We start from the raw sequence: 72,089 nt of genomic DNA on the forward strand, positions 1-72,089 counted from the left end.
TGGGATATTTTATGGACTTTCTGGTAAAGTTATATCCCTACAATTTGCATTAAAAAAGCATAAAATAAAGGCAATCCACTGATTACCTCATACTTATTCTCAAGATCGATGGTACTTTTCTGGGATTATCAGAAAGATAATAGCCTCATTTTTTTTTTTCCAGAAACGCGTTCTAATGATCATTCTTGTCCTCCTGATTGGATCAAGCGTAAGAAGAGTTGTTATTTATTTATGCAAAATTTAGATTCCTGGTATTTAAGCAAAAGAAAATGCTTTCAGCAGGGTGCTAGACTCCTGAAGATAGCCAACGCTGATGAATTGGTAAATATGAATATGTGATAATTGTGTGAAAGTAAAAAGAAGATGTGGATTCCATATAATTATCATTTTTCCTAAGAGAAAATAATATTCAGTATTTGCTATGATTTTTAATATTAATATTTGTTAAGCAGGCAATGTATGTAATGCATAGTAAATCATATAATTATATATGTAATAATTAAATAATATATCACTTAAAACTAATTTTATTAATTTTTAATAAATCTTTATTTAAGCATCATGATTACAATCATGTTTGTAGTTGGGTTTCAGTCATAAACAGAACACCCCCCTTCACCAGTGCAACATTCCCACAACCAATGTCCCCCTCCCACCCTGCCTGTATTCAAGACAGGCATTCTACTTCTCTCATTCTTTAACATTGTCATGCTAGTTGTTTGTGTAGTTATTTCCCTAACAGCATTCACCATTCTTTTTGGTGAGCTTCAAATTGTGAGCTCGGCCTTCCGGAACTTCCAGCCCTTAATTCTATTATCTTTGGGTATTATTCAAATAGTCTTTAATTTTTCTTAAAAACCATAGATGATAGACTATTCTATTTCTATCTCTCTCCCTTTGACTTATTTCACTCAACATAATAGATTCCATGTACATCCATGTATAGAAAAATTTCATGATTTTTCATCTCTCCTGATGGCTGCATAATGTGTATATGGACCACAGTTTCTTTAGCCATTCATCTATTGAAAGGCATCCTAGTTGTTTCCAGAGTCTGGCTACTGTAAATAGTGCTGCAGTGAATATAGATGAGAGAAAGGGATATTTGAATTGTATTTTTGTGTTTCTAGGGAATATCCCTAGGAGTGGTATAGCTGGATCATATGGGAACTCAATTACAGTTTTTGAGGAATCTCCATATTGTTTTCCATAAAGGCTGGTCTAAGACAGCATTCCCACCAGCAGTGAATGAGTTCCTTTTGCTCCACATCCCAGCCAGAATTGATTGTTCTTGTTCCTTGCAACGTGTGCCAGTCTCTGTGGAGTGAGATGGTACATCATTGTTGTTTTGCTTTTTATCTCCCTGATGATTAGTGATGTGGAGCATTTTTTCATGTGTCTTTTGGACATTTGTATTTCTTCTTTGAGGAAGTGTCTGTTTATTTCTTCTATTAAGTTCTGTCAGTGCCTTGTATATTTCGATATTAGGCCCTTGTCTGATGGATATTGGGTGAATAGTTTCTCCCATTCTGTGGGTGACTTTTGTAACCTAGGCTCTGTTTTCTTTGAGGTGCAGTTTCTCAGCTTAACTTAGTCCCAACTGTTTATCTCTGTTTCCTCCTTGAAGATGCCTTGAGTCTCAGTGCCAGAGTGTTTTACCGATGTGTTGTTCTATATACCTTATGATTTCAGGCCTGATATCAAGGTCTTAAAATCCATTTGGATTTGATCTTTGTGCATGGTGTTAGATGGGGGTCTGATTGCTTCTTTGCAAGTGAATAACCAGTTATGCATTAAAGCTTTCCTTGCCACATTTTGGATTTTTGCCCCCTTATCAAAGATTAGTTGATTGTATATCTGGGGAACATTTTCTGAATAATCAAGTCTATTTCACTGATCTGAGGGTCTGTCTTTATTATAATTCCATGCTGTTTTGATAACTATTGCTTTGCAATACAGTTCAAAAATGGGGAAAGTAAAGCCCCCCTATATTACTTTTCCCAAAAATTGCTTTAGCTATTCTTGGGTGTTTATTGTTTCAAATGAATTTCAGGAGTGTTTGATCTGCTTCTTTGAAGAATGTCATGGGTATCTTTAGAGGGATTGCATTAAGTCTGTACAATGCTTTGGGGAGTATTGCCATTTTAATGATTTTAATCCTGCCAACCCCATGAGCAGGGTATGTGTCTTCATTTTCTTGTGTCCTCTCTTATTTCTTGAAGCAGGCTTTTGTAGTTTTCTTTGTATAGGTCCTTTACCTCTTTAGTTAAGTTAACCCCAAGATATTTGATTTTATGGGACACTAATGTGAATGGGATTTTTTTAAATGTCCATTTCTTTTCTCATTATTGTGTATAGAAAGGCCATTGACTTTTATCTGTTAATTTTGTACCCTGCCATTTTGCTATATAAATCTATTGTTTCTTAAAACTAATTTAAATGCATTTTAATTTTGTATGACAATATTTAGGACTGAGCTATTTGTGAATTTAATTTTTAAATTTAGTGGAGTAACAAAGTACTCCTCTGTCATAATGATCAAGAAAAGCAGCAGCATTGATAAACAGTGTGCAAGAAATCTTTGCAAGATTCTGCCTATAGTAGTGCTCACATTTTGTTTTTTTGTTTGTTTGTTTCCGATTATACCTAACATTATTTAGGGCTTACTTATGAGTTTAGGGTTACATATGGGGTGTCAGTTCAGTTGCATGCAAGAGATGTGCTCTACCTGCTACCTAAGGCTAAACCACCTCAAATGCTCTAAATTTTTTTTTGGGGGGTGGGGGGAGGTCACGCTCAGCTGCGCTCAGAAGTTACTCCTGGCTCAGAGCTCAGAAATTGCTCCTGGAAGCTTTGGGGATCATATAGGATGCCAGGAATCTAACCAGTCTGTCCTGTGTTGGCCACGTGTAAGGCAAATGCCCTACCGTTGTGCTATATTCAGGCCCCAAATTTTCATATTTCTTATTTTTTATTTTATATTTTGAAAAAAAAATTTTTTTTGTATTTTCGGTTCTACCTGGTGGTGCTCAGGGGTTTTTCTTGGCTCTGTGCTCAGAAATTGCTCCTGGCAGGCACGGGGAACCATATGAGATGCGGGAATTCAAAACACTGTCTGCTGTGTGCAAGGCAAAGACCCTATCACCGTCCTATCTCTCTGGCTAAGAAATGCTCTAAATTTTTGAGTGAAAAAGAAATACCCAAATAGCTGTTAGAAGCTAACTATATGGTATTAGCAACAAATATATAGAAAACTCAGAAGGATATATGAAGGCAAGTTATTTAATAAAACAAGTCGGACTTAGACTTGATTAATAAGGATATAATTCCTAAGAAATCTGAAAAGAGGTTAATGGTGAAGAGATAATGAAAATAATTGATGATATAAACATTTTTCACTGCTCTCATTAATTATTTTTTTACTTCTCTCCTCTTATATTGCAGATCATATTAAAATACATTGAAGTAGATATATGCAAAGAAAAAGAGGGAGTAAAAAAAGGGGCTGGAAGTTTGTCTAGTTTTTAAACACACCATCCTATAATTGCCACCATATTTTCCTATATTTGCCCCAAATTTCCATAATCCTAAATATTATATTTATTATATAAATGTATAATACAATATATTTATAAACATGTAATAATTCTTTTTTAAGTTACAATCAAACTATGGGGCACATCTCATCCAAGTGCACATTTGTGTATACTTTGTTTTTTTGTTTTATTTTGGTTTTGGGGTCACACCCAGCAGTGCTCAGGGGTTACTCCTGGCTCTATGCTCAGAAATCGCTCCTAGCAGGCTCAAGGGACCATATGGGATGCCGGATTCAAACCACCAACTTTCTGCATGCAAGGCAAATGCCTTACCTCCATGCTATCCGTCTGGCCCCTGATGTATACTTTTTGATTTGAGGAGACAGTGACCTCTTATTCATAGAAATTGTTTCTATGACCTATTTTCTTTGGATTTTGTCTTATGAGGCAAGTGGAAGCAAAACAACTTTGATATTATGGAACTATTACACTAGTAATGCAGCATGCTTTTTGTGACAACCAGTGGCATTCTAGCACTGGCATTTCTTTCTGGATTGAAGCTAGTATTCTTCACCAAAGTGATTTAATGTGTCATCTCTTTCTCTGTGTCTGTATTGAATTATTGTCTTTCTATGACTTTGCTCTTATCATCACATTCCTTTTACCTCTTTAATATGTGTAAGTATAATATTTTTTTATTTCAAGGAATGTGAGAAAGCAGAGTGAGGGAGAGAGATATGTGTTATGGAGATAATGGTCTCCTCCAGAAGGAAAAAGCCAAGTGGACACATATCAGGTTGAAAAAGATGTCCTGGTGGAGAAATTGTGTGTCTTTACTACATTTTTTCTTGTAGGGATTCTCCAAACTAAACTCATTCTCTAAGGTCTTTGTAACATTTCTTTTCTTCAGGTATTTATAGAAGAGCTCGTGGATTTACAAAAAGTTCATTCCTTTTGGATAGGACTTTCTCGCCAAGATAAAGGATCACCATGGCAGTGGGAAGATGGTTCAGGGATCGCTCCAGATTTGTAAGTATCTGCAGAGAAAAAGCCTTTCTTCTTTCAGAGAGGTAAAATTTTACAGAGCTAATATGTAATCTGTGCCATCGCCTTATTTTTTTGGTTAGTTGTGAGGTACTCACCCATATTGGTAGATAACACCAAGATCACATCTGACAGAGCTGGGTGCTGAGACTTCAGCCCAGGGAGTCAAGCATGTGAGGAACATGCTTCTCTCCCTAGACATACAGAGAGTCTCTAAAATTAGTCTCAGAAGCAACTACATTTCATAGTTTATAAAGTTCTTTTGTTCATATGGTCCTTGAACTCTGCCAGGAATTATTCCTCAGCACAGATTCAGTAGCAGTCCTGAGCATCAGCTGAATGTGATCCCACTCTCCCCTTCCAAAAAACAAAAACAAAAACAAACAAAAAGAAATAGAAAGAATGGTCATATTTTTACTCAAGTGTGGCATATTCGAATTGACTGTTGTTATAATATAATTTTACCTCATTATCTATTAAAACATATGTTATTTGCTTATTCTTTAAATAACCCTGAAATTTAAAATTTGTAAATTATTTTCTCTTAGAGCTTGAACACTAGATCAAACATAATTCATATATATATATATATATATATATATATATATATATATATATATATATATATATATAAATTCAGGAAACAGCTGGATGATTTTTTTTTTTTTGGTTTTTGGGTCACACCTGGCAGTACTCAGGGGTTACTCCTGGATCTACGCTCCTAGCAGGCTCAGTGGACCATATGGGATGCTGGGATTTGAACCACCAACCTTCTGCATGCAAGGCAAATGCCTTACCTCCATGCTATTTCTCTGGCCCCAGGAAACTGCTGTTTTACTTGATAAATATGTTTAAATGCAAGAGGTTGAAACTTAAGAACTTTTCATAGACTATTATGATTCTCTTTTTCATCAGAAACTTTATTATTTTTATGAAATTGCTGATATTTCTTTTGGAAAAACATTTTATTTTTAATATGCAATTCTGTTATGTGAGAATCAAAGTGATTTATCTTTTTTTTAACCAATGTGATCTTTCCAAAGTATTTCCAAAAGTATTCCTTTTCAATAGTATACACTGCAAAATATTTTTCAATACTATTACTACAAAAGTTAATAATTGTGTAGATAGTACTCCTTTTATTTGTCTTAATTACTTTATTGTATTTTATTTTAATAGGATCGATGTCAAATCAACACCTGCTGCAAAAAATGCATCTCACAATTGTGTATGGATTCATCAGTCAGTCTTTTATGACCAACTTTGTAGTGAGGTTTCATACTTTATTTGTGAGAAGAGGCTGATAAAGTAATGTTACATGGGAATGTTTATGCATTTAAGTATAACTGTCAATATATCTTGAAGGGGTGATAATGTTGCCTCTGTAATGACAATTGACTAGAAGACTTCCCCCTATCATGTAAATTGTCCTAAAATAAAAGGTAAAGTCTGGCAGTTAGGAAAAGGGGTCCCAGGAAAAATATCAGATTAAAGCCTGCCAGCATGGGGCCAGGCTCAGGCCCTATGCCCGGCTAGGTAAGATAGGCGCAACTTGCTGCGCCTATGTCTTTCTTTTTCCCTCTGAATGAAATGTATCTCTTTGGCCCTGGAGCTACAGGCCTCCTCCTCCCGCTCTCTAGCTGGTGATCTCTTTTTGTTCTTTCTTACATTTCACTTTTTCTCACTTTTTTTCTCATTTCTCTCTTGAAATCTCTTTTGCTTGTTTTTCTTTTACTCATTTTTCTTCCTGGGCAAACTTCAGGAGATGCATAGCAATAAAAAACAATGTTGTTTCTACTTCTCTTCTTTCTCCTCCTCTTCCTCCTCCTCCTCCTTTTCTTCTTCCTGTTTCTCAATAAAAAGCAACGTTTCTATTCTTCTTTTCCTCCTCCTCCCCTCCCCTCTCCTCTCCCTTCCCCCTCCTTCTTTTCCCCTCCATCCTTCCTCCTCCTTTTCTTCTCCTCCTCTTCTCTTCCTTCTCTTCCTCTTCCCTCTCCTGCTTCTCCTTTTCATTCTCCTACTTTCCTCCCCCCTATTCTTCCTCCTCCTCCTTCTCCTGCTCTCTCTCTGACTGCTTATGCTACTGTTTCTGTTCACTACAGAGGAGGAAAATAGAGAGAGTGAACCCAAAGTGCAGGAAAGAAAGAAGAAAGAAAGAGAGAGAAAGAAGAAAGAAAGAAAGAAGAAAGAAAAAAGAGAAAATAGAAAGAAAAGAAAAAGAAATGAGAAAGAAACGAGAAAGAATAAGAGGAAGAAAAAATAAGATACTTGAATTTTTTAAAGCACTGAAAATTTCAAGAGAAATCATTTAATTTTAAGAATAGTTGAGAGGTAGAATGGGAAATGTGTTTCTCCATCTATCAATTCTACTAGTAATTCAGTATCAGTTAATAATGAATTGTATATAAAGCCAGGCCAGCTGAGGTAATATTTTCATTCTAACACTGGTTTCATACTTATCTGGGATGAGCCATAATCTCTGGTCTTCAAGAGATCTTTGACTTTTGTTTCTAATATAGTTGTAGTGTGATTTCAAAAAGCATCATTGTAGTCTACATAATGTGTTTTCATAATGTGACCCTAAGCAACTAGTAGTACATCAGGTAAAAGTCAAAACACAAAGTATTTCTAAATAGTTAAGTGAAAAAAATTCACTGTAATGAGATTTTTATTATTTTCTTTTTCTTTTTCTTTTCTTTTTTTTTTTTTTTTTGGTTTTGGGGTCACACCCGGCAGCTCTTAGGCATTACTACTGGATCTACACTCAAAAATCACCCCTGACAGGCTCGGGGGACTATATGCCCCCTCCATGCTATCACTCCAGCCCCTTATTATTTTCTTCATCAATTTGATTATGATCAAAAATCTCATTTAAAGCAGTAACTTCTTATTTTTCTGAATAGTCTAGTGATATTCTCCTAAGTTCTAGTAAGGAATTGTAGAATGTAAAATTTTGAAGAAACTTCTTCTATGAGAAAGATTTCCAGGACTGAAGTACTTAAGTGATAGAAAAGTAGGTTATTTGCTTGACTTCAAACTTCATTTTGTTCAATACCAGGCATCAGAAGTGATCCCTGAGCATAGAACCAGAGTAGCTACTGAGCACTACTGAGTATGGTCCAAAAATCCAACCCTCCATTGCCAAAGAAAGTTTTCTCTCTTTAAAGTATTCTAAAAAAATGAAACCAATACTATTGAGTGAATGTGACTGGTATTTTTGTTTTGTTTTGTTTTTTTGTTTTGTTTTTGGGCCACACCTGGCAGTGCTCAGGGTTTACTCCTGGCTTTACACTCAGAAATCGCTCCTGGCAAGCTCGGGGGACCATATGGGATGCCGGGATTCGAACCACCATCCTTCTGCATGCAAGGCAAACACCTTTCCTCCATGCTATCTCTCCGGCTCCGTGATTGTTTTTAATGTATGGCTAGTGTTTGGAGAGTTTAAGAGTTCTTCAGTTATTATTGGAACATACCTTTGTTTCCCCATGTAAAGACTTGTCTTTTTTTTTCTTAATTTATTGTACCACTGTTGCCATTTCATTTATGATGGGTAACTTCTATGTTTTTTAATAGTCTTGTTTGTTCATCGAAGTCCGAATAAAATTGTGTCATTAATTTATAATGCTTAATTTTATGTTTTGTAAATTCCCCTTTAATAAAACAATGTTTATCAAGGTTTATTTGGTTTCCTATTTTATTGTATGTAATTAATGCCATATTTTATCTCTCAAAATGAAGATGAGTTTGACACTGTAAGAAGTAGGTTTAGTGATTTGTGCTAAAGTTGAAATTGGAATATTAAATATTTAAAAATCTAAGAAATCATTGTAAACATTGGGGCAAAGTTCACTGTGTCTTCCAGAAGACAAAAATGTATTGACATAATCAGAAAATAAATAGGAATAGAGATAATTTAGGTTTAAAATAGAATATTTAGAAGATTTAGATAGTTAAATTAAGGTAAAAGATGGGATTATTTTTAGCCATATATATCTACATATATATTTGGTTCTTGGGTCACACTGGGCAGTGCTCAAGGTTTAATCCTGGCCTTGTGCTCAGAATTTACTTCTGGCATGGTAGGGGGACTATAAGGGATGCCGGAGATCGAATCCTGGTTAACCATGTGCAAAACAAATGCTCTACCTGCTGTGCTATTGCTCCGGTCTCAAGCCATATTTATTGGTATACCAGAATTTTGTTAATTGATAGTTATATTTTTCATACATACATACTTCAGTACACCCACTTCAGTACAACACGCAGCGCCTGCTTCCCTCAATCAATGTCCCCGAAACCTCTTTTATCCACCAGCATTTACCATGGAAAATTAGTTCTTGAGATAGAACTTTCAGCTCTGATGATTTTTTATCTTTTTTTGTTCTCTTATTTTGCTTTTTTTTTTATTCTGCAGATAGATCTCTGTCACTTTTTAATTGTTGATATAGTGTACCTGTTCACATTTAATAATGTGAAATCCTGAAGTTTTGCATAATTGTAATAAATGATTATTTGATATGTGTCTCAAAATTATATCTTTAATTTAGAGTTTTATGAATTAAAATTTAATATTATAATTAATTTGGTGCTAATACATTTTAAAATTTACACGAGACAGGTAAATCCCACATATGTAAACGTAAAATTTAATAAGAATAAAAAGAATTAAGTTAACTTTAAGGGGAAAGTCTGAATAGGTTTATAAATTTTAAAAGTGTATTTTATTCTTGGAAAGGGAACATTGGCTTTATGTCATAAAATATTGCATTATAAATATAGTTTAAGTTTCTGCATTAAAAAGTAAAAGATGGTTATAAAAATCTCTATGGATGTTAAAAAATATCTATGTGATCAATCATTCAATGTTCAATAGAAATGAAATAACTCATTATTAAAAATGTATAAAATCCCTTAGCAATTTAAAAGCAAAGAAATCTTTATCTAATAAGGGCACTCATAGTGGTTATGACTGAATGCCAGGCATAATGTCATGTTCTGAGAGTTTGTCTAGTTTTAATAGAAACACCTTAAAGTGCTTCTTACAAGACTGAATTTTAAGGCTATGATTCCACTAAGTTGTTTGTCTGTCTCGATAATATAGGCTAATAGAATATTCTTTCTGAGGTGTCTCATTTCATTGAGTTTTTTTTTCTTTGTTTTTTTTTTTTTGTCTTGTTTTGTTTTTTTTTTTGGGGGGGGTCACAACCGGTTGTGCTCAGGGGTTACTCCTGGCTGTACTGCTCAGAAACAGCTCCTGGTAGGCACGGGGGCCCTATGGGACACCGGGATTTGAAACCAACCACCATGTGGTCACTGGATCGGCTGCTTGCAAGGCAAACACAGCATGTGTATCTCTCCGGGCCCGAGTTTTTTTTTCTAACTTTATCTCTCCATTCTCTTTTGGTTTGTTTGAGACTCACTTAGATCTTTTGTGATTCTTATGGGTTTTACTTTGTATGTAAACTCATTTTTTTTTATCTTAGTCCTTTCAATATTCTGTTTCCTGTATTTGTTTTTGTTATTCTGAGCACAATGTGTTTTGGGTTTTTCCATTTAAGTTTATTTTTTTGCCTGGATCTCTTCAGGCTGCTTGTATTTTGTTGCCTATGTTCCTGAGCTCTAGATAATGCTTATCTTAATTTCTTTCACTGTTGGTTCTTCATCAAATTCACCTTTCTGACCATCTATGACTCTAATGATTCTTATATTATTCCACTTAAATTTATCTTATAAATCACTGGTGTTTTGTTTATTTCTTTCAGACTTCTTTCCCCATCTTCTGTTGTTTTCTAAAATTTTCCTCCTCAACTTGGAACTCATTTTTTCCCTGAGCTTGTTGCTAATCTGTTGCTTAGACTTTCTGTTTTTTGTTTTGTTTTGTTTTCGTTTTTTGTTTTTTGTTTTTTGGGTCACACCCGGCAGCGCTCAGGGGTTACTCCTGGCTCTAAGCTCAGAAATTTGCCCCTGGCAGGCACTGCGGTACCATATGGGATGCCAGGATTGGAACCACCGTCCTTCCACATGCAAGGCAAACGCCTTACCGCTGTGCCTATCTCTTTCAGCCCCATGTTATCTTAGACTTTCTATTGAAGTTGTTTTTCATTGTCTAAGGGGAGATGATTTGAGTTATACCCAAAAGTGCTCAGGGCTTTCTCCTGCCTCTTTGTTTAGGAATCACTTCTGTCAGGCTCAAGGTACTATATGGGGTACCCGAAACTGAATAGGGGTAGACCAATGTAAGGCAACTGCCCCTACTTACTTATTATCTCTCCATTCAGTAATTGAGTTCTTAAATATTTATTTATTTATATTTGGGTTTTGGTTCACACCTGGCAGTGCTCAGGGTTATGCACTCAGAAATTCTCCTACCAGGCTCAAAAGAACCATTTATGATGCTGGCGATGAAACCTGAGGTCAACAGTGTGTAAGACATATGTCCTACCTGTAACTCCACCCTGGATGTAGGTGTAGCTACCTGAGGACCCACCCATTTCTGGGAGGGGTCTTGGGAACCAGATATTATGTGTGACCTTACCTGCAAGACCCCGCCCATTCCTGGGAGGGGTCTTGGAAAGGTAGATAAGCCTTTGAGCCAGGGGATTAGAGGGTTCTGCCTAAGCTGGGCATCTCTGGCTTTTGGGTCTTGGCCTCTTTGGACTTTGACCAGCATGGAGGTCAAAGGAAGATGGCTGGAAAGGAGTTAAGATGCAGGCCAAGAATAACTAGTGCCTTGAAAGGTTATGAGTAGGCCACACACATGTGGGTGAATAGGGCATGAATAAAGATGATGCCTTCCTGATGGCCTGCCTGTGAGTGAGTTCAATTCCCGTTCGATTTTCCTGAACCCCAGACCCCCCGGTTAATGGGGTTTGCGGAGCACTGTGGGCCTGGGATGGCAGAGAGAAATCCACCTCCATCCTTCTCCCATCCAGCTCATTTATTATTTGATTCTACACTACCCACTGTGCCATTGTTCCCGTCCCAGTATTAAACACCTATTAATCAGGGTGGTCACTTCTGGTTGAGGAACAAAAGTTTATGGTTGTGCTCACCAGGATTGCTTTTGGATGCTCATAATACTGCAATGGCTGCACACTCCTGTCTGTGGTGGGTGCTTGCACCATATATTTTGTTTGTTTTGTTTGTTTTTTTTGTTTTTTTCGGGCCACACCCATTTGATACTCAGGGGCTACTCCTGGATAAGCGCTCAGGAAAATTGCCCCTGGCTTGGGGGGACCATATGGGATGCCAGGGGGGATCGAACCACAGTCTTCCTTGGCTAGTGCTTGCAAGGCAGACACCTTATCTCTAGCGCCACCTCGCCAAGTGCCCCCCGGATATTTGTTATTGCAGTGCTTTCCACAGCCTGCATTTTCTTCTGTAGTGCTTACACAGTCCTGGATTCTGTAAGGCCAGAAATTGCTTTGTTGGGCTGGTAATATAGTAGGTGCTTGCAGAAGACCGATCGGGCTTAGATCCCAGCATACCATTATGATACCCTGAGTACCACTTCTCGTGATTTCTAAGTGTAGAGCCAAAGTTAATTCCTCAGCATAACCAAGTATATAGTACATACCAACTCCTTCTACCACCAAAAAATAAGAGAAAGAAAGAAAAGTAAAGAAGTTGATTTGGCATGGTGTTGTAAAACACTGAGATGCAGGCTAATACAGCAGAGATACTAGGGTCATGTTTAGTAAATTTAGGACACTAAAAAACATGACCACATGCTTAGAAGGCAGGAAGTCTACATCCCTGCAACTCTGTCTTTAGGACTTTACTTTATAGAGTTACTGTGATTTTATATTATACTAATCCAATGCAAATAACCACGTTAATTTATATTTCCTACCTTTTTAAAAGGGCATGATATAAGAGAAATGTCATTTTGTGTTTGTTTTATTTAGATGAATAAAATGCATCGATTTTTTCATTTAATATCTTTATTTAGGTGTCATGATTACAAAACATGTTTATATACTGAGTTTTCAGTCATAAAACGAACACCCCCCCTTCACCAGTGCAAAAAAAAGAAAGACATTATTGTAATAATACCCAGAGACAATGGGGATAAGGCCGTAAGGACCAGCTTATGTTATGAAGTTCACCACAAAGAGTAGTGAATGCAGCTAGAGAAATAACTACACTAACAAACTATCATGACTATGTTAATGAGTGCACCTTGAAATGAACAGTAAACTCACATATATCGCACCTGTAGATTTCTCCTAGGGCCTACCCAGTCTCACCCATGAACTTTTCGTTTAGTAAAGTAAGCCTAGTTGTCCTTCAAAAATCTCGAAGAGTGGTGATAGACTATGTTTATATATATACTTATTCAGTCAGAACTTTTTGAGAACTTTTTGATATTTCCTAAATCAGGGCTCCAAAGAGATAACTAAATGAGCTGAGAGAATGAATGCCTTGTTTATAGAGGCCAGAATCAATCCCTAGTATCTCATGGTCCCCTGAGCATTTCTGGGCACAACCTTAGAGCCACAAAACTGGGAGTAAATCCGGAGCACCACCGTTTATATAGTCCCTCTCCAATAAAATAAAATAAAACAAAACAATCTTCTCAGCAAAGGAAATGTATGAAAATGGTTATTTCCTGCCTTCCCCAAATCAAAAATGTTACTAATAATTAATAAACTTCCCAATTTTCATCAACGTTTTGTTCGCTCTCACAATGTACCAATTGCGAACTCAGATGCTTACAAACAGACTCTAAAGAGTCCCTTGAATTGACAGTAAATGAGAACTATTAAAGCAAATTGTGTCACTAACCAACTATGTGACTTTGGACCAAATGAATGGCTCTGGCTGAACTTCCCTCTCCCTTTCCGTTAAACCAGAGAAAAATTGAGTGGACTTTCCCTAAAAAACACTTTCTGTATGTTTTTCCTTTGTGGGAAAGAAAGGGGCGGATTCTGGAGTTTGTTTTCACCATGCCCACAGCAGTTAAAAGCAGGATGGACAAGCACACTGAGGTGTGTATCCCTCAATCTGGCTTATTGTACTCCAGAGCTCTGAAAGGACCCCTGCAATAGTAAGGTCCTGCCTTTTTAACACAGTACTTATACAGGAAGTACAAACAGATGAACAAAAGAGATTCAGAACAGCTCCTTCAATAATTGTTTCAACAGAAACGACCCAAACAGAAATCTCTGCTATTTCCCCTTTGCCTGACCTATTGGCTTTCAGAAGACAAGCTTCCAGTAGAGGGCTGGGCTTTTCCAGGCAGGAACTGGAGGCACAGGCTTCCCCTGCTACTTGCTGGGAGAGAAGAGCATCAGGAATGCCTCTGGATGTCTGCACCCCTGAACTGTCTCCCTGTCGCCTTGTAGTCCTGGGCCACTGACCCACCTTTTCAGTTTCACCCCTGCAGGGGACAGGATGCAGGCCAAGTACAGCAGCACGAGGGACATGCTGAATGCTGAGGAGGACTCCTCATGACCCTGCGCTCCCATGCCTCTACTGCAACCCCAGCGGACAGAGCTGAGGCACGCAGGTACTGCCTCTTTCCCAGGCTCCAAAGAATTCAGGATCCTTGCGAAATGCCTGAGACACATTTCCTTTCAGGTGCAAGTATAGAAAAGAGAGAAAGGGGCTGTCCTGTCTGATCTTAGTATGTAAAGGTCTTTGTGCAGAGTAGGCACCTTGGATATGGGCCCTTTGAGAAACGAAGCTGAGTCTGAATGCACCGCTTATATTGTGCAGTTGAATGTGAGTTTTTATCAGGTTGTAACTAAGACAAGATGAGATTGTAAGCACAATTCAAGCAGGTCTCTACTTTTTTTTGTTTTGTTTTTGTTTTGGGCCACACCCGGCGGTGCTCAGTGGTTACTCCTGGCTGTCTGCTCAGCAAATAGCTCCTGGCAGGCATAGGGGACCATATGGGACACTGGGATTCGAACCAACCACCTTTGGTCTGGATCGGCTGCTTGCAAGGCAAACGCTGCTTGCTATCTTTCCGGGCCCATGCCTCTACTTTCTACCTACAATGTCAGCTGTAATCTGATTTGGAAGTTGAGACTGATGAGTTGAGTGTGTGTGTGTGTGTGTGTGTGTGTGTGTGTGTGTGTGTGTGTGTGTGTGTGTGTGTGTGTGTGTGGGTGTGGGTGGCCTGAGGATATAGCTCAGTGGGAGAGCATCTACCTCCCGTGTATGAGAGGCTGGAAAATTAAAAATTATGATTGTGGAAAACAATTGTTTGTTTTGCACCCATAGCTTTTGTTTTTTTTTTTTTGTTTTGTTTTTTTGGTTTTTGGGCCACACCCTGTGACGCTCAGGGTTACTCCTGGCTATGCGCTCAGAAGTTGCTCCTCGGCTTCTTGGGGGACCATATGGGACGCCGGGGGATCGAACCGCGGTCCCGTCCTAGGCTAGCGCAGGCAAGGCAGGCACTTACCTCAGCGGCCACCGCACGCCCCCTGTTTTGCACCCATAGCTTTGAAGAAAGTTTCTAAGTAGGTATAATTCAGCCTAGTGCATTGTTATAAAAAATTCTGCATCTTAAAGTTGTGGGGTCTTTGGAAAGCCATATCTACATCAGATATTTGGGTTCATCATCTGTGAAATGAGGGGACATTTAAGTACTTCCTTTTTTTAAGGTGATTTCAATTCTGAAATTCAGATTCATGATCTAAATAGGGGCATTCGATGCAGTTGCACCAAATTCCCATTCCTTGTTCTTTTGAAGAAGGGAAGCTTCCAAACAGTGTATCATCTAGGCTCCTTTTAGGGCCAGTGGTTTAATGCGAGGTTCAAAGGATACAGGGCACTTGGATCTTACAGTGGTGGGGATTTTCTGGGGCCACACTAGTGGTGCTGGGACTCCCAGCACCGTACCCTATGATGCTCTGATTTTTGAGGCTAGCATCCTGTGAAACTCAGGTGGTGAAATTCAGGGACCTCGTGGTACCTGGATAGAACAAGTGTTGGTTGCAGACATAGGCATGCACCTTGACTCTTAACTCCAGGCACTATCTATCTCTCTGGCCTTTATTCCTGGTTCTGTTGACTCAGGATTTTCTATGATGAGTAATTTAAACAATTTTAGTTTTGTTTTTGGAACATACCCATCAGTGTCGAGGGCTTACTCCAACCTGCATGTACAGGGATGACTCCAGACAAGGCAAACACTCTCCAGGCTATACTACTTCTTTGACACTAAATTAAATAATCAAAACATTTAATTTTCATTATATTTAGCTTTTCTGTTATAATTTTATTTCTGTTTATTCACATTTGATAAGTAATATTTTTCTTTTCTGTTCATACATACTTAGAGAAGATTATTCTTTTCTGGACGACTCACCCTATCTAAGGAAAATGCAACTTAAATTTTAATGAAAGGAAAATATATCATACTATAAATAGACAGTTTTAGCTTATATCTTTATTTTTAAAGTGGGCATGCCCAGCTGTGCTCAGGGCTTACTCCTGCCTCTCTGATAGAGGGTAATATGGGGTTCTTGAAATCAACACTGGGTTAGCCCCATGCAAGGCAATTGCTCGACTCACTGTACTCTTTCATTACCTGTATTTATTCTCCCAGGATTAGGTTCTAAGTCACATACAACCCTTGCTAATCATGTTTTAGTGAACAAATTGCCTAAGTACTCTGGGACCTTCAGCTTCATTTTTTTAAAAGTAAAGTATTAATAAGAGTGAATACATAGAAAATTATATACTCTGTTTGGTTATAATATGTGGTTAGCATTATTCTTAATAGCACTTATTCATACTAAATCCTATTTACTTGAGTTAATGTTAAGTAGAAATAACAAAATCTCTTTGATCAAGTGACTCTATATGGTAAAGTTAGGTTTACCTAGGTAAGGTTCTTGGCACATAAATGATACTCCAAAAAGATTCTTTTACATATCCTTTTCATGAAGATTCTTAATGTGATCTGTTTAACGGTTTGGTCTCAGTCTGCTTTAGAGACATACTCATCTATTACACCTATCTAACATGTCCTTTCTCCTTCATTATATCCAGGTTTGGTTTAGCTTCTTTCATTTGGACACACACTTTCCACTGTTTTATTTTATCCATTGAGAACTATTTTTCCTTTCTCTCCTTTCTTCACTAAAAATCCTCATACATATTCTATTCACTGAATGGCCCTTTATGTGATACCAAGTTCTTCCTCTTTCCCCTCCAGTCATGCTCCCCCTACCCCCTTCTGCTTTTATTTTACTTTTTTACTATACAACCCATCTTGTAAATTCCTGAGGAATGACGGGGATTTCCAACTTTCTTGGTAGGAAATCAAAGAGACCATACTGGGGACTGAGTCTTCATACAAAGAACACAGTTTTTACTACAAAACTTCTTGTGAAGTATCAGTCTGAGACTGGGGTTTTTATTTAAGTGGCTCAAGTGTAACTGTATCCTTCACCTTTAACTAGAGCCAAAAATTCTCAGGGGATTAGACACCCACATAATCAGGAACAGGGTGTACAAAGAACTTCTGCTAAAGGAGAGAGAACAGGGTGTGGAGCAGAATAAAGGACCAGTTGAAAACATCTGTCAGCATTTTGGTAAGGAAAAGAAATTGAGATAGTAGGAGTAAAATTCAAAGAGGAGTCTCATGGACGGGAACATCTGCAAATAGTTACCTACCCCCACATGCATGATACAATGTTCTCATCTCATGATAATACAAGTATTTATAAGAATGCCACTCTATGTCTTTTTTTAGGAAAATAAATTTGGCATAATATTTCTGTTAAAGTAATAGAAAAAAATAACAGGATTTTTTTCTGTCAATGAAAGCAAAAGATTCTGATTCAATATAATGTGGCACCAAGGTCTTGAGTGAGAGTACATTGGGTAGAGCACTCATTTGCCTTGCACACACTCAACCCTGGTTTTGATTTCCAGCATTCCATATGGTTCTCAAAGCACACCAAGAGTGATTCCTGAGAGCAGAAGTAGAAATTAGAGTGTGTCCCCAAAACAAACAGCAACAAAATCATAATGTGGCACCATTGTGACAGGAAGTTAAGTTTCTCTTTAGTTTGAACAAAAAAGAAATTATTACAAAATAAATAAATTTCTTTCTCAGTATAAAAATGATATTAAAAAAAATCAAACAAGAGCCTAATGAGATACTCAATGGACTGTGCAGAGGTTTTGCAAACTAGAAGCCTGGGTTTGGTACCAGGCAGTACATAGTCTTCAAAACACTGCAGGGAATGAACCCAAAGTATAAAATTGAAGTAACCCTTGAACACTACTGGGGTGGGGCACCAAAACCAAAAGGGAGGGGCAGTGGAAGAAGCAAACAAGTGAATTATAAATAGCAAAAATGAAAGACATTTCCCATACAGTTTCCCACACATTTTTGCTTGAGATTATGCATAAGTCTGGCCTATTGGAAAGTACTGAGGATATAAGGCCAAATATACATGACTCCTATTTATAAGGAAATTTGAAGCCTGATACAATTTTGTAGCCAGACAGCCAGATTGATAAGGTGCTACTATAGAATGCATTGTCACTTCTGTCTGGCAGGATTAGAAAAAGTCAGACAAGGTGAGAGAAAGAGAATGACTGTTGAGTTGAATTGGCTTTAAGATGTTTCCTATGATATGTATTGAGTGGTGGAAATTAAGGGGCTAAGCACTACAAGTAGTCAGATACATGAGTAGAAATTTTAAGTTACTTGGTTATCTTCAGAGAATTATAAACAATATATAGGAATAGAGTTGGTAGGGGAAATTTGACTAATGATAAGCTAGGATCTATTGTATTCTATTGTAATATTTTTATTCCTTTCAGAAGTTAAAATGAGGTCACTAAAGGATTTATAGAGAGTGACATAATCCATTTTGTTTATTTATTTTTTAAAGTAAATTTATTTAAAGGAAATGTATCATAGTTGACATAACTGATCATAATACATTTGTTTCAAGATGGCAGCAAAGTTATAAAAAATAAAGAAAATCTAAAAAATAGAAAAATAATTGGAAAAAGAAAAGTAGAGTTTATTAGCATTGTATTGTGAAAATTATTGTATCACAAGATGATCTATGTTTCAATGAGAATAGATTAAAGAAATTAAAATTAGAGGCTTGAGCAGTGGGTGCCGCAGTAGGGCATTTGCCTTGCACGCATCTGATCTAGGACAGACCGGACCATGGTTGGATCCCAGGCGTCCCATATGGTCCTCCAAGCCAGGGAGTAATTTCTGAGCGCAGAGGCAGGAGTAAACCCTCAACGTCACTGGTGTGGCCCAAACACCAAAAAAAAAAAAAAAAAAGAAAGAAATTAAAATTAAAAGAGTTTATTCCTGAATCTATGCAAGAAACTAAGAACATGCATGGGGAAACTGGGAAGGAAGAGCAGTGACCTGCCATGAAGGTCAGGTTTGGGTTATTGGTGACTGGTAGGAAGACAGAGATCACAGTAGTTAACTAGATTTTATTTGATGCTAAGTGCATAGTGCTTTCTTACTGGAAAAATAGGAAAGATAATGAATTCAATTTGAATTTTAGATGGCCAAATGAGAAGGGATATGCATTGGAGTCATTCAAAGTTGCATGTGTAGAGAGTATCTATATCTATCTATCTATCTATCTATCCATCTATCTCTATCTATCTATCTATCTGTAACATTACTTCAATAAATACTTCAAGATTTCATATTTCTACATATATATATATATGACTCTAACACTATCAACATTTAGGTTAGAATTGAATGTTACAATGAGTGATGGATCTGGGTTCAATTTTTCGGCATCCCATATGGACCCCCAAGCCAGGAGCAATTTCTGAGCGCAGAGCCAGGAGTAACCCCTGACCACCAAAAACCAAAACTAACCAAAACAAAAAAAACCCAAAGCAAACAAAAAAAGAGATTACTAGACACTAGATGCTATATTTAGAAACTCGGGAAAACAAAGCTTGGTGAGAGAAACAGCTTTAAAAAATTAAATATTCCTAAAAATCAGATAGGATTAACATTGTTCAGTGATAGGAATGTATTAAATGCACAGTAAAAAAAAGTCTTGCTTCTTAAGCTGTTTATTTCTTTAAATTTTGTTTTGAAAATTATTTTTTATGTTTTTATTATCAGCAAATGTTTTATTTGTATACTCTCTATGTACATATGTACATATGTTTCGTTTTGCACAAAATTTCTAGAGTGAAAGGGGCCACAAGCAGAAAATGTTTGTGAAGTTCTGCATTGAAAAAAGTATTCCTGAAAGAATGAAAGAAAAAAAGAAAAAAGTATTCCTCATCCTTTTTTGTACAGTGGTCCTTTTCAACCCTTGTTTTATTTCCTGTGCTTCTACCACCCATATCACCTCTTCTATCAGATAAATCCTAAATCTTGTGTTGTGATCCTTCATTTAAGTGATTTTTTTTCAAGCTGTGGCCTCTATAGAATAGCCTTGGTGTTCAAAGGTTCCCTCCCATTTGACCTCTGATTGAGCAGCGCTGTTCTAAAAGACACATGCTTTGGGAAAAAATTGTACCTGGTCTATGTAATCCCCTCCCTTTCTCTACAATGCCTGATTCCTGGAGTAGGGACAGAGGGTGGTACAAAACATGACAATTTAGCTTCAACTCTGCCACTCCTTTGCAATGTGACTTTAAATGATCTACAATTTCTAGTTCTTTTAACGATGCATTCTATTTCTATCAGAGCAGGAAGTCATGTCTACCTTTTTTTTTTTCTCTCTTGTAAACGCTGGGAGTGGGAGTTTACAAAACTTCCCCCTGTAGGCCTAACAAAGTATAGCTAATCAGCTCTGACAACTCTTTATCCATCAGGTTTCTCACGACTACAAAGCAATTTGTACCTCATAGCTTCAGCCTGATGCAGTTGTTGCCTTTTTATAGTAAAGCTATTGTAAGGATACAGGAAAGGGGTGTTATTTTTCTATATATATCTTATTATTCCTAGGGATGTTTATATCATTCCTTGGCCTGTCCACACCTCTTTTCTAAACTTTCCTCAGGAGACTAGATCAGAGATTCTCTTCCAAAAGGCAAAACCACAAGAAAGCCAAGCCAAACTGAAACCCCTCCCCGCTGGTTATTTTTCTTTTTTTAGGATGATGTTTGCTAAAGAGACCATAATGGGATTAGGAGAATTTGGAATAAAATTCAGAAACATTAAACCCATGCTTAGAAGTAAATACCTATGGATAAAAAGAGCATTATAAAGGGAAAGAAAAAAATTGAAAACATTCAACGCTGTGTTCTTTTTGCCATGCAGACCTGGTTTCCTGGAAAATGGAAATGGTAGAAAGTCCCCCAGGGTTTTGTTAAGCTGGGTGTTTAGAAGAGGTGGGTGCTGATCAGAGTAGAAGAATTTCTAAATGTTCAGGCACAGATTTTTTTTTTGAAGCGAATCTAAAACCTTTTGTTTCTTTTTCTTCTTATTCCATCCTAGAGACAGTGTTAGGACAGAGCTATTATGATTATTAGAGTGCTCTAATACTTCACAATAGGATTTAAATTATTTTTAATTACCCTTCCTTTCACTGTTATTTTTCTCGTTAATTTATTTTCATTAAAACACTATGGTTTACAAAGTTGCTTATAATACAGCTGTTTCAGTCAGACAACTTTCCAACACTAATCCCATCACCAATATAGCCTTCCTTTCACCATTGTTCCCCAGTTTCACCACCCCAGCTAGTCCTTGCCCCTTGATTTGCCCTCTTTACCAGTAACATAATGCTTGTTCCAACAAAAGCTTCATGGACAAGCAACAGCCTTGAAACTAGTTTTACAAGAAGTGCTGGCGTGTATTTGTTTGTGATGGCCAAGAGCAACAGTTGCCCAACTATGGTACTTCCAAGGATTTCACATTAGTTTGTGGAACCCATACACCAGGTTGATTTCCATAATTTTTTCCTATACCTGATAATTATTTCTATGTTTTTCTTCTTTGGTTTTGGTTTTTGATTTTTGTACCACACCTAGAAATGCTTAGAGCTATTCCCAACTCGTGTTTGGGTAACCATGAGTTGCCAAGTAAGAAACAGAGCCAGCCTGCCATTAAGGCATGTCCTAAGTTCATTGAGCTAACTGTTTAGCCCTTTATTTCTAATTTTAGCCAGGAAAATAATCTAAAAGAACTATTTTAAAATAATTTTATGCCTTTGAAAATGCTAATTTGAATAGTTTTGAGGAGAGTTCATTAGAATATGATCAAAATTTTTTGTAGGTAATAGATGTATTTAATCATTCATTTATTCTACATTAACAGAATTTATTTCAACCTTCCAAGTGAATGATCCATAATAGTAACTACACAATGATTATAACTAACTAAATGATCTTTTCCAGGAGTTTACTTTTTACTGAAGCAAAAATTCATTAGTAAGTTAAATATTTGATGAGAATAAAATAGAAAAAAACAAAGCTACATGCTAATTGGTCCAATAAAATCTTAAAATCTAGAAATATTCACAAGGTTTTTTGATTTTGTTTTGGTTTTTGGTTTCTGGGCCACACCCAGTGGCAAGCAGGGGTTACTCTTGGCTCTGTACTTAGGAGTCAAGCCTGGCAGTCTCAGGGGACCATATAGGATGCTGGGGACTGAACCCTAATCAGATGCATGCTAGGCAAACACTCTACCTACTGTGCTATCGTTCTAGCCCCATCACAAGTTTTAATTTTCTTGGGCTATATGGAAACTTAAAAAGACAAGTTTTGGCAGGAGATCTTTGAGACTGTCCTCTGCCCTTTGATGTTATTATATGATGTTCTGCTGATTTATTTAACATTAGTGCTATGAGAAATTACAGCATCAATTACCAGGAAAATATAGTCCAAACTATATGGGGTAGCTAGTTGAAGAAAAGAAGAGTGTAAGCAGAATGTTTTCATTCATGAAACAGAATTCTCGTGAATTCATGAAAATTCACTAATGATACAGAATTTTAAGCTATTCCACAGAAACCATTATGGCTGAAAGATTAGCAAAGTCTGCCCTCTGCTGACAAAATATATTGCTGAAAAAAATCCAGACTAAACCAAACTATAAAGTTTAAATTTAGATAACTTTAAGTTTCTCTGTAAAAAATAACAAAAAAACTTAAGGGCCTGAAATATAGCTCAATGGCTGAGCACGTACTTCACCTCCTAGAGATCCTGATTGAATCCCTTGTTACATGGTGCCCCAGGCACTACTGAGAGTAAATTCCTATCACTGAGAACCACTGAGTTTGGTCCCCAAAACAAAACAAAATTGGGAGTGGAGTGATGTTGCAGTGATAGGGCGTAAGGCCTGCCTTGCATGCGCCCTGACCTAGGACAGACTGCAGTTCAATCCCCCTGGAGTCTCATATGGTCCCCCAAGCCAGGAGCGATTTCTGAGCGCATAGCCAGGAATAATCCCTGAGTGTCACCTGTTGTGGCCCACCCCCAAAAACAACAACAACAACAAAAACACACACATAAAACAAAACAAAACAAAACCCCTTCAAAATTAAAACACATAAAAAAGCTTAGACCTGGGGTTGGAGCAATAGCACAGCTTGGGGGCGGGGGGTTGTTTGCCTTGGGTGTAGCAGACCCACATTAGATCTCAGGCATCCCATATAGTCTCCTAAGATTTCCAGGAGTGATTTCTGATTGCAGAGCTAGGAGTAACCCCTGAGCAACAACAGGTGTGGCCCCAACACCAGAAACAAAAGCATAGACTTTAGTATGTTAATAATATCTTTGTTGACCTACTTTGAAATATTTACTTATTCAAATCTTTATTTAGTACTTAGGTGTCAGTGTAGGAAATACATTGGTGAACAAGACAATCAAGATCATTGAGATTTTAATGGAATGTACCTTCAAGGGAAGATAGTGGATAATAATAAATGAAAGCTGTAAAAATTGGGGCCAGAGTGATAGCACAGAGGGTAGGGTGTTTGCCTTACACTCAACCCAACAGGGTTTGAACCCTAGCATCACAAATGGTCTCTTGAACCTGCAATGAGTGATTATTGAGCACAGAACGAAGAGTAACCTTTGGGCGCCACCTGGTATGGCCTCAAATCCCCCCCATAAAGCTGTAAAAATAAATAGTCCTTAGTAATCTTATGTTTAGAAAGCATGAATATTATGGGCCAGAGTGGTGGCACAAGTGGTAGGGCATTTTCCTTGCATGTGCTAACTTAGAATGGACAGCAATTCCATCCCCCAGGTCCCACATGGTCCCTCAAGCCAGGAGCGATTTCTGAGCACATAGCCAGGGTAACCCCTGAGCATCATCAGGTTTGGACCAAAAAGCAAAAAAAAAAAAAAAAAATCAGACAAACAAAAACAAAAAACAGAAAGCATGCATATTAGACTCTTGTTCTTATCCCAAGTGTGCTGCATTTAAACTGAATGCACAGAAAAGCGCATCTTGTGACTACTACACCTGAGGCTCAGGTAATGGAAAAGCAGAGATAGAATTAACCAAAGGTTTCAATACATTATATTATATTCAATACATTATATATATTAAATATATTTAATCAAAAGACATTGTAAGTAGACATTTGAGTGAAAAAAAAAAGGTTATTTTAAAGTGATGAAAGATCTAAATAGGCTCCAAATGAAAATCTTTTTGTGAGATGTATAGCCACAAGTAGTTGAGCACTGAATATGTTAGGTTTAGTTCTGCAGACCCTGGATATCATTCATCAAAGCACTTCTCTCACAAGAATGAAGAAGAAAGAGATATGGTAAATTTTATTCAATGCAATAACAAAAGTTATTAGAAGATTTCAAATTGTAAAATGCCAAATTCAATGTCAAAGTCAAAGTCAACTGTGAATGTGGATAAAAAAGCAAATGATTTGAATTTTTTATTAATATAATTAAAATCACTGGAAATCTTTATGAAAAAAATAAATATTAAGAAAAATACTTACATTAAAGCATGTCAATGTTGACATCAATGTTTTAATTTATTTCCCTATTTAGTTTATTTTTCTTTGGGGGAATTTGGGGCAACAAGGATATAACCTAGGATCTCATATATACAAGACACATTTTATACTACTGAGCTACATCTCTGATTTTTTAATTATTAGCTATTAAATTCCAGAGAAGTACTATTATATTTTCCACTTCATAGTTTTTAATCACCTATCATTCCTCACTTATAAATAAAACAGTACAAATATAGCTATCTAAATATACTATAGTAGAGGATATTGCTTAGATAGGAAATGAATTTATATTGACTTGACTTTATATTTTAGAACATATATGAGTCCTCAATGCCATGAACACCTTACTTTCATATCAAGATCTAGAGGTCAGTGTTTGAGGATTTTGTTCCCTCTGTTTCACTTAGATGCTTAATTTGGGGGGAAATGTATTTTTCTTGACCACAGGTAATTCAGATTGATAAATAACCTCCCTGGATGATGGATACACTTATTGTTCAGCAAATCACTGCAATTACAGATGACAAACTTGATGGGTTTGGACAATGGAAAGATGCTGGCTTCAGCTCCTTTATTAGCTAAGTGCTGGAAATTTGAGATAGCTTAAATCCATCCTTGAGAAACTCATGATTTTTTTTTCTTTAAAGTCTATTTTTAAGAGTTGTAAAGAAACAAATAACTGTCAAAACCCTTATCAAAGAGGTAGTTTCAGCAAAGGCATTCATAAAAAGAAACAGCAAGTGATTTTTTTTTCTCATGCAGAATTTATTTCTTAGAAGTAAGTATGGAAGATTGTGGGTAGGTGCCACTTTCAAAAGTCACAACAAATAGATACCATGTTTTGTCTTTTGATTGGTCAAATCATCACCTTTCTTGTTAAATCACTGTAGATACATTTTATAACTTCAGTTTAGTCTATTTAAAAGATTGTGTTTTAAAAATTTATAAACAAAAGGTTATAAAAAATTGGTTAAGTATGTGATAATACATCAATGATGCAAAGTAGGGATGCTGGCTAGGAAAAGGTGGGGATTTCGAAGAGATCTAGCTGGCTAAGTGCTGCTTGGCTTGTAGCCCTGGATGGTGTTTACCAGGACAGGGGGAATGTTATCTAGGCCTTGATTACCACTGTGGACCTTCCCAGAAACAGATCTTATTGCTGACACTGAGCCAAGAGGAAGAGAAAATCTAACTCTATTTTCTCTTTGGTTTTCAGCAGCTATTTCTCGAACCTGGCGTCCACTGGCTCTGACCTTCCTGGCTTTCTGCTTGGTGCTACTGATTGGCCTAGCTGCACTGGGGCTTGTGTGTAAGTCTGCATTCTGACTCGTTGGGTGGGGGAAGAGACTGGTTCCAAGATTTATCTAGGAAGAGAAATATTTGCTATGGATTGAAAGAAAAAAATTTAATTCTAGAGCCTGTGGATAATTTTAGATACTTTTTTTAAAGTGCATTTACTTAAATGATAAATAGTGGAAAATGTCTCAAAACCCAGTAGTTACTTTCCAGGAAGACTTTTACCTTCTGTTTTAATGCATTACAACTTTTTGTTTGTTTGGGGGCCACACGCTGTGACTCTCAGGGGTTACTTCTGTCTGTGCTCTCAGAAATGGCTCCTGGCTCAGGGGGCCATTAGGGACACTGGGGATCGCACCTGGGTTAATTGTGTGCAAGGCAATTGTTCTACTGCTGTGCTATCCCTTGAGCCCTAATGTATTACAACTTTTAACTTTTTCCAGATGGTTCTATACTTATTTATTTTCACAAAAGAATAAAGGGACAATTATTTTTTCTTTGTGTATCCTAAAACCATGGGCTAAATGAAAATTTTATTTACTACTCACTCACTATAAGAGCAACCAGTTAGGCTTTGTGGTTTGCAAGATTGCTGCGGAAAGGCTAACACGTTACCTCCTTTCTGCACTCAGTTCTTGTCCAGAGTGATCATTTCCAATTGGCATTGTCATAATGGTCCCTTCTCTACTTTAGCTACTCCACTCCTTACCTCTATCCTTTATGGCAAGCTTCCCATAAAAACAATGCCAGTGGAATCTTGTCTCTATTGTCTTTGGGTATTATTGCCATACCATCTTTTTTTTTTTTTATATCCCATATTTGAGTGTGATCATTTTATGTCTATCCCTTTTTCTTTGGCTAATTTTGCTAAGCGTAATATTCTCCATATTCAATCATGTATAAGCAAATTTCATGACTTCATTTTTCCTAACAGCTATGTAGTATTCAATGGGTAGATATACCACTGTTTCTTTGTGTATTCATCTGGTCTCAGACAGTTGAGTTATTTCCAGATTTTTGTTACTGTGAATAGTGATACAATTTATAGGAGTGCAGATGACTTTACTGCATTGTGTTATGGAGTCCTAGGGTATATTGCCAGGAGTGATATTGCTGGGTCATAGATCCTGATCAATTTCTAGTGTTATGAGTAATGTCCATATTGGGTTTCTTGTTTGTTTGTTTGATTTTTTGTTTGTTTGTTTTTGGGTCACACCTGGTGGTGTTCAGAGATTATTTCTGGCTCTGTGCTCAGAAATCGCTCCTGGCAGGCATGGGGGACTATATGGGATGCCAGGATTCGAAACACTGTTCTTCGAGTTGGCTGCATGCAAGGCAAAGGCCCTACCGCTGTGCTATTTCTCTGGCCTTCCATATTGTTTTTCAAAAAAAGCTCTATCAGTCTATGTTGATCAGCAGTGAATGAGAATCCCTTTCACTATCCTTGCTAGAATTAGTTGCTCTTATTCTTTATAGTGCTTGCCAGTCTTTGTGTTATGAGATAATATCTTGTCTTCACTAAATCTCAATCATGAGTTTGTAACTGTATCTATGGTAGTTCAATTAAAATTTATTTTAAAAGGGGCTGGAGTGGTAGTACAGTGGGTAGGATGCTTGCTTAGCATCTGGCCTACTTGGGTTGATCCCTGAAATTCAATAAGGTCCATGAGCATCCCAGGGGATAAGGGAGAGAAATATGGGATGCATACTGGGAACGGCGGTGGTGGGAGGATAACATTGGTGGTGGGAATTGCCCTGATTCAATGTCATATGTGCCTAAAATATTACTGTGAAAGATATGTAATCCACTTTGGTCAAAATAAAAATTATTATTATATAAAAAAATACAAGTAGGGGCCGAAGAGATAGCATGGAGGTAAGGCATTTGCCTTTCATGCAGAAGGACAGTGGTTCGAATCCTGGCATCCCATACAGTCCCCTGTGCCTGCCAGGTGTGACCCCCCCAAAAAAAAAACCCATAAGCTACACAATTAAAAAAAAAGATAAAAAATAGACGTTTTTGAGGGAAGAAAACTTTTAAAAGTAAATAAAAGCATTTCTTCAATGTTAGGAGATTGAACTTCGCAGGTTAGGATTACTATGGGAATCTTTCTAGCAAACACATTGCAGGTAATGCATTGTCATTATTTCAAGGTGATTTTACTTGACATTCCAATGTCAGCATGAAATATATATATTTTTTGGGGGGCCACACCCGTTTGATGCTCAGGGGATACTCCTGGCTAAGCACTCAGAAACCGCCCCTGGCTTGGGAGGACCATATGGGATGCTGGGGGATCAAACGCGGTCCTTCCTTGGCTAGTGCTTGCAAGGCAGACACCTTACCTCTAGCGCCACCTCGCCAGCTCCAAAATATATTTTTAATTATTAAGCAAATATTTAATGTTGCAACTCTTTAGCTCATACATACAAAGGGATATTATAAATTTCAATTTTTCCATCTTTATTTATATCATCTATGGCAATGAATTTTTTTCAGTATAAACTACTTTTTGCTGACAGACCAATTTAAAATAAGAATATAAATTTTAAAATAAAAATCTGGTATGTAATATTTCATTAAAATTCTTTCAGTTAATAAAAATCCATTTTTGTAGAATTCTAAGAAATTATAGAATCATTTAACAAAATTATGAAAATCAAGCAAGTAAAATGCACATGGAAAACTCTTTTTAGTTTTAGACTTAGAAAGTCAAGTTCAAAATTTTTTAAAAATTGGTTAATTTACTTAGATTTTTCTTCAATTGTTAGGAGGTCATATACAATTATTGATTTATTTTGGATTTGAGGGTCATAGCCAATGATGCTGATGGGCTATTAGTGTTGGTGTCTGAAATTTAATCAAGGTTGGGCTTTGAAAAAGAAGCTCTTGTTCTCCATCACACCAAGAACAAGGTTTCATGTAAAATATTAGAGAAAATTTACCAGCTTTTGTTTGTGACCTAAAATGTCAGCATGCAAAGAAAGTGGAATGATTTTATTTCAACTGGTAATTTTTGAAAATATCAATTTTTTAGAGCTTTAAAAGAATATTCATGATTTATGAAAGATCTATTAGATTAAAATCTGGAAGAAAACAGCTGAAATTTTCTGTTCAAGATATTAGGGAATATGCGTTTTTGTCACTGGATCTAGTTGAAAAAAATTTATAATAGGATAATATGACTATTTTAGTGACTGAGTAAAATAACAATATATTATAGTGCATTGTTTTTAATGGTCGATAATGACATATATTTTTAATTTAGATTGAGCAATGATTTGAGTGCGTAAATAAAAATATTTACTGAATAGTAAATACAGTTAAGGAATTCATTCCTGTCATTATAGAATATTATAACTCCACATTTTCTGGAAAGGCAAAGACAAAATCATTAATTTGCTGAGGCCAAAGCAAGTCATTATATACGGACACTAGACCCAAATAAGGGCACTATATTCAAACTTGAGATCTTAAGAAATGCATTATTTGGTGTGGGGGAGAGCAATAGAGCAGCGGTAGGGCGTTTGCCTTGCACGAGGCTGACCCAGGTGGGTCCACAGATCTCCGACGTCCCATATGGTCCCCCAAGCCAGGAGTGATTTCTGAGCGCATAGCCAGGAGTAACCCCTGAGCTTCACCAGGTGTGATCCCAAAACCAAAAGAAAAAAAAGGAAATGTATTATTTTGTCTTTCCCTTATATAGAGGCCATAAAAATGGGAAATAGCAATAAAACTGTGTACTATCTGATTTTTCAACTTGGGTTAGTTTTTCAGGTTTACCAACGCTCCAATACTCAGAAAGACACCATCTCTCAAAAGGAAGAAAAGTTGGGGAACCTATCCCAACAGCTGCAATTTCTCCAAGACCAAAACAGGAAGTTGACAGAAACTCTGAAGCGTGTGGCTGAAAAACTTTGTCGTGAACTCTACAACAAAACTGAAGGTGAGTGAGTTCTGGACACTAACAGAAAAGCTCAGTATAGGATTGGTCTCTCTTATCAGGGCTCCAATGAACCTCATTTGGCTTACCTGATAAATATGGTAAAGAGCTTGAGTATCCAGGTTATCAGTGATTATGGGAACAGGTAGTTCAGATTCACACAGGGTTGTTTTGTTTGTTTGTTTGTATTGTTTATTTTGATTTTGTTGATGGCTAAATCCAGCCTCCTGGCTCTGCACTCATGAATTACTCCTGGGAGTGTTAAGGGATGCTAGAACCTGGATAGGCAGCATGCAAGGCAAACATCTTATATAGTGTACTATCCAGATCCACACAGGTCTTTTTTTTTTTTTTTTAGGGTTTCACCTGGCGATGCTCAGGGATTACTCCTGGCTCTGTGGTCAGGGGTCATTTCTGGTGATACTCTGAAGACTAAATAGGATGCTAAGGATGAACTCAGATCAGCAGCATGTAAGGCAAACATTGTACCTTCTGTACTATCATCCCAGACCCACACAGGTCTTTTTTTGACTTGAAATAGTTTAAACAGCGGCTGGAACAATAACAGCTGTAGGGAGTTTGCTTGCAAGCGGCTGACCCATGACGGACCTCGGTTCAATCCCTGCATCCCTTATGGTCCCCCAAACCAGAAGCAATTTCTGAGCACATAGTCAGTAGTAACCCCTAAGCATCACTGGGTGTGGCCCCCAAACAAAATAAAACAAAAAGTTTAAACAATAAAGACAATTTTTGAATCACTTAAATAACAAAACAAGTAAATAAAATACACGGTTCGTTTTTATATATATATACTTAACCCACTATTTTTGGTATACACTACCCTGATTTATATTCCCCAAAATGCATATAACAAACATGACGTATTCTTAACACAAAATTTAAATCAAACTATTGCTCCCAAAAACAAGAAAAATCAACCAATTCCTTTTTGTGGTTATTTCTATTTACTCTTTTTGTGTAGATAAATGTTTTCTATTTAACAAAATTTATATTTACATTAGTATAATGCAATTAAACACTTAGAATTATCAGTTTCATTTTAGATAACATTTTTAAGGAATAATGTAAATTAGAGATTAATATCTCAGAGCTATTACTCAATATCTGTTTTCCTGTTTTTTTGGTTTACTTTTTTATTTGATTACAAATATGATTGTGATTAGGTTTCAGTCATGTAAAGAACACCCCCTTCACCAGTGCAACATTCCCAACACCAATGTCCCAAATCTCCCTCCACCCACCCCACCCCCACCTGTACTCCAGACAGGCTTTCCAGTTCCCTCATTCATTCACATGGTTATGGTAGTTCTCTGTGTAGTTATTTCTATAACTGCACTCACCACTCTTTGTGGTGAGCTTCATGAAGTGAGTTGGAATTTCCAGCCCTCTTCTCTTTGTCTCTGAGGATTGTTGGAAAAATGACTTTTATTTTTCTTAAAACCCGTAGATGAGTGAGACTATTCTGCATCTCTCTCTCTTCCTCTGACTTATTTCATTCAGCATAATAGACTCCATGTACATCCATGTATAGGAAAATTTCATGACTTCATCTCTCCTGACGGCTGCATAATATTCCATTGTGTATATGTACCACAGTTTCTTTAGCCATTCATCTGGTGAAGTGCCACACAAACTCAAATATCTTGGAGTCAACTTGACCAAAGACGTGAAGGACCTATATAACTATAAAGCCCTGCTCCAAGAAATAAGAGAGGACACACGGAAATGGAAACACATACTGTGCTCATGGATTAGTAGGATTAACATCATTAAATTGGCAATACTTCCCCAAAGCATTGTACAGATTTAATGCAATCCCTCTAAAGATACCCATGACATTCTTCAAAGAAGTGGATTAAGCAATTTTGAAATTCATTTGGAACAATAAACACCCTCGAATAGGTAAAGCACTCCTAGGGAAAAGAAGTATGGGAGGCATTACTTTTCCCAAATTTAAGCTGTACTACAAAGCAATAGTTATCAAAACATCATGGTATTGGTATAAAGACAGACCCTCAGATCAGTGGAATAGGCTTGAGTTCTCAGACAATGTTCCCCAGACATACAATTACCTAATTTTTGACAAGGGAGCAAGAAATCCTAAGTGGAGCAGGGAAAACCTCTTCAACAAGTGGTTCTGGCAGAACTGGTTAGCCACTTGCAAAAAAGCAAACTTAGACCCCCAGTTAACATCATGTACGAAGGTAAAATCCAAATGGATTAAAGACCTTGATATCAGACCTGATACCATAAGGTATATAGAACAATACGTAGGTAAAACACTCCATGACATTGAGACTAAAGGCGTCTTCAAGGAGGAAACTGTACTTTCCAAACAAGTGGAAGCAGAGATCAACAGATGGGAATACATTAGGCTGAGAAGCTTCTGCACCGCAAAAGAAATAGTGCCCAGGATACAAGAGTCACTCACCGAGTGGGAGAAACTATTTACCCAATACCCATCAGATAAAGGGCTAATATCCAAATATACAGGGCACTGACAGAACTTTACAAGAAAAAACATCTAATCCCATCAAAAAATGGGGAGAAGAAATGAACAGACACTTTGATAAAAAAAGAAATACAAATGGTCAAAAGGCACATGAAACAATGTTCCTCATCACTGATCATCAGGGAGATGCAAATCAAAACAATGATGAGATACCACCTCACACCACAGAGATTGGCACACATCACAAAGAATGATAACAATTGGTGCTGGCGGGGATGTGGAGAGAAAGGAACTCTTATCCACTGCTGGTGGGAATGCTGTCTAGTCCAACCTCTATGGAAAGCGATATGGAGATTCCTCCAAAAACTAGAAATTGAGCTCCTATACGATCCAGCTATACAACTCCTAGGAATATACCCTAGGAACACAAGAATACAATACAAAAACCCCTTCCTCACACCTATATTTATTGCAGCACTATTCATAATAGCCAGGCTGTGGAAACACGGTTAGTTTCTAATTTATCTTGGCACATAGAAATCTGAAAGTTTCATAAGTGTGTTTACAAAACCTTCCTCACTAAGTAGTTAAGAATTATAGTTCTAGAATTTTAAAAATAACTTTAAGGATCAGGTTTAAAATGCTGATAAGTTGAGTCAGATTTCTATAGTATTTGTGTAGATACCCCCAAATCTGTAATTTGAATAAGGACCTCCTATGATGGTGAATGATGTCCATGGTAGACATAGATGTTTGGATAAATATTACTTAAAGAAACCTATAAAAAGCATTTCAGCCTCATATTTTCTTTGCCCTTCATTCTTTTGGAGTTTCATATTATCCAGCTCAATCTAATTCATTGCATGTATTGGGGACAATATGATATAATATAAGTAATACAATGTAAGCCTCCAATTTCATAATATTCTAGGGACTCTAAAGTAGAAAGATAGGATGATGTATCCTTGTCTCCCCTACACACACACACAAACACACACACACACACACACACACACACACAGAGCTTTTTCTGCCCTAACCAGCCTGGTAGCAGGATTTTTCAGTTAACTCTTATCAATGGACACACTTTCATTTCTCAGTGGTTCTTTCCAACTGAACTAATGATTTCACTATTCACAAATGTTTTCTTACTGTTTTTAAATTTCATTGATGAGTAATCAATGAAAATATTATCTGCATTTAATTACTTAATATTATAGCACAATGCTTTGGGGCATATATGCACTGGGAAAATTATTTTTAAAATCATAATAAATGCTTCTATAATCTTGTATAATTTTCCTTATGAATTTTCTGACAACTCAGTAAATATTCCTTTGTTGGATGACATAATATTAAAAGAAAACTCAAATTTCTTCTAAATCTATAATTGCTGAAATTTGTATCTGATCACACATAATAAAAACCAAAAAAAAACCCCATTATACAGGGGCTGAAGCAGTGGCTCAGTGATAGGGAGTTTGCCTTGCAAGCGGCTGACGTAAGACAACCTTGGTTTGATCCCCTGACATCCCATATGGTCTCCCAAGTCAGTAGCAATTTGTGAGTGCATAGCAAGAAGTAACTCCTGAGCATCACTGGGTGTGGCCAGAAACAAAGAAACAACAACAAAATCATTATACAGATGAACTAGATATAAAGCCTATTGGGGCTAGGGAGAAAAGTCAAAGGGCTTAGGTATTTGCTATGCTTTGACATTCAACCTCCAGCAATTGCATGGTCCCTTGAGAAAACAACCCTGACTACCAAGCCAAGAGACGCCCTGTCCACTGAGGAATGTGTAGCCAAACCCAACAAAGAATATATATGCAAATATAATAATGATAGTCCTTAGTCTTATGAAACTAGTAAAAAAATTGGTTTGATATTAGTACTGATTTTTATTGTTCTATTTTTTCTCTTTTCATTATTAATCTATCAATTAAATCATTCACTCATTCATGAACCCAGCTGATTTTATTTGAGTATCTACTGATTTTACCAAATAAAACAAACAATACTTTCTGACCTCGTATTCTAAATATATGGTAGCAATAAATACTTTTGGGCACATGAAACAAAATGATCAGTTTTTCCCAAAATTTTATATTATCAGTACCCAGACTCCCCACATTGGGAGGAATCCTAGGTATATAATTGATTGGTTAACCTAAATACAACATAGGAAAAGTTTAATTAATTTATGAGAATTAATAAATAAATAAAATAAAATAAATAATAGGGGATTTAGGATAGGAAACAGAAAAATACAAATAAAAATAGAGTATTTGCTTGTATGTTGGGACTCAGATTTTAACATGTTAATATTTCATACTAGTTTAAAATATTTTAATAGATTTTATTATACCACATAGACTAATTTTCCTTTGACTTTCTTTTTGTGTGTGTGTGTGTGTGAGGTGCATCTGGCTGTGCTCAGGGATTACTCCAGCCACCACTAAGGACCACCACTTTGTGGGGTTCAGGGGATGGTATTGGGCCTGGAACCCATGTTGGCCTCTTTCAATGCAATTGCCCTGCCCACCCACTGTGCTATCTCTCTGGTCCCAATTATTTAAGGGACTTGACTGGTCCTAAACTTGTAATATGTCTCTAACTCTCCAAGGTCAAGTAACCACAGATGCATTTAGAAACCCTGACTGATTTCTATATTTCCAACTACCCTGGCATTGTTTTTTTCACTCTTGACCAATTCATGCCTTTTTTTTTTTTTTTTTGTATTTTGAGGCCATACTCAGTGATGCGCAGGTGTTAATTCTAACTTTGAAGTCAGATATTAATTTGGTGGTAATTGGGTGACCACATGGGATGTCAGGGATCACACCCAGGTCTGCCTTGTGTAAGGAAAGAGCTGTACCTGCTCTGCTCTTTCTGGCTCACAATTCTCTTACCTTGATATCTATCTTCATTTCTAATACATAAGGCTTACAATGCTATGCATGATTTGCTTTTTATTTATGTATTTTTGTTGGAATTTTATTTTCTTGTGTTTAATATGAGAACTCTATTGATATGTATTACATTAAAATTTGTTCCCATTTTGGCATTCAATAAAATGAACATGACAGAAGTTCCAATGTACACTGAGCTTATTAAAATGTTTTATGGTGCTGAAGTGGTAGCACAGTGATAGGACATTTGCCTTGCACTTGACTGACAATGGATGGATGCAGGTTCAATCCCCACCATCCCATATAGTCCCCAGAGCCAGGAGCGATTTCTGAGTGCAGAGCCAGGAGTAACCCCTGAACTCCGCTGAGTGTTTTAAGATATTCAGTATCCTCTTTGTAGAGGTAAACACCATAGATAATGAGAATATGATTTTTGTCACTAAATTTCATAGTGGATGAAAGAAAGTAATGTTTGCTTTAAATTACAATTTATTCATACTAATTATAATTATCTATATTGGGTGTTCAATCTCTATTTGTAGTTATTTTTGTTTGTTTCGTTTTGTTTTTGGCAAGTAAGTCTCTACAAGAAAGTGAATCAAAGACTATACTTTCAGGGATCATTTCTATAGTAGGTGACTAGAGAAGTTTCTCTGATCGTATAGAGCACCTGAAGCTACGAGAAGGAGACAGGGCATCCTTTCCTGAGCGTGAAGCTGGCTCTAGTTGTTGCTTCTGCGGCTGCCTTTGGCCATTGATGATCGTTCTTCCCTTCCTTTGGAATGGGTAATGGGAGAGGATGGAAAAAAAAAAAAAGACAGGGAATCAATTCTTCCCCTTGTCCTCAAGTACTTAAAATATAGCTTGAAGAGAGTAAAGACAGAAAATTGGGATTGAAAATCATATGAAATTGATTTCTTTTCCAGAACACAGATGCATCCCTTGCCCAGATATGTGGAAGTGGCATGGGAACAAATGTTACCATTTCTCTAAAGAAAGCAAGAATTGGCAATGTTGTGATCATTTCTGCACCGCTGCAAATGCCACCATGCTGACTATACACACCCAACAAGAGTTGGTAAGGTCCTGAGTAGTAGTCAATGCTCAGAGTACTCTCATAGAAAGTACTAGAACTTTGCAGTTGGTACAGTAAATAATGTGCTCCTGAAACATATAAAGTATCACAAAACAAGACTGCAGCAATTTTTAGGGCTCGAGACGTGAATCCAATGGTTTCTTAAGCATTGCGTATAGGAGACTTAAGTTTGATTCTAACTAAATACCATAGATTAGAAATGCCCTCCTTTGCAGGGTGTAGTAATGACAGCAAAGAAATGTTTCAAGAAATAAATAAAAGAGCTTTACAAGAAATATCTGAAGAGAAAACTGCACAGAATCTCTACTGTTGTTGGGTCATTTCATTCCAAGTCTCAAATTTTGGAATGTGCTCCTAAGGTCTGTTAAAATAGGATGATTCTCCACACTCATTTCTTAGAAAGGACAGAGAAACCTTCAAACTCCCCATGTTTCAGGATCAACTGAAAAATGTCTTAATTACATTTTGGGGGGAAGGAGGGATAGGAGGGAGCTCTCAGCAGTGCCTGAGGGCTCAGGTGCCATTTTCACTGATACTTATGGGTGATGAAGGTCTATTCAAACCTGGCAGTGCTAAGAACCACTAGGGCTGCACCTACCTGTACTGGGGGGTTCCATGCACTCTCAGGGATCTAACTTAGTGCCTTACACATCCAAGACATATAGTCCAATCTATTGAATTATCTCTAGCTACGGTGTCTCACCTTTTTTGGAATTTAGTTAGAAAAGGAAGATGAAAATAACACTCCCAGCTATTCCTTATTATACATACATAAACATATACATGTTACATATGTGTATATATATATTTATATAGGTTTTAGGGCCACATCTGGTGGTCTTCAGGCATATTTTTGTTTCTGCACTCAGGAATTACTCCTGATGGGCTCAGAGGACCATATCAGGATGTCGGGAATGAAATCTTTGGATTGGCCACACGCAAGGTCTAACAGCTGTATGATCACTGTGGTCCCAAACCTACAACACCCCATATTTCCAGGAAATCTCCCATTCCAGTACTAACCAGGTTTGACCCTGTTAAGCTTCTGAGATCAGACAAGATACTGCATGTTCTGGGTGGTATGGCTATAGACCGCTCTTCCATTTTTACTGAAAATATTTAATACAAATCATAACTGTTAATGAAATAAATATAAATATCTGCAATAAATTCATTGTTTTCCAGAAGTTTCCAGTTTTTAACTGGACTGATAACAGTCTATCTTGCCTTTAGATTTAATTTCTCAAGGGTTATGGTTCTTTATCACTGTTTTAGCAAAAGTTCTTTCACAAATTAAATTATTAACAAAGGATTATTTAATTAAAATCAGTTCCCAAACCACTATCCTTCTGCTTGCAAGGCAAACGCCCTATCTCCATGCTATCTCTCTAGCCCAAACCAATATATTTTTAATAGTTTATCTTTTTTTGTTTTGTTTTGTTTTTTGGGGCCACACCCATTTGATGCTCAGGGGTTACTCCTGGCTAAGCACTCAGAAATTGCCCCTGGCTTGGGGGGACCATATGGGATGCAGGGGGATTGAACCGAGGTCTTTCCTTGGCTAGTGCTTGCAAGGCAGACACCTTACCTCTAGCGCCACCTCACTGGCCCCAATAGTTTATCTTTTAAACAATTATATTAATGCTTTCTTCTATTTATATCTTAACTTATACTTTTTTCTAAAATCTGTGACAAATGATCTATTATAATTTCTCTCATTTAATAAATGCTATTTTTAATTTATTCTTGACTGCCTAATTTAAACAAAAGGAGATCATTTATTTGACTAAGAAACAGTGTATTCTAGTGTAAGTCCTTCTAATTCTACTTCTTTATTCTTTTTCTTTCTGTGGTCAGGGCTTATGTCTGGCTCTGTTTTCAGGGATCACTTCTGGCTGGACTTCAGGAGGCCTTTATGCTGCTAGGAATTGAACCTTGCTCAATTGAGTACAAAGCAAACACTGTCTCTTCTACACTATCTCTTTTAACTCCTCCTAATCTTATTCTTTGTTTCTTCCACCCCTGGGACATATTGAAGATTCAGGTATAAAATTAAACAAATAGTACCAGAAAAAAATCTCTATGAATGTTAGAGAACTATTTTTCTATGAGTACTCTCTATATATATTACATATATTTAAATAATCTTATGTGATTTATTTATGGACTTTTTAAATTAATTTTTTATTTTGATCATAATTGTTTACATATCTTTCACAGTAGTATTTTAGGTACATATTAACATTGAATCAGGGGAATGCCCATCACCAAATTTGTCCTCCCCCTCCCCCTGTTCCCTTCCTGCAACCCATATCCCCACCATCACCCCCCCCCCCCCGGGCTGCTAGAGTAGGTGGTCCCTTCTTTGTCTAGCTTACTATTAGTGATCATATATCTGTTTGGTCCTGGTACCCTCCCTTGTTTCCCCCTCTATTTGAGAGGCAGAGCTAGATAAATTGAGTTATGTGGTTTTGTTTAAAGGAAAGAAAAGCAATTTATGGACTTTTATTTTAAGGGGCAAGCATTCACTTGTAAATTGTACAGTTTTAAGTATGTCTATAATTTTTAAAGTCTGAATATGCTAATATTTATTGAATTAATAAATGTCATAATTATCTGAGGAGTTGAGGACATAAGAATGACTAAGACTATATATATATATATATATATATATATATATATATATTGGTTTTGGGCCACACCTAGTGGTGCTCAGTGGTGCTATTGGCTTTGTACTCAGAAGTTACTTCAGGCTTGGGGACCATATGGGATGCCAGGGATCAAACTTTGGTTGGCTACATGCAAGGCAAACAGCCTACCCATTGTGCAATCTCTCTGGCCACAATATACACATATATGTATATACGTATGTATATAGATGTGTATCTTGATGACTTAATAGTATACTGGAAAATAATGACATATAAATAATTTTAACAAAATTATATTAAAGGATAAGACAGGATGACAAGAAATAACTAACTTTAAAATATTTTAGGTTAGATTGTTGACCTCAGCAAACAGCCAGTTGTTTTAGCAGGAAAATGAATTAATGCAGATACAGAAGCAATAATGCATATAGGAAGTACAATCTCATGACAAAAGATTTAAATACTTCCCCAAGAACAAAAGTAGAAACAGATGGAATTAAAGGGACTGTTGCACACTAAGATTCCTTTGGAAAAATGTATGAAACTCGGTGGTTTTTCATTCCTGGTGCTGCAGCAATCTCTCATTGACTTAGTGGTTACTGGATAGGAGGCAGTCTCTTTCTCCTGTCTGAGATACAAGATATCTGACTCCATTCTATAATGTGTGTTGATAGCAGGTTCACACACTGCAGTTTCCCAAATTCATTCACGTAAAGTTTCTATTCTTTTTTTTTACCTGATATTAAAACAATTGTCATATATTATATGCATAGAACAATATTAAATACATAAAACTTGTCATTTACAACCCTTTCTACTTAGAGACACAGATTATCCTTCCAATTTCTTTTACCACTTTCACAATAAAGCATATTCTTCTTTCCTTCTTCTTGTACTTCCCTTTACATTCTGTTCCTGCACTTCTCCTTTTTCATCCTCTGAAACACTCTTCTCTTTATAAATCTCCCTCTGGGGCTGGCGAGATAGCATGGAGGTAAGGCGTTTGCCTTCCATGCAGAAGGACAGTGGTTCAAATCCCGGCATCCCATATGGTACCCGTGCCTGCCAGGGGCGATTTCTGAGCATAGAGCCAGGAGGAACCCCTGAGTGCTGCTGGGTGTGACCCCAAAACAAAGACAAAACAAAACAAAGTAAGTCTCCCTCTGATATTTATTTTTTATCAGTCTTGGTATTTAATGATATTGCTTGAAAATAATGAGTTATTATAAATCTTGGTTGATATACATTTTGGTTTCAGGGTATCTGTACATACCATATGCTTATTAAGACCAAATAAATTCCTTACTAAGCTAAAATAAATTTCTTAACTAAGACAAAATAAATTCCGTAACTAAGATGAAGTAAAGTTTTAAACTTGAACAAATTAACTGATCTCAGCACAGATGTCCCTTTCCTAAAAAGTGTTATTATTCGAATGACTCACATGTTTTATATTTATATATGAATATATTTATATAATACATAGATATATCTATGTATACATATAATCTATATATAATATATTATATAACTGTACAATAAATACAATATAACATAAATATGATATAATATATTATATAATATGTATAATAAAATATGATTATAATATATCATTTATAATATATAATAAATATATAAAATAAATATTATATGAATATAGTAAATACATATTATATAAATATGTATTTACTATATTTATATTCAAAATACTGGCTACTTCGCACGTCCCAGTATATATGTATGTTCTAACATCTCTAAATCTAAGAGTTTTCTTATGTAATTTTCACAGGATTTTGCCATGCCTCAGAGCTACACTGAGTTTTTCTACTCTTACTGGACAGGCCTATCTCGCAACACCAGTGGCAAATACTGGCTGTGGGTGGATGGATCCTCTTACTACCCTGAACTGTAAGTCTTCATAACATTTTAGAGAAAGACATTTCATAGGAAAAGTTTTCTTGAGAAACAGAGTTCAATCATTTTGCTTCAGTCATCACTAACCTAATATCTACACTGCTCTGGGTACTAATCTTAGAAGGAGTTGTTACTCATCTGAACATGGACTGTACAATACAGTGCTTGTTCTTAATTGGCATTGAAACCCGCAAGAGATACCAATACTGAATATTAGCTTTGTGTCTGAGGAGAACCTTTTGACAGATTTTTCTGAAATTTATAGTTCAGAGTCTGAAGTCTTAATATGAAAATACTTAAGTGTCTGGGGTGTGAAAGGGGGAGGACCGAGAAAAAAGGGAGAAGAGAGTGAGAGTGTGGTAAAAACAAAACCCAGATTGCAATCTGAGTTGATTAATGCTACATAACTTGTCAATTGCCAGGGATAGTGTCAGATTGTTCACCTTGAAAGGTGAATGCAGTGAAATGCATAACACTGCTGGAAAATTATAGTCTCTGAGGATAAATATAAATGGCATAAGATAAAAAGGAACATTGCAATTCAGTTTTTCTCAGTACATTCAGATAGGATGTGCATGTGGTAGTCTGACATAGACCAAGGCAAATCTATCCCAACGTATATTTAATTTAAAGTCATATTTGAACAGTTACATTTCTTGTTAGATAACTTGGGCTTTATTCTCTTAGGTGATACAACTTAGTGTAGTCACTTTAATGCTATAATGCATAATCTGAGTCACAAAAATGTAATTTTAGATGACTAAAATCATGAGAATTGAAATTATGAACCAGATTATTTTTTATTTATTAGTACTTTTTGTCATTTTTGGTGTCTGAAATTGAGAATGGAAATTTATAGGCTGAAAGGAAATAACTGAGTAATCTAATTTTTGTAGTCTATCATTTGGGATGCCTAGTCTAGACTTTTATTAAGTATAGTACATTTTCACTTACTTTCTGAGTATTTCGTGGAGCCAAATTCAATGAATTTTCCCTCTCTTTTCAGGTTTGAGATAAAAATAGATTTCTCCAGCTCAAGGAATAGGGACTGTGTGACTATTCTCAATGGAAAGGCTTTTTCAAAGGACTGCAAGGAGTTGAGACGATGTGCCTGTGAGAGAAAGGCCACCACAGTGAAGCTGGAGGAGCTCCTTTAGTTTCTGCAACCCATGAGGAGGAAGTCACTGACTCCTAGCTGCAGCTACAGCTTCTAACACAGTCAGGGAAGTTAAAGACTGAAATGAAAGTCATTCTCTTCATAGGCACCTGTAATAACTTGGTTTCAGCTCCTCTTGTCTTGCATTTTATCCATGTTTATGCAATTTATCAAAAACTGAACAAAGGTAGGTGACAGAGAAGGATAGTTGAGTCACTGGGGCACAGAAAAGAAACCAGAAAACACAATTTCTCTGACAAGTACAAAAAGATGTTTGTACTTCTTGTTCAGGATCACTAGTACTTCTGAGCCTGGATTCAAGCAAACAATTATCAGTCACAAATAGCTCTATTTATGTCCCAACCAGTCCTAGAAACCCATGTTCTTATTTAGAGAGAGATTTTAATCTTTTTTCTCAGCATTTTTATTTTTCCATGTCTTCCTTAATATTTGGAGGAGTTACATATTCAGTGAAGTAGGGACATAAATTTTGCACCAACAATCTATTTTCTGAGAGATTAGACATCATTTCCTGCATGGATCTTTCAAAATACACACTTAACTCTTATTTTATTCAGTTCAGACTTTCTTTTTTGTAAACTTTCAATAAATCTCTCATCTGCTGTCTATAACCTACTTCCCACTGAAATAACTCTTTTTTATTGATATTTAAACTAACATACATACCTCACCTGTCCATTTAGGATTCCACTGTCTTCATTATCTAGAAATTTCTCTCAGGAAAATAGTATGTTCAACTTAATTTCATGTCAGGATTACTATTATGGATTGGTCTCTCTGAAGAGATTGAAGATAAGAACAAAAATTGGTGTCTTTGTGTATGCTTATAATAGTTTTTGGTTTCAGTTTTTATTTTCCTCCATTCAATCTGTTTATTTAATTCAGGTACCAAATATTTAATAACAATAACAATAATAATAATAAATATAGGTTATGTGAAATGTGTGTCCTTAGAACATATTTATGATTTGGGGGAAAATCTGCATTGAGGTGCTCTTCCAAACATGATAATAACCAGAGTTTTGTTTGTGGCCTTACGGAGTATTTGTAAGCATTCTGTTTATTTTGATAAAAATGTAATGTTTGAGATACATCTTTTGAAGATCATTTTAATGCTTTCCTAACTGTCATTAGTATGGTTAAAGAGTAAGTCTCATTGGTATGGGTAAAGTGGAATAAGACAAATCTCAACAATTCTGTTTATTTCATCAGATCATGTAATGTGTAAGAGATAATGACATCTGCACACAGCTGGTTTCTTACCTAGGCATCCCTTTCTCAGGTCAACATCATGCACTAACTGAATGGAGTAACTGAAAATAACACCACAACCAAGGACTTTGTTGGTTTATATAAATACATTTGTTTGTTTTGGGGTCACACCCGGCAGCGTTCAGGGGTTACTCCTGGCTCTACACTCAGAAATCGCTCCTGGCAGGCTCGGGGGACCATATGGGATGCCGGGATTTGAACCACTGAACTTCTGCATGCAAGGAAAATGCCTTACCTCTATCTCTCTGGCCCCTGGTGCTGGGGATTTAACCCAGGTTTGTCCCAGGGTAGGCCATGTGCAAGGCAAACGCCCTTCCACTATGCTATTGGTAGGCTTTCAGGGGTCTCAAACTCGCAGCCCTCGGGCCACAAAAGGCCCTCCATACAACATTTTGTGGCCCTGCCCTAGAGGAATCTTTTTTGTTTTGTTTTAGTTGTTTGAGTCACACCCCCCAATGTTCAAGGCTTACTACTGACTTTGCACTCAAGGATCACCCCGACTTTGCCTCCTGTGACCCCCAGGTAAATGGAGTCTGAGACCCCTGAAATACATTTTTTGTTTTAAGTAAATGAGGAATTTATGGATTAATGACAGAAAAAAGATAAATAGTGCACTTTAATGTTCTTTTGCTAAAAATTATTACATACCAATCACCATTATGGATATTTTTAAAGTACTTCCTATTCAATTGTTGATTAGCTAGGAAATTACATTTTTGTTTAAGAGATTTTGTGTTGTTCAAAGAGATCTGAGTTTTTGGCCATAAAATAAAAAGGAGAGTTTTAAATTACTTATTCTGTCATAATTCTGGGAAAATTGTTTATGTGATTTGTCAAATTTCATTAAAGTACAATTTCTGAATTGTGACATTAGTTTTATCATCTTAATTGCAATAAAAATGTAAGGGATCCTAAAACTGTGTAGAAAAAGATGAGGAGAAATTGAGTGTTCATTTTTTTAAAAATTACAAGAGAACACAAAAGAATTAACATTGGAGACCTGTATCTATGAACTAATTGTAGAAAAGCACCTATATAGAGAAACTCTGGATATTACCAAATATTTTCTGTGATGTGTACAGATATTTCATAAATGTGTTCAAGACAATAAGCATATGGCAGTAAATGAGGGCCAAGCTCTTATTATTTAACTTTGTGAACACAAAAGAAAATATTTTTATTTCTATTAATTTATTTTTTAGGGATGCTTAATACTCAGAAAAATGATGCTGTAGAGTCGACTATCAGCAGCATCCTGAGAGTTCTGGGGATCATCAGTGTCATATTCTTTGGTGCTTATAGACCAGGTGGGGTCAGAGATTAAACTTGGGACTTCTAGGACTTTTAGTGTTCTCCTCGGCCTGAGAAAATATTGTTACTATGAGAAAGTCAAATAGCTTTGTGATTAAACTGTAAAATAGGAACTCGACACATTGAGTTTGGTGTTTTGTGGTATGGTTGGTAGAACCCAAAGTCTCATAATATCAGACAGGAACTTGACATTTCCTGCCCCATGTAGTAAGTTTGACTTTTAGTTGTATATAACTGCAGATGATGATGAGGATGAAAAAGAAGACTGAATGAAATAATGTCAAAATGAGCAAAATGTTGAAAAGTGTTCTCTCCAAGTCTGCAGTGCATGATAAAGGTTTCTTATCACTTTAGAGGGTGAGAAAGGAAAAGTAAGAATTTATTGGACTTTCTTATATCATTAGGTATATTCTTCTTCTTAGGTCTCAACTTCCAGACTTGTATAGCAAAATCTGCAAGCCTAGCACAATAGCTGCAAATATTTTAAAAGAACAGAAAAGGAATATGCCTCACTATTTTTGACATGAATCATTTTTTAAATATAGTCATAACATGAAAACATGATATGGTGATATCATATTTTTGCTAAGAATTGGGATGATAAAATAATCCTTATTTTTTATCAAGAGAAAACAAATAAATGTTTTTTCTTAGAGGGTTAGATTATTCGTAACAAATTGTAAAAAAAAAGTCAGCAGGGCCTTTTAGTTGATCCCAGTTCCCCAGGGCACACAATGAGCTATTGCTTTTCCTGAGGATATTGAAACAGCTCTTAAAATTTATCAACAGGAAGCAGCTAGTGAGCACTATAACAGCAGGAAGTGTGCAGAGTGTGATGGAAACTTTTATTTTGGGGATATAAGCAGATTATGAAATAAATAGGAGAGTCCCTAATAGGAGAGTCCCTACAAGGTTGTCTCAGGGTAGGCCTTTGTATTTGAGAATCACATACTTGGTAAATGAATTCTTAGATTATCAGAACTATTCCCCCCAAACAGAGTGATCTGATTTAAATTAGGCATATGAGATACATGGTAAATAGGTTTTTAGAATCTAATACTGTTTTACATCAATACTACTATTCAAACTTTTTTTTTTTTTTACCATTTTAATATACTTGGACCTATCATACGTTTGTAGAGGAACTTATATTCTTTCTTCTCTTTCTCCCTCTTCTGTCTCATTTGAAGCTTAATAAGATGAATCAAAAATACAGTTTATTGTGGTAAAATTAGGGTATAAAACTACTAAACCCTGTGAAAAGGCCCACTTTCCTGCTACTGCCTTGACAAGAATCCCTAATGTTCTAGGCCAAAAGCTAACATAAAGGAGAAAATAAAAATTTCTTCCCCAAACATCTGTATGAAAAGCAGAATTGCCCCTGAGGAAATGTGCAGGTGCTCACACCAGCTGCACTCCAGAGAAAATTTTAATTTGTAAATTCAGCACCACACATCTGTTAGTGACCTCAGTAGAAGGATGTTTGCCTTTTGTTTCATTGTACTTTTTCTTAAAAGTTAATAATTGCTTCCTAACTTTTCCCCAAACATAACTCCAAGACAATATGTTGAAGACTCATGAAGATAAACAATCCTTACTATTAAAAAATGTTATTGTTTCTCCTTCAGTTTAGGTTGCCAGCTGCCAGCTGTGAAAACCAAATGCTGGACAATTAAATTATTTTTCTATTGTCCTTAATGAGGTTCTGCAGAAAACAAGAGAAAAGCTCTTTTGTTAAAATTCCCATCATTTATGCTTCAAGTCAAGTGTAAACAAAGGAAACACACACACATATACACTCACACTCACACACATAGAGAACACTCTTTTCCACTCTATAAAATCTTTCTCTCCAGAAACCGCCTTTACTAGGGTCTTTTAAATGATTTTCATTGCCTGGGAGAATTAAGTGAATTTAGTCTTATTTGCACGTGTCTTCCTTGCAAGGAGAGGAGGATGAGGATCTAATGTATATCACGTGCTATTTTAAAAAAGTGAGTGATTAAACAATATATTAAATTATTACTACGTTTTAGTAAATATTTTATGGAAATCTACTACTGTATGAGATGGTATTCTCAGGATAAGAAATGGAAAAAGTAGAATAATAAGCTATGATAATCACCTTTCTGTAGACTACAAAAAACTTTCATACCCATTTTCTCATGGATTTGAAAGCTATTCCATGTTTAAGGCTGCTGCAGACCTAGTATATGGTTGGCAATAGATTTGAGGACATGGATTTATCTTACAGCTGATCTCTATAGATAATTGCTGACATTTTACCTATAAATTCTATCTTCTCAATGCTCCTGAACATGAACAGAAAGAAAGGTCACTTTTATCTGGACTGCAAAAATAAAAATGATGTCGGGAGATGACTGGAGAGCTCCTCAAGACAATAGCAAGTACAGCTACACTATTAAATGATACATCAAACATAGGTTCTCAGCAATTCATAGAGGTTAATTAGCCCATCCTCAGACAATAGTTTGAAGAAGTATTACTATTTTTAGTGAGGATACTGCAATGTGGAGAGGTGTCATCAAAACTGATAGAAAATATAGTCAAAAATTAAAATTTAATTCAAACTATTGGTGCTGATGACATTGTACAGTGAATATGACCTTAAATGTGGCTGATCCAGGCTTGATTCTCCTCGGCATTCCAGTGGTCTTCTCCAAGCATTGTGGCACCAAACCAGAAAAGTTAACAAAGAAGATTAAAGTGCTAGAGTGCTAGTCTTGAAAACTCAGACAATAGGTGTTTTGATGCTTGCACTGTAGATAGTCCATGAGAGGGAGGAAGGAATGCCACAGCTAAGATCTGGCTATTTCTGCTTAGGGAGAGTTGGGCAGTTCATCTCTCTGGCACAATTCTGTGCTCCTAAAAGGAGTCTGTCTTGAAGTATGAAATATGTATAGCTGGGAATATGTCTTCCTTCTAATTTGAAAACCCACATATTTGATTTCATATTCTACGAGTTATACAGCATGTTGCCTAGAGTCTAAAAAATGCATAGAAAGATTTAGAAGACTGAGTTTTGAATGTCATGTTGATTTTTAATACAGATATAAAATGTTATATATCATCTCCCAGTAACAAAAATATTTGAGCATTTAGAGTCATTCTAGATAGGGATGGAAGGAAAAGAGGAAAGAAGGAAGGAAGGAAGGAAGGAAGGAAGGAAGGAAGGAAGGAAGGAAGGAAGGAAGGAAGGGAGGGAGGGAGGGAGGGAGGGAGGAAGGAAGGAGAAAGGGAAGTGAGGGAGTGAAGGAAGGAAGGAGGGAAGAAGGAAGGAAGCAAAGAAGAAATGGCGGAAGGAAGAGAGGAATGAAGGAACGAACAAAAGAAGGAAAGAAGGCCATATCCTCTCCCCATTTCTCTATTAGGCTTTTTCCTTTGTAGCTCTAAATCAATTTTATTTTTGGCAATTTGAGTATCAAGTGAATGCCTGGAAGATATGGAAGAATCCCAAATATAAATGCAAAGACAATTTTTATGTCCCAGACTTTGTTGCATATTCTCACATTGGTTTACTACTGTTCATGATTATTTTGTGGTAGTTCTTCCATTTCTCATCTCCAAAATGGTTGTTATGAAGAGATTATCTTATATACAATTTCTTTCAGATATAGTCTCTTGATGCATTCTTCTCACAAATAAAATATTTCCAATTATTGCAGTTAGTAGAAGAAAGAGGTTTTCTGGTTAAATACACACAAAGCATATTAGTTGATTGAGGTATTTGTTTGGACCACCTAAGAAGGTAAGGCAATAAATATGAGGTTAGGTATGAGCATTACAATGATATTAATGAGAATTATGGAGATTTTGTTTATTTTTATTCTATTTTAATATAGTACCCTGCTGACACAATCCCTTTCTTCATTAAAGAGCTGCTTTCTCTCAATAAAAAAGCACTAATAAAATTTGAACAAGTAGCACATTAACAAGAACTTACTGATGTGCCAAGTTAGACTTGAAATTAGAGGCTCCTTCCTAATCCTTTCTTTATTCTCAAATGCATTTCAGAATATACTCTTAAAAACATTTGAATCTGATTACCAATTTCCCCAGATCTATCTGAAAAGCATAAAAGAACATTTAGTTCAATTGCTTTAATATGTCTCTAGTCATTACAGGAAAGAGAAAGCATGAATTTGATTGCTACATATTGTTCCTTCAGATTCTCACATTGTGTTGTTATGTGCTAGAGTGGGAAATGGCAAGAGTGATAAGAAAGGTTTAATGCCATCAAACTACTCTGAAATTACTTTTATTACAATCATTTTCAAGTGAAAATTTACTTCTGATTACATCTCCTGTTGGGAAATCTAAGTTATGGAATTAAGTGGATTTTTAAATTCTTTTATGTGTGACATTTTCCATCACATTTTCCTCAGAGACTCACAGATCCTTGAAGGCAGAGGTGGCATAATGCCAAAGGAAGGGGTTTCTGAATCCATTCGGAGAGAATTTCACCCAATAATCAAAGCTGCTTTTGATCTTCCTCAGGCTACCAGTGACAGAAATCTATAAGAAAACATATGTGGGTTAGATAAGAGATAGTATAGTGGGTGGTGCTTTTCTTTCATGTAACTTTGCTTGTATTTAATTTCTGATACCATCTCTGGTTATCATCTGAACACCTCCAGGAGTGATAACAGACCACAGAGCTAAAAGCAATCTAAGTATGGTCTAATTTCCATGTCCCCTCTCCAAAAAACTAAGAAAAAGAAGAAAAAAAAATAAAACAAAACAAAGAAATCATGAAGCTTTCAGAACTTAATTATGTTAGAAAAAGATTTATTTTTTAAAATTTGTTAATTTTGTTAGAAGAAACATTTTCTAATTTCTGGAACCTAATTTGCATAGAAAAAATAGCATAGGGGCCAGAGTGAGTTCAGTGGGGGCATTAGCCTTGTATATGACCAACCTGGGTTCCTACTTCGCACCCTGCACATTGGTCCCCTAAGCACGGTCAGGAGTAATCTTTTGAGCAGAATCAAGAGTAACCCTGTCCATGGATATAGGCAGGCTCAGCAGAGAAAAGGTGGAAAGCAAGGCCGCTGTGGTTTATAAGTCTCTGGGTACCCAATCACGGCAGGAATTGGCCCCATGTGCATTGGGTAGGGACATCTTACCGGGTGTGGGTCCTGAAGAGGTTATAGTCCTTGGATGTAGGCAGGCTCAGCAGAGAGCTGAGGTAGAGAATAGAGAGCAAGGCCGCTGTGGTTTATAAGTCTCGGGTACCCAATCACGGCAGGAATTGCCCCCACGTGCGTTGGATGGGGACATCTTACCGGGTGTGGGTCCTAGTCTTTCCCTGGGCACCGGTCTAGGTGGACGCTATAGGGGTCAACAGGTTTTCCCCCATCTCTCCCAACACTAATGGGAATGTGCTCTGGGAGGAGGGCAGGCTGTTCTAGCACTGGTTTATATTGGGACAGTCAGTGGAAATTTTTTCTCTTTGTTTTCATATTGATAGTATTGTGTGCATATATTCTATATATCCATAATATCCATCTTGTATTGGGACCTTAATACTGTCCTACAAAGCTCATTTCTAATATTTTACGGCCTCAGTCCTAACCCTTACTTCCCCCTATCCTCCCATGTAGGTGCAGCTAATGACATGAAGCTCACCACATAGAATAAGTGTAGTTAGAGAAATAACTACACTGAAAACTATCATAACAATGTGAATGAATGAGGGAAAAAGAAAGCCTGTCTCGAGTACAGGTGTGGGTGGGGTGGGGAGTAGGTAGATCTGGGAAATTGGTGGTGGGAATCCTGCACTGGTGAAGTGAGGGTGTTCTTTACATGACTGTAATCATACAACTACAATTATATTTGTAATCACGGTGTTTAAATAAAGATAATTAAAAATAAAAAAAGAGTAACCCTGAGTACAACCTGATGTGACACTCCCAAAAAACACAAAACCAAAATTGCAATAAGTTTTTCTTTAAAAATTGTTTTAGTTTATTTATATGATTTATAAAAATTATTCTATAATTCATAAAAATTAACTATCTACTGAATTTAGCAGGTACATATTTTTATTGAAGTCAGATGTAGTTATACATTCTACTTTAGACATGTTTGTGGTAAAACAATTTCAGGACATCTACTGTTCAAGACAACAGTATACTGTTTAATATCTCTTAAACACTACATTTTGCAAATAATGATACTTTTCATTGCATGATATATCATATTACTTTTTATGCTTTTCCTTAATAATAAAATTGAAAGCCTTAATTTCAGCTATGTTTACTTCCCTATAGGCTTGAAAATAAAAATTTTTAACAAAAATTCATTTATAATTTGTACATATTTTGCAAAGGATAAACAAGTCATTAAAGAGGGGCATTTTTCTTATTTCATTTGTTTTTTTAGAAAACTTTATTTATTAACTATTGATTGATTGATTGGTTTTTGGGTTACAGACAGCTGTATGCAGGGATTACTCCTGGCTCTGCACTCAGAAATAACCCCTGGCAGGCTCAGGGGACCACTTGGGATGCTGGGAATAGAACCAAGGTCCCTCCCGGGTTGGCCGCATACAAGGCAAATGCCCTACCACTGTGCTATCTCTCAGGCCCCCACCATCCTTCTTTTTTAATTAAAAGAATACATATTTGCCTTGATTTGTGGATAATCTATTCTTTTTTCATTTCTCCAAAAAGAAAACAAACCATATTAGTTTCCTACTTTGCCTCTTCACCATTTTGTTTCAACAATCTACTGTTATATAGAATATGAAATAATTCCATCTATGAGATTCTGTCTTTTCTTTTAATGCATAAGACATTTTCATAATTATATGAAAACAATGTTTACCATTTCTTCTTTACTGTCTATTTGTAGAAGTTCAGCATCTTCCTACAAACATTTCTCTTTACTGGTATGCCAATAGGTCCAATTTTCAAAGACATGGTAGCAACTTTCTCCATTATGAATCCAAGTTTCTGGACATGGGCTGTGGTTCTGGGCTTTGAAAATAATTTTTAGCTGATTATTGTCATAGTAAAGAATATTAGTATTGTATGTCCTCAAAATATCACCACCCAATACAGTGGAATTATATACTTTATCAATATTTTATCACTAATCAATACCAATACTAATCAATCACTAATACTTTATCACCACCCAATTCAGTGGAATTCTAACTAAAAATTTTTAAAGTTTTTCTGAGACTTCTGAGTTTTTATAAGTTTAGTTTTATAATAAGTATCTAGGAATTAATGTAAGATCAAATAATTTTAATATCTTCTCTCAATCATTTATTTTCTATGAATAATGTTAGGATTTGAGCTTCAATTTTCCCCTTCTTCTAGTTAATATAATTTGTAGTAATTTATTTAGCAATTTTATGTTTTCCATTCTGACTTCCCAATTTAGTTAGAAATATACTGGATTGGTAGGGGAGAGTTAAATATGAAAATATTTTACTTGAATAGAACAAACTATGCCTCTTCAGAAATTATTTTGAAAATATGTGGGTGAGAAAGATTAAAGAAAAGCTAAATGGTGAAATGCTATTTTGGAGATTTTGATAAAGCTACAATACCAGTCATAATATTTCACCAAAAATTGTACAGGTGTTAGGTAAAAATGTATTAATTAACAAAAATCAGAAACCCAATTGTATAAAAGGAGAGCTGAAGAACAAGGAAGTATCATGTATAAAACAACTTTATATAAGAAAAATACCATATTTATAACAGTTACAATATATATATACTTATAATACTTTATCACATTTGGAGTAGTTTCTAAAAAGATTCTATTAGTGAATTAGATAGTCTATTATCTGTTTCCATGGGTCAGTCATTTAGTTACGTAAGGATTTCATAACTTTTTTGGAATCCATGCTAGTCAATATCCTGAATATTTTTAAGGTTGTAGAATAGTTAAATTCTCAATGACCTTTGAAAGAATGGAGAGCATATATAAGGTAAAAAAAGTTTTTCTGGGTGTTGATAAGGCAGTTGTCTCTTATTCAATGATTGATGGTGCAAAAGTAGGCCTAACTCATGCTGGAAGCATGCTTTCAAGAGCAAATTAAGTTAGGTACATTGTTAAACACACAGTGATACTCAGGTCGGCCAAATCTTTAAAAAATAAAGAGCTACTTCGATTCATTTCCGAAGGGAAAATAAAACCTGGATTCTCAACCGAAGGAAAAAAAAAACTGGGAGCCACAAAACCATCGTGACATTGAAAACAAATACAGCACTGCATACGTTGCTTCTTATCTTAATGCTCTATACAGGATTGTGCAGTCAGCTGTCAATCTGAAGAAAAAAAAAACTTTTTCACTTAACAATGTAAAATATATTTATGCAAATTAATAGCCAATTAAAATATTTAAGTGATACCGCTCCCCACCCCCTTGCTATCCGTTCTGTTGTCGGATCTAGGGCAAAGCTTCAAAATAGCCTCTCTAGGTATTTACTTTGGTACATTTCCAGCAGAAGCAATTTGGTTGGTTTGACTTCTTTCACCGGCCATCACTTAAATAGCATCCTACTGGGAAATTCATTCTCTAAACAGTATTTATACATAGTACTAAAGACTAATTGAGCAAGCAGAGACTACTCGGCAAACTAATCTATATGTATGATGGGAATAGCAGGTTTTATTTGAAATCAAGACAAAAGATAAAAGTGAAATAATTTTCTGGATTTCTTCTCTTGTGCTTGGGATCACACCCAGAGATCATGTATGTGATGCATGCACATTGTAACTGAGTTAATATCTCTCAGTGCTGCAGATTATTATCATTATTATTATTGTTCTTTTGTTTTTGGAAAGAGGCTTATTTTGAGGCCATGCTGGAAGAGCTCAGTGGCTACTCCTGCCTTAGTGCTCATGAGGATTTCTGTTGGTGCTTGGGGACCATGCAGTGCTGGGAACTGAACCCATGCCTCAGGGTTTAGTTTTCAGGTTTTCTTTATTCACCTTTCTTGGTATCATAGTTTTTTTTTTTTTGACATCAGAGTATTTTTAACCTTTTATCAAAGTATAAATAAGGTTGAATTGAGAGTACATCAGACTCTGCTCCTTTTAAAATTCTGCCTAGAAATTTGCAAAGAATAATACAAGTCGCTGCTCCTGCTGTAGATTGTATATTTGCATTTTTTTTATTTGCAGAATAGAAGTTACTCTTCTCAGTTACCTGAACCGGATGAGTTTTGCATCAGAATTTGACAATATTTCATCTGAAGCTCACAGCTTGTCTCCCACTGTGTAAAATTCGCCAATGCTTTGTCCTGTTTCAGGAGTTTGTCTTGGTGCTGCATTGCCATAGAGGACACCTGGAACCCTTCATACAAAAACAATTCTAATACAGCGCTGTTATAACCACATGGTATTTTAACATAGTCTAAAAAAATCTACCAGGGGAAGGAGCTATAATCGCGGAGAGGGGGATTGCTCTGCACATGCCAACTTGGACTTGAACTTTGGCATTCCATATGGTCCCCCTAGAATGGCCAGGAATAATTCTTGAGTGCAGAACCAGGATAACCCCAGTCATTGGTGTGTGTGTGTGTGTGTGTGTGTGTGTGTGTGTGTGTGTGTGTGTGCTACTGCCCATCACTGAAAAAAACTTTAAAGGAATCTATAAATTGCTGATTATGTTTGTAACTTTCATTTGTATTATTGAATTTTTTTAAATATTTAAATGGTTCAGATTCAAAAACTACAGCAATATAACAATAATCACAGATTGACATTCATTTTTTTATTTTCTGATATTTTCATTTACCATTCCTTAAAGATTTGTAGGAACAAGTAACATGCAATAAATTTATTAGGTTCCTGCCAAGGAGGCAGGCTGAGGGCTGGGTGGGATGGAACCTGGAGATATTTGTAAGGGGATATTGTTGGCAGGATTAGATATTGTGGCAACATTGTTTGTCTAAAGCAGATCTATTAGGAACAAATTTGTAAACTACAGTCTTTTCATAAATTATTTTTTTAAAGATACCGAACTAAAACCTATTGCCTCCCTGTTTCTTTCTTCACCCATTTCCGTATTTTCAAAGCAATTAGGCTTACATTTTTTAATACTTTAAGTTTTATTTTGAACTTTACAAATAAATAAATATAAAACATCCCTTATATTTTTTATATTTTTTTTGTTTTTGTTTTTGGGATAAACCTGAAGGTGCTCATGGGTTACTCCTGGCTCTGTGCTCAGAAATGCTCCTGGCAAGCTCAGAGGACCATATGGGATGCTGGGCATCAAACTCAAGTTCATCCCGGGTCAGCCACATGCAAGGCAAATGCCCTACCATTGTGCTATCACTCGGGCCCAAAACATCTCTCATCTTTATGCAAATGGTAACCATCTTTTTCCAGGATCTTTTATATTTGTCATTTTATTTTTTATTTGTCTTTTTTATTTTGGACAAAGTTAATATAGGATTTACCATACATGTATGGTAATGAGGCTGGTCCTTATTTGATCCTTGGCACCGACTGATCTCCTGAGTTGTACTGATGCAGTGCTGGAGTCTCCAGAGAACCATCTAGTGTGTCTCTTGGAGGTCCCTGAGCACTATATCTGGGTCACTCAAGACTGCCCATACTTCAAGATTTCTTTTTGTTTGTTATTTTAGACCACATCTGATGTGCCTATGGCTCAGTACTCAGGATTTACTCTTGGTAGGTTCAAGGAATCATCAGATATGTTGAGGATCGAACCTGGATCTGCCATGTACAAGACAAGTTCCTTTCCCACTGTTATTTTATTTTCCTTCCCCACTTTCCTATCTCTCATGGCCCTCACTGCAGGATTTGAACAGCACTACCTTCTCGGGCCCTTGCATTGCTCTGCAAGGTTGGTTGGCAGAGATCCCTGGAAGAACTTCCTGGGCTCCCTGAGTATACTGCTTGAGAGATCCCCTCCATCAACTAGAATAATGGATAAAATTCCACATCAGTATATGCTGAGATTTCTTTTTTCTTCATTAGGGTCATATAGGATTCTTTTTTGTTTTGTTTTGTTTTGTTTTTGGGTCACACCCAGCAGCACCCAGGGGTTACTGCTGGTTCTACACTCAAAAATCGCTCCTGGCAGGCTCAGGGGATCATATGAATTGCTGGGATTCAAACCACTGTCCTTCTGCTTGCAAGGCAAACACCATACCTCCATGCTATTTCTCTGGCCCCATATAAGATCCTATTTCATGTTTATGTCATAGTTTATTTTGGTAATTTTTAATTTAATTTTAGATAATTTATAATCTTTTTGGTATTACAGAAAGAACAATGTAATCAATCACCTTAACCATATAAGTTTTCCACACAAATAAAGTATATGTTTAAGATAAACTGTTAGGTCAAAGTTTATGTACATTTAAAGTGTATTAAATATTTCCAAATTAACCCTGGTTTCTCAAAAGCAATTGAATTTGCATTTATTTCTATTTGATGTTTCAACTCTTCATATATAAACAAAGGCAGTATTTATGATGTTATATATCTTGTATATGAAGGGTTTATGTTCTTTTATAATTTTATTGTGTTACTATACTTTTTCTTATTGTTTCATACAAGCTCCTTATTGGAATTAAATCTAGCAGCCCTAAAATCAGCATGAATAGTTTCTAGTTCTTTTGAATGTCATTGATATCTGAGCTAGCATATATACTAGCTAATGAGGGAATTTTGTAATCATGGATCTGGGAAATTTGTTTTTGGCTAGGCTATTCTAGCTTATCAGCATTATTTGTTGACATTTGATTTGTCCTTGGTAACAAGAAGAATCTGAAAAGTTGTTGAGGTTAGTAACCTGGCAGGATTATGTCTTTGAGGTCAGCAAAATAGAAAAATGTCCAAGTAAGACTCTCATTTGAACTTCCTGTCCCATTTTGTTCTGTGTAAACATCAAGAGTTGGTGACCCTTTGGAAGCAATGGCCAAGACTTAAATAACACACAGTAACCCCCTCCTTTGTGACTTAAATAAAGTGTTTTGAGGGATATCATCCAGATGTGAGTTTATCAATAAACATGGCTCTTTCTATTTGAGAAATTCACTGTTTTATCATCAAAATAAGCATGAAGCGATTACTCTTAATTTTTTGGTGACATTTCTATCTATTTTTATGATGTCTCATGTCCCCAACACTAATAAATATACAAGATACTTTCCAATTTTCATTAAAATTAACTAAAATGATTAAATTATCATATGTCAATTGCTGTTATTATTATATGTCAAACCCCCAAAGAAGCCAGAAAGGTGAAAAAAATTTTCTCACTCCTGTACCTATCAAACATAGTGAGTTATGTTTTTTCTGATATAAAGTGAACAAGTTTTGGGGCTGGAGAGATAGCACAGCAGTAGGGCATTTGCTTTAGAAGCAGAAGGACAATTGTTTGAACCCCGGCATCCCACATGGTCCCCCGAGCCTGCCACAGCGATTTCTAAGCATAGAGCCAGGAGTAATCCTTGGGTGCTACTGGGTGTGACCCAAAAACAAACAAACAAAAAAACCAAAAATAAAAAAAATAAAGTGAACATTAAAATATTTTGCAGAAGTCAAGTTTATAATAATATGTTAGCACTGGTAAAGGGGGATGCCCTTTATATGACTGAAACCCAACTACAGACATGTTTGTAATATGGTGCTTAAATAGATACTATTTTTAAAAAATTTAAAAATAAAATGTTAGAAAGTACATGTACTTAAATGCTTCAAATTATTATGCTAGTGTGACTAAAATTAAATAATATGAATAATTATTAATGTTATTTCCCAAAAAATCTACTGCATTACTTGATACATAACATATAATTGAACACCAAGATGTACTTGATTCATTCACTTGCTTAGAGTTATATCAAACAAATGTCACAAAACTTATATTAAAATAATTATTTTATATCATTTATGTGAACTATTCTTCAAATTGATTTATTTATTCATTTATAGAAAATAAGTTTTTTGTAAATGTAAATTGAAAAATACTAATATAGTTTATAAAATATAGTTAATTGATTAGTTTGAATATATCCATTGTACTTGATGCCAAAGAAAATGGAAGTAGATAATGAGCCAATGCAGAAAATACATAAAATCACAGTGATATAACAATATGTTCCTAAAATAAAATAGACATGGTGGAATTGAGATAGGTAAGAAAGATGAGGAAAATCTCTACTGAGTAAAAGAACTAAGATTCGTGATTGAAAAGTTATTAAGATCTTATAATCACAAGTAAGAGGAAAAAGAGGACTCAAATTCTGAAATGCATGTAATACTCTAGCTCATTATTTGTAAGGTGTTCATGCAGGAACTTAATTTTTAATATATCATTTATTTTATGAACACATAAGAGTTTTATTTATTTATTTATTTATTCATTTATTTATGTATGGTTTGGGGTCACACCCAGAGATATTTAGAGGTTACTCCTGTCTCCATTCTGAAATTACTTCTATAGGCTCAGAGGTACATATTGGGATGCTGGGAATTGAATCCAGGTAAACTGTGTGCAAGGAAAATGCCCTATTTATTGTGCTATAGCTCCAAACCCCATATGAGGTTTGTTTTCCTGCCCAAAGGAGAGTACTACCTATTTGTCAAGTCTATATTTTCCTTCTCATCTTTATCTTTCCACTTCTTTTCATTGCTTTAAACATTAGAATATCATGAATATTAGAATATTCTTGAATAGGTCATATCAGATTAGAAGCACAAACAACTTGGGCTCATCAAAGAATAAGGACAAAAAATTAATTTCAAGTCTTGAACTAAATTGTTAGAACTCATTACCTGAGTATTTGTTAGAAGGCAGGCGTTTCTCATTATGGGTTGGTGATGGATTATCCCACTGAAGAGATGCGTATGCTCCCTCCTCCTCTTCCATGTTTAAGATGCTTGGATCTGTAAGGTCTTTTCCACACAAGAGATGGAGAGAAATAACTGTAGGTCAGAACAGGTTGGTCAAAGAACTGAAATGAACAACTTTAGGGTTTAAGGAACACAACAGATTCAATTTTACATAGAAAGAAATTCACAGAGTTTAAGCCAAAACACAACTGTGTAAAGAAGGAAAAGAGAAAGAGACCGTAGTCAAAATGAACAACGATGAAAATTACCAATGATAGGTGGGATTTATCTGATTTCAAAAATTAAGCATATATTAAATATGTTAACACTTGGTTGTAGTTAATGGACATAAAAAAGAAAGTGTATTTGTCTTAGTACATGAAATATGTGAACTGAACTAGATAGTGAATATATAGGATAGCTCACATTTGAAACCCTAAAGCATAAAGGACTTCAAATAAGTGTTTAAGTTTTAGAAAGGAAGTTAAGAAAGGATTTCATCTCCAAAGTATATTAAACTATAGTAAGGAGTGTGGATGTAGAAAGCACACTTGAAAATATCAATTCTTTAATTCAATGCAAGTTTATTTCTCACATAAAATTTTAGCTCTGGTAATCCTAGTCAGCAAGCAGGTTTCCTGCAAGTTGAACCAGGACTCCTTGTATTTTCTGCAGTATTTTTCTAACCATTAAGAGGGAAAGAGAAGTGGCAAATTCACATTTGGATCTTGAAAGTCATAATCTGGAAGTAATGTGTATCACATCCATTTCCACAGTAGAACATCAATATTATTTCAAAGGTCTGATGCGTGCCATTTCTACCTGATGAGTAGATAATGTATTCATGAAAAAAAAAACAATACTTAATTTAGCCAATGAATGGCTATTTCTGCCAAATCCTGTGACTGCAACATTAATATTGAGAAATTTTATACCTTAATCATCATTGATAGTGGGCAAACATCATGTGTTGGTAGTTGATGGTCTATAAATTTCAATAATACACAAAAATTTTAATGTTTCCTGCTCATAATATAACTAGATTAATCACTAATATCTGTAATATAGAATCGAACAAATGGCACATAGAACTGGAGGACCAGTAAGAAGTTAATGAGCATGTCTTGAATTTAGACAAACTTAGTTGAATTCCTGGCCAAACCACCACCTTGTGCAATTCTGGGGATCCTGAACTTGATCAGAAGTGGCCCTGGAGATCCCTCATCACTAGCTTGGTAGTAGGTAATCCTTGGCATTATAGGGCCCCAAATGCCCTGCCCTCAAACCACTAGTCGTTGTAGGATTGCAAATATCATCTGTTAATCTTTCTGTGTCTTAACTTTTAGATTCTTTAGAAAATCAATAAGCTAGAAATTTGTCCCTACAGGGATCCATGTCACTTATACTAGCGCTCTTGGGCCAGGGCCTTCATAAATTACTCTGTCATGCCATAGTCTGTTCTCTAGTTCCAATCCCAGCCCACAGCAAGGAAAGAATTTGAGGTCAATACCAACTTGATGTGAATTAAAGCTGTTAATTTTTCCTTTAAGAACAGTTTTCAAGAAGCTTGTGTTATGTATCATACCAAAATTGAGTGGGAAAGAAGAAGCAGTTTTAAATCTGGGGCAAGAAAATATTTGCAGGAGTAAGCCCTGAGCATCAAACGAGTGTGGCCCCTAAAAACAAACAAACAAACAAAAAAGAAAATATTTGCATAGTATGTGGTAAAGGATGATTGTGGATATGAGCTTATGTCATTACATCCAGGCCAGCTTGACTGCCGATGTTCACATCAGCACATAACTGGACCCCTTTGCTCAAAGCTAACCCTGCTTCCCTGTGCAGATCAAATTTTTGGATAAGTTTTTGAAAAAACCCATTTAGAGAATTTAGAGAAAATTCTGCCTAGAGACTAGTAGAAGACTGACCTGGTGACTTCTTTAAAGTCTGCCTCTGAGAGAAATCTCAGATCCTGAAGGTGGGTATTGATTTTTAAATTTTTTTAAATTGGGGGGATATATTTTTAGTGTGAAAGTCAGACTTAGTAGTGCTCAGGGCTTCTTTCTGGCTGTGTTCTCAGGGATCTTCCCAATGGTCTTAGGGGACCATAAAGGGTGCCAGGGGTTGAACTTGGGTCTGCCATATGCAAGGGAAGCACTCTATCTCTATATTTTTCCACTCTTTGGGTATTATTTTTCATAGCCAATTTATTTTTTACATTACTTTTAATAATTTTCCCTAGATTTACTAAGTAAGATAAAAATATAGGGTCTCCTTTCATTTTATTTTTTATTATTAAATTAAATCACTGTGAGATTCACAGTTACAAAGTTATTCAGGATTGAATTTCAGTCATACAATGTTCCATATCCACCCTATTACTATTACTTGTACACATTTCCCACCATTCTCAGTTCCCTTCTTTCTCTCCCCCCCATCTTCATAGCCAGCTTTTGGGAGAATCTGCCTTTGACTGAATAAATTTAGTAGCCAATGTGTATGGGTTCCATTCACCCCAAAACAAACCATATGTCTTGAGGGCAAGAATAGCTATGTTCATCCCCAGACTCTAAGGTGTTTTTGCACCTCTGTGTTTTCTTTTCAAATTCATTTGTTTTTAATTTTCTAAATTCTATAAGCCCTGGCTATTTAAATAATTCAAATTTGAGAGAAGTGTATTTCTGTAGGCTTTAACACTGTAATATCTAATGAAGCAGGAATGAAAAATCCATTGATAAATAGATTAACTTTTGATTGGCTGTTTCTCTGGATGTCAAAAAATCATCAGGAGAGACCCCAGACCTCTAGAGCACGTTTAAGAGGTTTATACATAAAACAAACAAAAAATTTGCAAATGGTACATACTGCAAATAGGGGAATTTTAAAAAGATAATGTTCCTAAAGCATTGAAAAGGATTTTCAAAGCATAAATAGGCATGAAATATGCTTCAGAAAGCTGTTATCCACTCTAGAACTGAAAGTTAAGGGAGAGGGTGTTTATTGAATTTTTTGACCTGTGTGACAGAGATCATGGTATGAAATATGTATTATCTAAGCTTTGTGAAGCCAAGGCACAGCAGGGAGAGAGCCTGGAATTGCATATCTTGACATTCTCTTCTTTAACCCTCTGATCAATGGGAGTGACCCTTAAGAGTGAAACTGACAACTAAAGACCAAGTTTGCTAGATGATCTGATTCATAGGACTTCTTCCCTACACACAGATAGAAGCTGGAGGGGCCTAAGGTACAAATCAAAGTATCCAATAAATTCTTCAAATATTTCATATGATGTTCAGAAGACCTACAATCCTGATCTAAAAATACGGTGCATCAGCTTGTGGTGTAATAATTTCTATCTTGAGGAGTAAAAGAGGAAGCATTCATAGAAATATCAAATATGCATTAATACCAAAGTTAGAAACATAGGAAGAGAATTTCTCATTGATTTCTAGGTGCTTCCACTCTACATATCAAGCATGGAAAATCTAATTTTCTCATATTATTTTCTGATGAATTTCTTAGCAAAAATAATTGGATTGTCCCTACAAAAGATAAATGGGGTCCTTGGGTTGGTTCCTATGCTTTAAATCCTATTATTTATTATTTATATATTCCAAGTTGTTTCAAGGTGTTTTTACCTCATGAAGTTTTATGTCTACAACAGTTCTGTGAAATCAGAACTACTGTTAATGTAGTGTGCTCAACTGTAAATTGAGTCTCAGTCATGATTATGTATTAAAGTCAAATTATGTACTGAAGTTTAATCATGTAGTTAGTGGAAAAATTAGAAATTAAAACCAGGATGTCTGATTGAAGAGCCAGACCTATTAATAATTATTATTACTCTGATTTTATAGATGAGATTTTTAATATGAATAACAGAAAAGAAATCCTTGTGAACTTGAGCACTGATTGGTTGGTTTACATTTTAAAGTGTGTTTGGCCTTGCATTGACACATTATTCCAGGGGTCCTCAAACTTTTTAAACAGGGGGCCAGTTCACTGTCCCTCAGACCATTGGAGGATCTGACTTTAGTAAAAACAAAACTTATGAACGAATTCTTATGCACACTGCATATATCTTATTTTGCAATGAAGAAACAAAACAGATACAAATACAATATGTGGCCCGCGGGCCATAGTTTGAGGACCACTGCAAGTTATTCTTTTAGGCTAAGTTGTACCATCAATATAACTAGATGTTTCTCCCCTTTGGAAAAATGAGACTCTAAAGTTCAGGCATATATTTTATTTTTTGAGTTTTTGAAATTAACCAAAACTATTATGAGCTATATAAGCCAGATCATCTTATTTGATTTCTCTAAAAAATTATTAGAATTCAAAAATAATAATGCCATGCTTAAAAAAAACAGACTATTAGGATATTTAGAGTAGATGCAGTCAATAGGATTTCTGTTATTTCTTCTCAGCCCCTCAAGTTTGCTTGTTTATGATCATCAAAAATAACATAAAGATTTAAATATTCAATGCACACAAGTATTAGTGTACTCAGCTATAAAATTAATACATGTTTACTGAATGTTTTGACATATTTAGTGTTATGCTTAATATGTTCATTTTTATTTCAAATGATCCTCAAAATGCCTTGTAAATATAACAATAGAATTGAACCCAGACATAAAAAAAGCAAACTTTATGGAGCAAATATTAGGGAGCACATTCTAAATATTTCTCAAAATATATTAGACAATTTCTATGAGAAATGAGTGAGATGATGGCCACACACCTAATCTCTATCTTCTAAGTCTTCAAAGTACAAGTATTTGTGTTTTACACAATAATACACAATTTACACAATTTTACACAATAATACACAATTTACACAATTAATGTATTAATATTATTTGGAAAAGAATTTGAGGGAAATGAACAAAATTTGCCTGTTATCCTGCTAAAAGGTTCCCCTCCACATACTATAAATACTTCCCAAGTTACCCAGAAAAAGCCAGCATAGAACTGTCAGGAAAAGAAATAGATAAAGTATTTTTATGTGCTATTTCATCTATGAGCCTATGTTAAAAAATTTCTACTCATTTCAAAATCCCTCATTAGGACTCTTTTTAAGTGTTATTTCTTTAGCACAGAAAGTTTCTGTGATTGAGTCTGACCAAAAGTAAACTTGGAATAGAAAGATAAAGGTTATTTTGTATAGTACTATACAGTTCATAGTGCTTTTTTTGCCTATCTCATATAATGTGGGGTGGGCAAATTCTTTTTAGTTTCTGATGAGTCAGGAAATGATTATTCTTAATGCTGAGCAGAGAATAGTAAACATAAGAACAGTGATGTCAGTGTGCAGGGAGTTATGGGGTAGAGGTGATTTTTGATTTTTTTCTTTAGGTTGTAGAACTTTGAAGTATACAATATAAATTAGGTCTATTCCATTTCAAATAAGAGAACCTAGATATTAAAGCTACATGACTTTTCTATTATTTTTCTTTCACACTTTGTTTCACTATCAAAATAATTCTCCTGATTCCAAGTTCTGCTTTCTTCCCTCTGTTATGTGTATTCTTTCAAGCTTAGGTATTTCATGTGGCTTTTTTGGGGGGTGGGGTCACACCTGGCAGTGCTCAGAGTTTACTCCTGGCTCTATGCTCAGAAATCACTCCTGGCAGACTCAGGGGACCATCTGGGGTGCTGGATTCGAACCAATGACCTTCTGCATGAAAGGCAAATGCCTTACCTCCATGCTATCTCTCTGGCCCCTCATGTGGCTTTTTTTTTTTAGACATTCTACATAGTATAAATCAAGTTAACCTTAACCTTCTATGTTTCCTTTAGAAAATATATCTGTTCATGCCTTAAGAAGAAGTAGAATATGTTATGTTGGTATAATTAGGATCGAAGGTTAGAGGTAAGAAATGACAGAAACAGAATAATTTGGAAGCAAATTATCAATATTTTAGACTTGCTTCTGTGTGCATAAAGAAGAAGTGAAGAAATCCCTTCATAGAAAGGAGTAAATAGGTACCAGAGTTATAGTACTGGGATCAAGGCACTTACCTTGCATATAGTTGACTCTGGTTCTATCTCCAGCACTGTATAGTTCAGCAAGCACTGGAGTGACTACTAAGCACAGACCTAGGAGTAAACTCAAGCATTTCTAGGTGTGTATCATCTCCATAAATAAATAAATAAATGTATAGGTAAAGAAGAAACTTAGAAAAGTAAAGGTTTCAAGGTAAATAGAGAGAAATAAGACATTATTTATTCCATACTCTAGATCTTTTATTGCACATTCCAGCATTTGACTGTGACATCTAACCCTTATTTTTGTATTAAAGTAGTTCATCCAACTTTGCCTTGCCAGCCTTCCTCTCACACATTAAGTACTGTTTGTTCATACAGAAGGCAGGGTGAATTTTTCCTTTATGAAAATAAGCACAATTCATGTTTTCTTTTGCATTTCCAGAAAGGTCAAATCTGTGAATAGAAATGAAAAATGAGTTTCTTTGAAAGTTAAATAATCAACAATGAAATTATGTATGGTATTTTGTTGCGCAAAATGGAAGCAAAAGTAGAGAGAAAAGAAGTAAAAATAAAGTAACAATCAATTGAGAAACTTTCAATCAGCCAGGGAATGTTAAGTATATACATTTGGATAGCTCAATTATTCCTTTAATATAGCACACTTAAGCAGCCAGTGAATAAAAGAAACATTAGGGATCCTGAGAAAGAGATAAGGGAGAACCAGAAATTATGGGAAATATTCTTTCAGCTTTCCACAGAAGACTATTCTTTAGTTTGTCTGTAAGGACAGACAGATTGGATTTTAAGAAAACAAGATTCCCTTTTTTTTTTTTTTTTTTTTTTTTTTGGTTTATGGGTCACAACTTGCAGCGCTCAGGGGTTACTCCTCCTGGCTATATGCTCAGAAATCGCTCCTGGTAGGCTCAGGGGACCATATGGGATGACGGGATTCAAACCACCGGCCTTCTGCATGCAAGGCAAATGTCTTACTTCCATGCTATCTTTCCAGTCCCAAAGATGAGATTACTAAGGTCAAGCAGATTCACATTATGAGGATGAGCTCACAGAAAAAAAAGTTGATTTAAAATTTTTGAATTGGGGATTGTTATTATGGAGTAACAACAAGAAAATGGCACACCGGATTGTAGTTTTTTCTTTATTTCTCTTTCTTCCTTTTTTCTTGCTCCTAGTAATAAGAAGCATTTTTGTCATATGTCTTTTGGTCATTTATAGTTCTTTGTATGTTCATTTCTTCTCCCTATTTTTTGATGATTCAGGTTAGATTTTTTCTTGATAAGCTCTATCAGTGCCTTATGTTTCTTAGATATTAACCCTATTAGATGGGTATTGGATAAATATAGTCTTTTCCATATTGTCAGTAGTCTTTGTACCGTTGTCACCATGTCCTTTATTTATTTATTTTTTTGTTTTGTTTTTTTGAGCCACACCCAGCGTTGCTCAGGGGTTACTCCTGGCTGTTTGCTCAGAAATAGTTCCTGGCAGGCACGGGGGACCATATGGGACACCAGGATTCGAACCAACCACCTTTGGTCCTGGATCGGCTGCTTGCAAGGCAAACACCGCTGTGCTTTCTCTCTGGGCCCCACCATGTCCTTTAGGTGAAAAAACTTTTTAATTTAATGTAGTGCCATTTTTTTAATCTTTGCTTCCACTTCCTTATCCAGTGGTATTTCATCATTAAAGATGCCTTTAACTTTAATGTTATAGAGTGTTTTGTTTATATTTTCTTTTAAGTACCTTATGATTTCAAGTCTGATATTAGGTCTTTAATTCATTTTGATTTACATTTTGTACAGCACAGCATTAAATGTAAGTCTGAGTTCATTAAAACAGCATAGCATTGGAATAAAAACAGACCCTTCAGATCAGTGGAATATAATTAAGTATTCAGAGAATGTTCCCCAGACATACAATGAATTAATCTTTGATAAATGGTTAAAAAACACAAAATGGAGCAAGGAAAGCCTCTTCAACAATTGGTGTTGGTACAACTGGTCAGCTACATGCAAGAAAGCGAACTTTGACCTCCATCTAACACCATGCACAAAGGTTAAATACAAATGGATTAAAGGCCTTGATATCAGACCCAGAACCCTAAGGTATACAGAAGAACATGTAGGTAAAATATTTCATAATATTGACACCAAAGGCATCTTTAAGGAGAAAAGAGCACTGTCCAAACAAGTGGAAGGGAAGATAAACAGATGGGACTGTATTAAATTGAGAAGCATCTGTACCTCAAAGGTAATAGTGACTAAGACACAAAGGCCACCCACAGAATGGTAGAAACTATTCACCCATTATTCATCAAATAAGGAGCTAATCTCTAATATATACTAGGTACTGACATAACAAGAAAAAAATGCCAACCAAAAATGTAAAAAAGAGATGAACAGGATTTTCTCAAAAAAAGAAATACAAATGGTCAAAAGGCACATGATAAAACGCTCCACATTATTAACCATCAGAGGATTCAAATCAAAACAAAAGTCAGATACCATATAATATCACAAAGACTGGCAAACACCAAAAAGAATAAGAAAGACTGGGGGCAGGGGAAGGAAGAACATTTTTCTTCTTATTTTAGGCTCATGATTATTGCTTGATTGTTGTTTGTATTGCAGTGGTGCTCTTTTTGCGATGTTTTTCTTCCATTATCCCTTTCTTCTCTTAAATTGATATTTAAAACTCTCTAGAATGGACCCCTCCTGGATTTTGTTTGTTTGTTTTTTGCTTTTTTGTTTGTTTTGTTTTGTTTTGTTTTTGCTTTTCTTTCCAACAGACCACATCAAACAGAACCACATAACTTGAATCATCTTGTTTTGCCTCATAAATTGAGGTGGAAAAATGGATGGTACTAAGACCAAACAGTTGTATGAATTGAGTGGAAATAATAAAAAAAATGACCAGACTTTAACAACAAATCCAAAGCCAACGACAACAGAATCGATACCCATTTTACAACAAGCTAGACACAGAAGAGACCACTTATTCTAGCAGCCTCGGAGGTAATGATGGGGGATATGAGATGCATGCTGAGAACAGGGGTGGAGGGAGAAAAACATTGGTGGTGGAAATGTCCTGGGTTCAATGCTGCTATGTACCTAAAATATTACTGTGAAAGATTTGTAATCCACGTTGGTCACAATAAAAATAATAAAGAAAAATAGAATAAGAACAACCAATGCTAATATAAATGTCAGCTGATCTAGACTTTAGGGAAAACAGTATGTAGAGGGGCTGGAGCAGTGGAACATGCGATAAAGCATCTGCCTTGCCCTCGCTAGCATAGGACTGACTGCGACTTGATCCCCTGGCATCCCATATGGTCCTCCAAGCCAGGAGCAATTTCTGAGCGCATGGCCAGGAGTAAGTAACCCCTGAGCATCACCGGGTGTGGCACAAAACCAAATCAAAACACCAAACAAACAAACAAGAAAACAGTATGGGGGCCAGAGAGATATCATGGAGGTAAGCGTTTGCCTTGCATGCAGAAGGACAGCAGTTCAAATCCTGGCATCCCATATGGTCCTCCAAGCCTGCCAGGAGCGATTTCTGAGCATAGAACCAGGAGTAACCCCTGAGTGCTGCCGGGTATGACCCCCCAAAAAACAACAAAACAACAAAAGAAAACAGTGTGTATGTTCCTCAAACTAGAAATCAAATTTCTACATGACCCAGGAATACAACTTTTAAGAATATAGCCTAAGGGCTTAAAAACAATTAGGAAAGCCATTTGCACTCCTAGGTTCATTGAAGCACTATTCATATTAGCCAGAATCTGAGCACAGCCCAAATGCCTGAGATGAGATGAATAGATAAAGAAACTTTGGACATCTACATAATGTAATGCTACATAGCTATTGGAAAAAATTAAGTGATGAAATTTTCATATTCATTAATACGTATGAAGAGTATTATGCTGAGCAAAATGAGTCAGAGAGTGGGATAGACATAGAATAATTACACTCATTTGTGGTGTATAAAAATATTATGATAATATTCAGAGACAATAGAGATGAGGACTAGGAGAACCAAACCATGGTAGGAATCTTGCCACAAATAGTGGGGGGATGCAGTTAGGAGAGAGAAGGGACTACTATGACAATGATAGTTGGACTAATCACTCTGGACAAGAAATGAGTGCTTAAAGGAGATAAAGTGATATACATGATATCAAAAAATAAAAGGAAAAAATAAAATAAATAGAGTGAGTGCAAGAAAAAATGTCTGGGGGGAAGTAAGATGGGAAATGATTTATGTTGAGTAAAATAAGTCAGAGAGAGATAGACACAGAATAGTCTCACTCATCTATGGGTTTTAAGAAAAATAAAAGAGATTACTATAATAATTCCCAGAGACAATAGAGATGAGGGCTGGATGGACAAGATCCTGATATGAAGCTCACCACAGAGTGGAGTGCAGTTAGAGAAATAACTACACTAACAACTATCATGACAATGTTAATGAGTATGGTATAGTTTTGATTCACAAAATGATTAAATGGATTTTTGGGATTGAAATATCACTCTCTGTAATTCACAATACAAAGACCCTTTGCCTATATTATCTATTTAAATAAGGAGTGTCATGATATAAATATTATAATAATGTATAATAATGATGATCTGACTAATTCTTGGGTTTCTATGAGGGAAAATAGTAAAATAATTTTGAGAAATCCAAAGGTTCTTCAAATAAACAAATTTTGTTTTGTTTTGTTTTGTTTGGGGGCCACACCTGATAGCACTCAGTTTACTGTTTACAGTTTACTCTTGGCTCTTCATTTAGGTATTACTTCTAAAGGGGCTTAAAAGACCATTTGGGATGCCAGGGATTGAACCTGGATCAGCTGTGTGCATAACAAGTACATTACCCACTGTGCTATCTCTCTGGTCTCAAAATAAGCACATTATAAGCAAAAAAAAATGAAGAGAAATTTTTCTATTACATAAAGAGTATTAGGTCAAGTTAAACATGCACACACTCATGCATAAGTTCCTTGTGGTAAAGGAGAGAATATAAATGAACAGAGGATATAATAGAAATAGAGGTGAATTATGACAGATAAGGAACAGAGTAATCAGATAGAAGAGAAAGTAGAATTGTCTTATTATTGGTCTTCTCTTGTTAGGATGAGAGCATAGTAACTCAGGTGCTGCTTATATGATCATAGGGTAAAAAACACAATCCAGGTGGTACAGAATTGCATTCAAAATGATAAAGAATCTCGGGAATAGAAAATGCAATGGTATCTTATATTTTGAATTTCAGTGACTTACATATTTTGAGAAACAACAGATCCATCTTCCCATGTCCAGTTCTCATGAGAATTCTGACGAGATAATCCAACCCAACGAATAAAGCTAGTTCTTCCCTTGAGGTATTCCTATACAAACACAAAAATAAGTAGTAATTAAAACTCCATGTCAAAAAATTGTGGTCATTCATCGATCAAGTCCTGACTAAAAAAAAAACAAACCCAGCATATATCAATGTTAACTATAGTAGAAATTTAGAATTATATTAAGATTATAGTATTAAAGTAAAATATCTTGTACACACAGAAAAATGTTTACAAAATAGATAATATAATTTTTCTATGCACATACATGCTAGCAATTGAATATATGAATAACAAATATGGCCCTTAAATAATAATATAACCAACTAGATGCATTATTATAAGACCTTAATATTTCCTAGTTTACCCTCTACATTTTAAGTTAGCTTCTTAACTTTCCTAAACTCATCTGAATACAAAAGTAATAATTTATTTTAGTTAGTTGAATAAGAGACAATTTTATGCTATTTTCACTTATTGCATGTTTATACTGAACAATTATCACTATCTTTTGTCTTATGTTTGATTGCCGATTGCTCCAACTAGAATCTAAGTTTCACAAAGTAGAGTTTTCTGTCTTCTTTAATAATTGCATAAATTTCCCCCAATTTAATGTTTTTTTGCCTGTTTCACTAGTTTATCTCCCCCATTGTTTTACATTTGTTTCTTTAGTCCTAGTACCACTGTGTTTTGGTTGTTTTAATGCCTAAATTGACTGTTAGATCAAAAATTGCCTTATTACCTCTTAAATATAATCTTGTGTCTCTCCTCGCTGCAGTACAAAAATCAAACACTGCCATCACCCTAGCCTTATTAAAAGGCCTAGGTGTTATTGGTGTAAGCACAAATATTTATTCATTGGTTCATACTCTAGAATCTGCTAATGCCTTATAACTGTTGCTAAAAATGTTTACAAACTTAAAGAAGTTTACACTACTGTTGATTTCCTAGCAAAGAGTGCAGAATAACCGCCGTGGTTCAAAATTTAACATTTTTTTTGAGGGAGGGGGGAATTTGTGTCATCCTTAGAGTAAAATGTTGCTTTTTAAAATAAATTCGGCTTAGCTAGAGATAGCATTCAACACATAGAGGATAATTTAGTAAATAGACAAAAAGATATAGAGCAGAGTGAGAGCTGGTACAAAAATTGGTTTTCTACCACTCCATGGATAACAACAGTGCTCCCAGCCTTTTTGGGGCCCTTCATTGGCTTTACGTTGCTAGTTTCCTTTGGTCGTTGGGCTTTTCGCAAACTCACCACCTTCGTAAAGAATCAAGTGGATGAAGCAACCAGAAAGGACTCAAAGGTTCTATACCAACAACTATGCACCTCAGAAGACCAGCTGACACCTGACATCTCCCCTCCTGCCAACTCTCCGCCACTTAAGTTTGAAGTTATCGAGGAGCTGGCGCATAGACCTCAATCTGTGCCTTGCCAAGCTTTGGAAATGACTGAATCAAGGGTAGCAGATGTGGTGACTGGAAGGCACGTCTGTCCCTTCTATATTGTATACTAAACAGGGGGAGATGTGGGAGATCGAGCACCCCACATATCAAAGGAACTCTGAATGAATTTTCCACCGCCTGTCTGATTCAAGCCACAAAAGTTTGCATAGCCCCGAACCAACAGAAAACTCTGCAAATAAATTTAGCTCAGCACAAAGAATCTGGCTTAACCAGATGCCTTAACCTTTCCATGGAACCTGTTTTTGTAACTGCTCTCAAGCATGTAGTTATAGATATGTTTTTGTAAAGTTTAAATTATGATCCTAATTGCTTGCACAAAAGATAGATCTAAATGGAAAATAGGCTAAACAAATAATTGTATTTGCGTAAATATCAATTAGCTATTTGTTTAAGAATTTGCTTCCCCTCCCCCCATCCTGCCAGGTTCCTCTTTATCCTTCCCGCCATCAAAATGTGTTTATGCTCCCATTGGTTAAAATTGTTGTACTTGTACAAATCTGATTGGTTTATGTTTCAATCCTATGTTACTAAAATAGGCCCTGGATTGAGCTATTATGAAAGGGGCCCTTGGGCTACTGTGAAGGTAAGAAGTGCTCAGGCCATGGGGGTATTGTTGGAAAGATGTGTGCAGAAATAATGTTAACCGTATATTAACTTCTGATCCTCAATAAAAATAAGCTATTATAAAATAAAAAAAGAATAATTGCATAAATTTGAATTACAAAATTATTTCATCACAAAATTGTTGAATCAATGAATGAATCAATCTACCAATACATTGGCTGGAATTTGGAATTTTAATGCTGTCTTGTATTTTGCCTAATTAGAAAGAAATGTTCACTTATTTTTAAAAACGTTTTAAAA

The 72,089-nt window shown here is 35.9% G+C and overlaps 3 protein-coding genes and 1 non-coding gene across 4 annotated transcripts in view; 2 read left to right on the forward strand and 2 right to left on the reverse strand.

Moving 5' to 3' along the window:
* Positions 1-13,976: 13,976 nt before the first annotated feature.
* On the forward strand, positions 13,977-41,936 carry CLEC1A (C-type lectin domain family 1 member A). The gene is made up of 6 exons (XM_049782924.1): positions 13,977-14,031; positions 25,710-25,802; positions 29,560-29,736; positions 36,045-36,196; positions 40,655-40,773; positions 41,786-41,936. Exons 1-6 carry the CDS (start codon positions 13,977-13,979, stop codon positions 41,934-41,936), a joined length of 747 nt encoding a protein of 248 aa, XP_049638881.1.
* On the forward strand, positions 35,720-35,925 carry LOC126023359 (small nucleolar RNA U3). The gene has a single exon (XR_007500503.1). It is a non-coding gene; the product is annotated as a small nucleolar RNA U3 (small nucleolar RNA).
* A 2,490-nt stretch (positions 41,937-44,426) lies between the features above and the next one.
* On the reverse strand, positions 44,427-58,456 carry CLEC9A (C-type lectin domain containing 9A). The gene is given in 6 exon segments (XM_049782925.1): positions 44,427-44,589; positions 48,954-49,075; positions 51,389-51,540; positions 53,733-53,908; positions 57,590-57,668; positions 58,343-58,456. Coding segments are annotated over 6 exon segments (786 nt in total). The 5' UTR covers positions 58,437-58,456.
* Positions 58,457-64,647: 6,191 nt separating this feature from the next.
* The window catches only part of CLEC1B (C-type lectin domain family 1 member B), an 18,790-nt gene continuing 11,348 nt past the window's right edge, over positions 64,648-72,089 (reverse strand). Inside the window, exons 5-6 of the mRNA XM_049783148.1 lie at positions 69,697-69,803; positions 64,648-64,846 (exon numbers count right to left, since the gene is read on the reverse strand). Of these exons, the coding sequence (XP_049639105.1) occupies positions 64,702-64,846; positions 69,697-69,803 (252 nt within the window). The 3' untranslated portion in view covers positions 64,648-64,701. The remainder of the gene's footprint in view (positions 64,847-69,696; positions 69,804-72,089) is intronic.

This window comes from Suncus etruscus, chromosome 11, assembly GCF_024139225.1.
Source record: "Suncus etruscus isolate mSunEtr1 chromosome 11, mSunEtr1.pri.cur, whole genome shotgun sequence".
Taxonomy (NCBI): domain Eukaryota; kingdom Metazoa; phylum Chordata; class Mammalia; order Eulipotyphla; family Soricidae; genus Suncus; species Suncus etruscus.

Bases quoted from the DNA above. Each gene is read 5' to 3' on its own strand.
- CLEC1A (XM_049782924.1), top strand. From the start codon at position 13,977: ATGCAGGCCAAGTACAGCAGCACGAGGGACATGCTGAATGCTGAGGAG. The intron at 29,737-36,044 runs GTGAGTGAGTTC...TTTCTTTTCCAG, and splicing joins ACTCTACAACAAAACTGAAG to AACACAGATGCATCCCTTGC. The intron at 36,197-40,654 runs GTAAGGTCCTGA...TAATTTTCACAG, and splicing joins TACACACCCAACAAGAGTTG to GATTTTGCCATGCCTCAGAG.